Source organism: Salminus brasiliensis, chromosome 4 (genome assembly GCF_030463535.1).
Source record: "Salminus brasiliensis chromosome 4, fSalBra1.hap2, whole genome shotgun sequence".
Lineage (NCBI taxonomy): Eukaryota > Metazoa > Chordata > Actinopteri > Characiformes > Bryconidae > Salminus > Salminus brasiliensis.
Window position 1 is genome coordinate 43,533,441 of NC_132881.1, and position 72,089 is coordinate 43,605,529.

The window sequence follows — 72,089 nt, forward strand, 5'->3', positions numbered from 1 at the left end:
GGATTAGATGGAGATGCTATCGGTGGCGGGCCGAGTCGATATCCAGGCAGCCGCTGATAGGCGTGACAAAGACAGTCTCGGAGAGAGAAAGAGGGGAGGTGGGGCCTGTTTATAAACAGCGTGGCTCTTTAGTTTGAGGCCAAGGTGAAAAGGCAGGTTAAAGTGCACTTTAAATAACATTAGCATCCGCTTCATTCTCCACTAAATGCTGCCAATAGAAAGTGAGCTGTCCTTCACGTGCAGTAGACTCTACTGCAGTAGATGGCTGTTGGACATCTTGGTGGAAACCTGAAGGTGCTCTGTCTGTAACATTATACGTCTTAGTCTCAAGAGAGAGGTTTTAATATAAGAGAGATTCCCTAAACGTACGTAACATGGTCTGCTGTAGGGTTAGGGTGGTATTATGGGAATATCATAATTACTACGAGTCTAATGTGTTAAGTTTTTTTCTATCTAGTACATGGCCAAATAAGCTCATTCCCCCACGTGCATGTGATGCCCCAACTGATAATAAACAGCACTTAAAGTATGATTTAGTATGACTATTGATTTAGGTCTGTAAACATCCACAGGTATTTCTGTTCAACCCATTACTCTGCGGAGACCACTTACCACTGTGGATCTGAAAAGATGTGGAGCTGATCAAGAAGCTCACAGACCAATCAGCGGCTGCTTCTCTCAGAACAAGGGACTGGCCATCCCAGAGTCCAGACCTCAACATCATTGAATGTGTAAGTAGGGAAAAAGGTCCCAGCTCTTGTGTTAGATCTTAAAAACATCCACACAAGACCGCTCAGCACTGTGGGTTGACAGTCAAACCCAGACAGTCAAACCCAGCACTCAGTCAGTGTCTGTTAGTGGCCCAGCCGTCTTTATCAGTCAGAGGAAGTGATGATCAGACAACCAGTCAGAAGAGGACTAAAGAGGAGTTGTTTAACACCATTGCACCTTACAACTGTTTGCGATCACTTGAATGTTGGGAATCTACTGATAATCTTACTGATTGGTGATATCACTCGTATTAACCCTGTATACAGGCTATGTCCCATTGGCAGGCCGGAAGAATTATTACAAACCTCTGTTACCAAAGAATAGCTCCACCAGTTTGTACAGAACCAGTCTGGTAATAAGCCTTGGAGTGTTATGGGTTATTGTTTTTTTTTTATTTCCATTTTCCGGACTGAAACCGATCACAGAAAACACATTCCATTTACACTCCTACTAAATATGGACGAGAGGCGTCTCTGACCAACTTAGAATGTGGTTTGAACGATTCAGTCGTAATCCGATCATAATGCATCTTGGGGGTGTTTACACCTAACATGAACAGCATTTCTGATGATCGGATCACATTCAGGTTTCACTTCTCAGCAGGAAAAGCCAGGTGTAAACAGGCTCAGTGATTCATCCCACCATCTGCCTCGGACTGATGTCAGATTTGACAACTGTGGTTTGTTCCTGACATCAATCTAAAGCAGGTCTGGATTGCTGCATTTAAATCTAGCTCTACTATGTGATCACTGTTTTCATTTTGTTATTCTAATTTCTTATCTTTTTTTATTAAGCCAATGTGTTTACTTCAATTATCCAACAATAAAATTGATCAAAAAATAACTCATAAACTGGCTAACTCACTTACTTACTGCTTCTTTAATTATCGACTTCTTGGCACTACTTCCTCCTACACTTTTTGCTGCTGCTGTTGTTCATCCTTATGTGATTCATGCATGAAAACTGCTACAACGTTCAGTTTTGCAAAAAAAATAAAAAATAAAAATTGAATGCACTACGTAAAACACTGCCTGTCAAATAGGCCTAATGACCCTCTATCCACTTTACGACACTCATTTGCTGACCAATTACAATCGGCTAGACCACTTAAGGAGGAGGTTCTGCTGATTTAGCCTCCTAAATTACTATAAATATAGACTTGGTTGTGTCGATTTCACTTTATGAGTGTGTTCTTGTGTGGTTATGTATGTGCTGGAGACAACTGCAGGGAAGCTGCAAAAAGGTCCTTTCATAAATACTGTGTTGTTAGCCCTAACGGTCTCCTGATCCCCCATTCTGGTATTGGTCTCAACTGTGGCAAGAAGAAGGAGAAAATAGCTGGTGTCATGGATACAGCCTCCTCTTAATGCTACACCTGATCCCATCTTTTGGACCAACTATAAATATTTCTATATATGTCATTGTGAAGTCTTCTGTTGATGTTAGCATTTCTATAGTAACCTCGTCTTTGTGCACCATGTGTCCTTTTGCCTGTCAACGTTTCAGTAAAGCATCAAGCGCCTGCATTTTCTCGTAACTGTGGTAACTGGAAGAAAAATTCATAGAAAAGCATGTTTCAAAGAAACTTTTGAAATGTTTTGGTTTATTTAAAATGATCGTTTCTCCTTGAGAAACAACATTGAGACCACTGTTTATTTCCAACCAAAGAGTCATTATATCAAAGCAAAATCATATTGTGTAAATATTCCCAAAGTTCTGAAAACAGTGCTGTAGACCACCAATACTGCCCCCCATTGATAAACAGCACTTAATGTAAAGTCTCTACTCTTGATTTAGATCTGTAAACATCCACAGGTATTTCTGTTCAACCCATTACTTTGCGGAGACCACTCACCACTGTGGATCTGAAAAGATGTGGAGCTCACAGACCAATCAGCGGCTGCTTCTCTCAGAACAAGGGACTGGCCATCCCAGAGTCCAGACCTCAACATCATTGAATGTGTAAGTAGGGAAAAAGGTCCCCGCTCTTGTGTTAGATCTTAAAAACATCCACAGGTATTGCAAAGACCACTCAGCACTGTGGGTTGGAAAAGCTGTGGAGCTGATGGGAGCAGAGACAGTCAAACCCAGCACTCAGTCAGTGTCTGTTAGTGGCCCGGCCATCTTTATCAGTCAGAGGAAGTGGTGATCAGACAACCAGTCAGAAGAGGACTAGAGAGGAGTTGTTTAACACCATTGCACCTTACAACTGTTTGCAATTATTTTAATGTTGGGAATCAGAAAATGCTCCGACTTCTAACATCCATAAACAGAACACCGAGAACACTGTTCTTCAAGCAATGGACCGATCATCCCAGAGTCCAGACCTCAACTTCATTGAATGTGTTTTGAATTGTTTGGATGGTGAGCAGCTGAAAATGCTGCAACTTCTGAGGCCATTTTCAAGCTCAAGTCATTCGTAGTTGACTACATTTTAGGATCAGACAAAATTTTAGCTCAGCTGATGATTGACGTGCAGTGTGAGAGAAAGATCGATGCCCAATTAACTGCTCAAACGAGCTCAGAGTGAGCTGTCGGACAACCGGAAGGATTTCTGACATGGCAAAAATTTTAGCCTCCTAGTTTTAGAAGTCCATTTCTTAGCTGCACATTGGGATATGTGCAGATTGTATTGGTTGTGGTATACTGCATTCCAGCACACAAAACTAGCACAGGTTAGCAAAGCTATCTCAACATTTTTATATATACAGTATGGGGCACCACACTGTGCTGAATTGAGTGCTTGTATGTAGACAGAACACAGCTTAGGGGCTGCGTTTCAGGTGCAGCGACAGCACCCACGTTGCAGCATGTCAGTTGGAATGACTACTTTCGTACAGCATATAAATCGTAGGCTTTGTCCCAAACATGACCAACGATACAAATGTCAAGTGTGAGCTATCTCTCACATCTCTCACTGGCTTAAGACCTCCCAGCAGATTTGTCCAGAAACACTGAAAAGAATGGAAGCTGTAGTAAAGGTATAGTGTGGAGCTGCAAACACTCTAACTCAGTTTTTTGTTTCTTTTTGCTTTATGACTCCTGACTTTATATTAAAAAAAAAGTGCAGTACAGTATTTTCACTTTCAGGCCCACTTCACATGTGTCTGGTAATTTTTTAATAGCTTTTTTAATAGCTTTATTTCATGACTGAAAATAGAGGTTTTTGCAAATTGCTTTTAAGATTTGCAGCTTTTTTCAAAAATGCTGACATTGCGACCAATAGAGTTTACTCTTTCATTACACTGAATGCTGCTTCTTTGATGAATTTGACAACACACTTGAGTTGGTAGTGCCCCCTGCTGTCCTGGCATGCTTACACAAATGTCACATTGTCTGATTTTTAAAGAATTTATTTGCAAATAATGGTGGAAAATAAGAATTTGGTCAATAACAAAAGTTCATCTCAATACTTTGTTATATATCCTTTGTTGGCAACGACAGAGGTCAAATGTTTTCTATAAGTCTTCACAAGGTTGGCACACACCGTTGCTGGTATGTTGGCCCATTCCTCCATGCAGATCTCCTCTAGAGCAGTGATGTTTTGGGGCTGTCGGTGGGCAACACGGACTTTCAACTCCCTCCAAAGGTTTTCTATGGGGTTGAGATCTGGAGACTGGCTAGGCCACTCCAGGACCTTGAAATGCTTCTTACGAAGCCACTCCTTTGTTGCCCTGGCAGTGTGCTTGGGATCATTGTCATGCTGAAAGACCCAGCCACGTTTCATCTTCAATGCCCTTGCTGATGGAAGGAGGTTTGCACTCAAAATCTCACAATACATGGCCCCATTCATTCTTTCATGTACACGGACCATTCGTCCTAGTCCCTTTGCAGAGAAACAGCCCCAAAGCATGATGTTGCCACCCCCATGCTTCACAGTTGGTATGGTGTTCTTTGGATGCAACTCAGTATTCACTCTCCTCCAAACACAACGAGTTGTGTTTGTACCAAGCAGTTCTACTTTGGTTTCATCTGACCATAAGACATTCTCCCAGTACTCTTCCGGAACATCCAAATGCTCTCTAGCAAACTTCAGACGCACCCGGATATGTACTGGCTTAAGCAGGGGAACACGTCTGGCACAGTAGTGTGTTACTGACGGGAGCCTTTGTAACGGTGGTCCCAGCTTTCTGCAGGTCATTCACTAGGTCCCCCCATGTGGTTCTGGGATTTTTGCTCACCGTTCTTGTGATCATTTTGACCCCACGGGCTGAGATCTTGCGTGGAGCCCCTGATCGAGGGAGATTAGCAGTGGTCTTGTAGGTCTCCCATTTTCTGATTATTGCTCCCACAGTAGATTTCTTCACACCAAGCTGCTGCCTATTGCAGATTCAGTCTTCCCAGCCTGGTGCAGGTCTACAATTTTGTTTCTGTTGTCTTTCGACAGCTCTTTGGTCTTCACCATAGTGGAGTTTGGAGTGTGACTGTTTGAGGTTGTGGGCAGGTGTCTTTTATACTGTTAACCAGTTCAAACAGGTGCCATTAATACAGGTAATGAGTGGTGGATAGAGAAGCCTCTTAAAGAAGAAGGTACAGGTTTGTGACAGCCAGAAATCGTGCTTGTTTGTAGGTGACCAAATACGTATTTTCCACCATTATTTGCAAATAAATTCTTTAAAAATCAGACAATGTGAATTTTCTGAATTTTTTTTTCTCATTTTGTCTCTCATAGTTGAGGTCTACCTATGATGTCAATTACAGACCTCTCTCATCTTTTTAAGTGGGAGAACTTGCACAATTGGTGACTGACTAAATACTTTTTTTCCCCACTGTATATATATATATATATATATATATATATATATATATATATATATATATATATATAATCAAATTTTGATCTGATCTGAGTAAAATAAAGCTTTATATTTTGTGCAATCAGAACAGTGGGATCCGAAGACAAGAGTACAACACTATGCTATCACGTGGTTGGGATATAAACACAACACAAAACTGACCACTGTCTTCCACAAAAACTATTAATAAAATAAAAAATCAAAATTGTGTTTTTGAGAACTGATCCAGTATTGCAAAACATAATATCACAGAATTCAACTGTGTCAAAAATTTGTTATGGACCTAATAGACAGGGCATCAGATGCATCCCAAAACAGACCAGGCTACTTCAGGCCACTGTGAGTCAAAATACTAAAGTGTAATTCTAATCTTTACCCCTTTCAGTCTGTGTGGAAGCCCACACGCCTTCACATTCATAACTACATTACTGTCATAATTAACATCTGTTTCATAGGCCCTAAAATAGAACCCTGTGGGACTCCACTATGTATACTAAACCAAACCAAATGATTACCAATTATATGGCCTATATTCATAATGATTTCTGCATTAGGATTAATAACTGAACAATAAACAAGGGTTTGAGATGTTAAAAAGCTAACACACCCTCAACCCTTACCTTTAGATCTTAAAATTTCTTTTCAAAAGTCATGACTGATTGCAGCTTTAAAACAAAACCTGACCTTTCTCGTCATAACTGAGACCGAGGCGGCGTGAGAAATGGATTTCCGGCACTAGCTGCCGAGGGAGGGCGAGAATAACGCTGGTCACATACGTAACTACCTACACATACATATACCCAGCTCTCTGGTCTAGAGTGGACAGCTAGAGAGCCCCTTGAAAATCCTGCCGTTGTCTTTGAAGATGATTGATTTTGGCATGGCTTCTTCTCTGACTCTCATATAGGTGACAAAAGCTGGCGTGGAGTGCAGATTAATTTGGAAACTCAGCAGCCTGCACCTCCAAACCCTTGACAAGGCGCGTGAAAATCTAAAACAGAAAGCAGCTCCACGGAGTGACAACCTGAGCGCTGAAATGAAACGAGTGAAGCAGCAACCCTTCTCCAGCAGGGCACGGATCCATCTCCGACATCAAAGAAAGTTACACTTACTCGCTCTCTTTTTATAACCAATCCCTCCCCCACCTCCCCCGCCCACCCCTCGTTCAATCATCGATTCCTGTAGCCCGCTGCCAAATTACTCCCAGAATTTTCATTCGAGGATTTAGTGCATTTGCGGATGCGGCTCAAACAAATGTTACTTAATCAATAGCGCAATAAAGAGTGAGAATAAAACCGCGACAGATCTGCACACAGGCTGACCCTGAAATCACCTGGCAATTTGCTGTGTTAATCAATATAGATCGGCTTTTGTTGCATGACATTAAAGCTCTGCTCTTCTCTGTGCGCGGCGGAACAAGACCGCGTACAGGGATGTTAGCAAGAATCGATACTACACATCATCAAGAAGGATGCCGCAGTCTGTTGTGCATGCTGATGAATGTGTGTGTGTGTAAGCACTGGGAGAGATGCAGTGAAAATCAGAACCCGAAATACATTTTTCTATGATACACTATATGTCCAAATGTTTGTGGACACCCCTTCTAATGAATGCACTCAGCTACTTCGTGTTTAAGTTGCACCCATTGCTGACACAGATGTGCAATTACACACATACATCTTGTCTAGCCCCTGTGGAGAAGTACTGTCAATAGAATAGGACTCCCTGGAGCAGATAAAATATTGACCTCCTGGCACTATGCCTAATGCTAGGCGTGGGCTAGAGGGGTACAAAGCCCCCCAGCAGCATTGAGCTGTGGAGCAGTGGAACTGTGTTGTCTGGAATGATGGATGGTGCTCCATCCAGTACTTTTTGGTTGTGTACAACTCTGAAATACATTATAGGGTTTCCCATGGGTTGCAATGGTGTTGCTAAGTGGTTGCTAGGTAGTTCCTAGGGTGATGCACATGTGTGGCACATGCTCCAGTAAATTAATAAAATGAAGTCTACTGATGCCCCTGCTTAAATATGAATACAGTATCAACAAAATTATTAAGACGGTAACTGATTACAAGACCCTTACATATAGAGTCTGAACAGTGGTCTTGGCCATGCTGCTCCTCAGAGACAGAGCTACCGGCATTTGCCCCCCAGAGAGCAGGCCGCAGTGATTGATGGCTCGCAGCACCTCTTTAAGGGATGGGTTCTCCACCTGACAATCAATCACTCAGGCTGCCACTCAGCGCAGACAGGGCTACTTATGGGGATTTGTGGGACAGAGGGCAGCGGAGGAGGGAGAGTGGCACCTAAGGAAACACTCAGCACATAGCAGTGCGGTGCAGCCCACTCAAACAGCAGCTCTGACCTTCCCCACAGCTACAGTCAATACACACCAGCCTCACTGTCAATAAAAATAACATCTGTACATCAAACCACTCTCATATCTCCCAGCATGGAGGAGAAAGTAGAAGTTTGAGTGGCATGGCGGGTCGAAGGTCACCGGGGAGCCTGGCCTTTGAGGCTGAACTTGGAAATGTTAATTTTGCAGTTATTATTATTTTTAAACCGAGCGCACACTACAAATGAGGAGCACAAGAGGATTTCAGAGAGAATTTAGAGAATCTCCACATAGCCAGCCGGACCATAGCCATAGCCAGCTGGAGTCAATGAACTCTCAGAATGCCATGGTAGCCATCGTCAGCCGAGGCCCTGAGAGAGCACAATTGGCCTTGCTCTCTCCTGGGTGGGTAGATGGCGCTCTCTCTCTGTATCACGTCTACAGGTTGGTGCGTTGGAGCCGGGTATGAGGCAGTTGCCCAGTGATGTTGCATTGATGGCAGTTCTGTGGGACTCCACTGGGTACACTGACATGCTGCTAGCCATCGTCAGCCGAGGCCCTGAGAGAACACAATTGGCCTTGCTCTCTCCTGGGTGGGTAGATGGCGCTCTCTCTCTATCACGTCTACAGGTTGGTGCATTGGAGTCGGGTATGAGGCGGTTGCCCAGTGATGTTGCAGTGGCGATAGTTCTAAAAATAAGAGGCTTGACTGTGTACGCGTGGGGTGAGGGGATGGGGGTGTATGTTGGTCCACCCTCACTAGTGTCGGGGGCATTGCGTGCGATGGGGAGGGAGAGTATGTATGGGTTGGGTAATTGGTGGCCCAAATTGGGGAGGAAAAGGGCAAATAATCGTATAAAAAATGCTACCTAGCACATCCTTGAATTTTTGGGTGGGAGAACAAATACATCTAATAAACACTCTAAGATATTATAAGTAAAAGAATTGATTCCACTAGTGTAGTCTCAGTATGTAGTATTTAAGTGTTTAATTGTTGTTTTAATTGGATGTGAAATAAACAAAGCCTTTCTATTATTTGCAGAGCATGCTGTATTTTGTATGCTGTAGTTCTAGATCATTGGTAATTTTAGTAAAAAGCTAAAGGTGATGATATATTTCTGTCTGTGGTTAAATAATCATCCTACCTCATAGTCCATATACAAAAATCACAAGACTAAAACCAAGAGTGTACTGACTTTACACCAAAGGCCTTCATGGTGTACAGTGTGTATAGCGCACAGATCTGAAATCATCAATCTTCAAACTTAAAAACAGCATAATTTAAATGTACAGTTATGATGATGACAATGATTTATGTTGAAAGCAGGTGAAGCACAAGATCGCTTTGCTTCATCCATCAACACATCGCATGAAGACCAAATGGATAGAAAGTTGTTAAGAGTGAAAAGCGCTGTATTTTAGTGTGTGTGTGTGTGTGTGTGTGTGTGTGCATGGGCGTGTGTGTGTGCATGCGTTACATTAGCTCCACCTGGTCTCAGTGGGCCTTCCTGCCCAGCAGGGATTTTCAGCTCCATTTGAACGCCCATCAGTGTTATGTCTGGAGGACCAGATTTCAGCTGGATGAGTAGAGACAGTGATTTACTGAGGCTGAAGATTGGTTTGACTGCTGATAAAACCAGTGGTCATGCTCAGCTTCCCACAGCAGGTTCAGATAAGACCAGCTTCTCGAACACTGAGCAGCTAAATAGAAATCTGAAATCGTTTGAAGACGTTAAAATGCTAGCAGTGGGTTTGGGGTATGAGCAAAGTATGATATTTCAATCCAGCTGCTTGGAATCCATATAAATATTTGTATTCATTTATTTCTTGAATTCAGACATTTTCTAAAACACAAAGACGTTCATGAGCTCTGAGTAGCTCAGCGGCCTACTGTCTGCCACTATGGCCCAGGGGGTCGAGAGTTCGACTCCTCGGCCATGCCGCTTTGCCATCAGTGGTCGGAGTACAAGAGAGCACAACTGGCTGTGCTCTTTTCAAGTGGATAGATTGAACTCTCATCACTCTTAAAGTAATGCTGGCCGACACAGGCGTCTGTTAGCTGCTACTTAAAAGAAGACATGAGCTAAGTCCTTTTCTGCTTAGTGTCGGGAGTATTGCTAGTACTAGAGGGAGCTATAAACTGGGGATTAACTGGCAGTACGACAATTAGGAGAAGAAAGTGAGATTCAGAGATTCAGTACCTAACATTCCTGAACTAATCTGAGGTAGTAAATAAGTTTTCAAACCATACAGCCTTCCAACGATATACTATATTGAGAGGCACCGATTACCAACCATCTACCGCCACTCTGCACCTTTGGAGCTGACCAGTTTAGTGAGGTTTTCTGCTGTGAAATTCCATGCAAATGAGCACAGATGCAACGACGCAGATGCACAGATGCATAATTAACAAATGACCCACACAAAATACCCCCCTGATTCACTCTCACTTTTCACATGGAAGCGTATTTGTGCCATCTCTGTTTCAGGTTCAGATTGTGAGTTATGTGGTCAGAATGACATTTTTGTTTATGAAGAATTTCACTAAAAAATATGTTACTACTCTTCCTGGAAGTATGTGGTTATTAATTTATTACATTTTAATTGATTCAAAGTATTAATTTGAGAAAATAACACACGTTATGCATGTCCAAATGTTTGTGGACGCTCCTTCTAATGAACGCATGTAGCTACTTTAAGTTGCACCCATTGCTGACACAAATGTGGCAAATGTGTATCCAGTCCTGGTAAATAGAATAAGACTCTCTGGAGTAGATAAATATGAGCCTACCGGCAACATGCTGCCTAATGCCAGGCCTGGGCTAGAGGGGTATAAAGCCCCCCAGCATTGAGCTGTGGAGCAGTGGAAGAACTGTGTTCTCTGGAATGATGGATGATGGTGCTCCATCCAGTACGTTTGAGAAGAGTTGGGGATGAGGTGGGGTGGTGATCATCATCCAACATCCTGACCAGCTGAATGCATTCAAATCCTGATAGCAATGCTCCTCCAAAATCTAGTAGAAAGTCTTCTTTCCTGGACAGTAGAAACAGTTACTCCAACAGAAGCAGGGTAAACTCTTTTTTTACATTTACATTTACAGCATTTAGCAGACGCTCTTATCCAGAGCGACTTACAAAGTGCTTTGCTATTTACGCAAGAATAGCCTTAGCTAGTTAGAATAGACCAATAAATCAAAGGATACCTCTAAGCTTAGACATTACTAAACACTCAATTTTTAATACTCAATGATTTCAGAAGAAACAATGAACAATCTAGTGTCTCAATACTTTTGTCTATATGACAAGTGATTCCACACTTTTGCAGAGTAAAATACTGACAGCAAAAATGTCCTTTTGGCCACGTATCACGAATGTATGAGCCTTAGTCTTAACCAGCCACCTACATCACCGAGAAACATGTCACCAGTAAAACAAAACACAGCGCACTCAGTGGATAAACATCCCCTAGTTATTCTCCTCCTGTTCCTCCTCAGAGGAGCTGGCTTTATGTTGTGTAGTGGCGGAGAGATTATCCCTTATTTTACCTCGTTCTCTCTCGCCTCTCATCACTGCATCTGCATCCACACAGAAGAGCTTGTTTCCTCGTGCATAAAGAGCTTCGGTTCATTTGCCTGACAATAGCTTTTGAAAGTCATAATCAGATTATTACAATTTATGGCCGACATCGCGGCAAAGAGCGTGGAGACCTGAAAGGAAGCTTGACATTTTGCCCGCGGCTGAATTTCAATGTGCCGCAGCCGCCGGCTGCCAGGAATCTGGGCCGAATTGGCTGTTAAAAAAGAAGGATCTTGGGGATTACATCATTATGTGGTCCTCACTGAGACAGACTAAAAAAAGCGTCTGGGCTGCAGTTTCACCTCGCAGGCCTTTATACACCTACGGCTGTGGGAAAAGAATTGTGGGATAGACAGCTCGAAGCTTTTGTGTACTGATTTAACAACAACAAGAAGCAGAACAGGCTTGACTGGAAAAGACAAAACACAGAACACAGTCTCTGTAGGTGTTCTCCATACTCCTCACGCTCTGCCTGCTGTCAAAACACCAGCGATAGCCATAGATAAATACCACAAAACGGCTGACAGCCGAGGGGCTTCGCTCGTTACACTTATGTGTTTAATATTCAGCAGCGTCTTCTTCAGGTAATGTTTTGGTGACGAGTCCAACACACCTGGGGTTAAGTAGCCAATTTAGAACGTCTTTGTGAAGATTAGCGCAGTATTCCGTTTCTCCAGCTCTGATCTTTATCCTCTCCGCTGTGGCCGTTTCAGAAATCACACACGTTTCTGCAAAAGCTGATTGAACGAGCCCGTGATTAGTTCCAACGGTTGTGGTTCCTCCAGGCAACATCACAGCCCAGCCACACATCTGAGCTCCACGCTACACCTGCCCATTTCACTCACTGATCTTCTCCCACACATTTGAAGTACAGATGGTTCGGCGGGTTCCTGAACATAACAATATATATGCAATATCAAATGCTGGAGATCAATCCCATGCATACCGATTTCTGCTCAGTTACATTTGGCTGTTTGCAAACCAAATGTATCACATCTCGCCTTTTACAACTAATGATCTCTAATAGCTGTCCTCAGTCTTCATCTTTATCCAGTAGGCTGAAGATACTGCTGCACGATTCATCATATTAGTATCAAGTATCAGTATCGAGGTATAAGTGCACACTCTAAACATAACAATAAGTGCTGTAATTATAGAGCAGACCAGGCTACCCCAGCTAACATGCACAGATCTGACTGGCTGGGTCACATGTGATATATATATATATATATACGACTCATGTGATTGGTCTATGACACTGGTTAAAATAAAACACTTACAATTAAATAGTTCTCAATATTTTATCAGTTACAGGCCTGGGTTCGGATAGGACAGTGACTGGAACCAAACCCAGACCAGGGCCCACCAATAGATCTGGTAAGGAATTTAATAACATTAAAAAAAGCTACATCCGTAACCTGCACTCTTCAGGAAAAAGGCTAATGTGGTTCACAATGAATGAAACTCATTAGCTTTAGCGTAGTTTATGTGCACAATGCCTCACAACTGTGAGGAACACTGGCATTTTCAAGTGCAGTGCTCCTTTAAAGCCAGAGGATTCTCTCCACCCGTGTACCTGAGTCACACACACATACTGCCAAGCCCGCGGGCACGGGGGGCCATGTGTTTCTGCACAGTCACTAGGACCACATTTGAGATGCAACACAAGTGACAGCAATGCACGCTTACATCACAACAGCGCTTAGCCTGGGGTGAGGCTGCGACTCTAACAGGATCAGTGCCACAGCGCTGGTGATTCTTCAGCAAGGGAAAAGGCTTTACCTGCACGCTCGCTTGAGAGGGAGGAAAAACGAGCAAACCTGGCAGTTCCCTCTGCTTTGCTCACATGCCACTAGCGTTTGCATTGGACTGTAGATATACAGACCTATCCATGCTCCACCCACAAATATGTTATTTCAGACTGAATGTCCAAATGTTTGTGGACACCCCATCTGACGAATGCATTCAGCAGCTCTAAGTTGCACCCATTGCTTACAAAGATGTGCTAATGCATTAACACACAGTTTGTCTAGTCCCTGTAGAGAAGTACTGCCAATTGAATTTATCTGGAGCAGATAAACATGAAGGCAGCCTGTTGGGTCCATGCCTAATTCCAGGCGTGGGCTAGAGGGGTATAAAGCTCCCTCAGCATTGAGCTGTGGAGCAGTGGAACAGTGTCATGTTTGCATTGCAAATAGTTGCATGTTCATTGAATGTCACACTGCACACAATGCTGCGACTGAAATGTTGGCTAAAGTCCAGTGCACACTGTGTCATTGGCCAAACATCAGATTATACTATTAAGCATTGTCAACAATAGATTTATGATATAAGAATACTCTTTTCTGTTGAAAATGGAGCTGAGCAAGCAAAGATGGGGGCCGCTAGAATGTTTGTAAACCTTTCATTTTATGCATTTCTGCATGCTTTTGACCTAAAATGTGATTAGATCCTTATCTTGTATCTTTATAGCTAGATGAATAGGACCTGATATATCAAATAATGCAAAAAAACTTACTAGCAGTTGCAGATTTCCGAAACTGCCATGCAAATACTATACTCCAACCAGTTTCAGTCATCAGGGCTAATTACACTCTCCATTATGAAGTGTGGTTGGTTGGTCAGTTTTCTTTAAGCACTGGCGATATCGACGATGTGCTCATTTAAGCTTACTGTGCATCACTATAACAAAATTTGACGACACATGACGATTCTCATGTGATCATATTGCCCACCCCTACTTTTCCCTATAGTTTATTAAGCAAATCCGTAAGGCGTTTTAACCCCTTATGCTCCCTGACTTTCCTTACACCCTAAGGATTGCTAATCGGTAACTACATGCAAAGCAATGCAAACTGTTTGAGTTGTTCCTAAAAGGCCAGGAACCACCAGTGGTTCTGAGGAGTATAAGATGTTAATGAAGAGCAGTGTTTCTCTCAACCCTGGTCCTGGAGGCACCCTGCCCTGCACATTTTAGTGGACTCCCTGCTTTAACAGACCCCCTGTAATTCTGAAAGGGCTTGTTAATGTCACCGCATTGTGTTTTCAGCCTCAGTCGACCAGTTCAATTACAACACACACAATCCCCCATTTCACAGCATCCACCTTAGCCAATCAAATATTTCAAAAAAGTTTGATGTCCACCCATCCACTGTGAGGCAAGTGATATCCTTTGAGAAACATCTGCATCACTGTTACTCTCCAGTACAAACCTCACTCCAAGTAAGCAAAATATACTGTTTTGGAAAGTCACAAAGAACTTCAGAGTAATATTTAAGGACTTACAGGTAAAGCTGGGTGATATGATAAAAAAAAATATTGTGTTATATCGTAATATTCATCACGATAGATGCAATCACCAAAATGCATCAGACAAAATACATTAGCAGCGGCAGACTCTTAAAAACTACTATTTAGATACTAGATAGATGTATTTAGTACAGTGATTTCTATTCAAAACATGCTGCAAACCAGACTAATGACTGTTTGTAATGAAATGTGCAAATGGTCAGTGTGTAGTAAACACTGAACATATCCTCGATATGCTTAGAAAAGCATGTTGTGTATCACAATAACAAAATTTATACAATAAAATACTGTCATATTGCCCAGCTCTACCTACAGGCCTTTCTTGCATTGTGTAATGCTAGTGTTCATGAGCCCATCATCAGAAAGAAAGACACTGAACGGTGTGGATGGCAGGATCATGCGGATAAGCCAGAATCCTGTAAAAAACATTCTATGGACATGGACAGACAAAGTCGCCAAAAATAGTTATACACAAAAAAATACACAAAAAAACATACATTCCAACATAAGTACCTCATTACGACTATTAAGCATGGGGTGGCATTAAACTGGCAGCATAAAAATCCTCCATTTTATTGCAGTTAGCAAGTAGCTAACTTGCTAATCATAAATAGATCTCAAAATAATCTCAAAAGCAGCCAGATTAATACCAGAAAATTACATACTTAATACAGCTAACAGTAGCCAGAAAGTGTTGGGAATTGGCATGGGTGGCAGACACTGAACGGTGTGGATGGCAGGATCATGAATCCTGTAAAACACATTCTATGGACATGTACAGACAACATCGTCAAAATTAGTTTAAGGAAAAAGCACAAAAAACCTCATTATGACTATTAAGCATGGGGGTGGCAGTACCATGGTTTAAGGCTGCTTTGCTGCTTTTGTTCCAGGACAGTTTGCTATTATTGATAAACCTATACATTTCAAATTGCACCAGCATATTTTACAGGAAAATATCAGGCTTATAGTTGCTTTTTTTTGTTTTGTTTTTTTTCTGTACCAGCTGCATTGCAATAGCTGCCAGAACTTCGCTATAGGCTGTCTTGGGTCCTAAAAACACTAAAAGGGCCACAGTCACATGAAATGATCAAAGACTGCTCATTTTAAGTTCATGATTATTGTCTGAGACAGCATCAGCATGATGAAAATCTCACAGTTTTAACCGGCCCTGACCCAGTGGACTCACTGATCCCATTGTATAGCACACAACAAACTTCCATGTCACCAAAATTCAGCTGAATTACGACTAAGGTCACTCGAACACAGAAAAGCCTCAATGCTGTTGACTACAAAAGGCCAGGCTGCCCAACAGGGCTGCAGAAGGCTGCTGGACATCTTTCTTCTTTCTCATTGTAAAGAAACCCTTTCTTATAACAACTGCATTTTTCTTAGAATTAAAATCCTTTACTTAGAACTGACTGCAGATACGTGCTACATAAGTGACCTTCAAACTTTCTCACAGTGAAAGGGTATTGTTAGGCACAAGGCAAAGCCCCCATTATACATTGTAAAGTAAATCTTTGTAAAGCTGTGGTCACACTGGATATTTCCAGGTCACATCACCCTGCAAATGGGTGTAACCTAAGCTATGCCGGACAACTATCAACAAAACAAATCCTCCATTTTATTGCAGTTAGCAAGTAGCTAACTTGCTAATCATAAATAGATCTCAAAATAATCTCAAAAGCAGCCAGATTAATACCAGATAATCACATACTTAATACAGCCAAGAGCTATCTACTGAACAGTAGCCAGAAAGTGTTGGGAACTGACATGGTTGGCATCAGCATGACTCGGGTATAGCTGCACTTTATTGCACAGCCAAGGAGTTAACATTAAGCAGTAAAGCTAACTATATATATATATATATATATATATATATATATATATATATATATATATATATATATATATATATATATATATATATATACGAGCAGGTCCCTTATGGCCTGCAAGTTGTGAGGTGGGACCTGAATGGTTCACATCAATGAGCTTTGGGTGCCCATGACCCTTTCAACGGCTGGTCCTTTCTTGGAGCCTTTGGTAGGTACTGACCACTGCATACCAGAAAATAAATAAATAAATAAATAAATAAAAAACACACAACCTGCCTGATGTTTTGGTGATGTTCTGATGTTCGTCTAGCCATCACAGTTTGTTTTTTGTCAAAGTGTCTCAGATTCTTGTTCTTACTCATTTTTAATGCTACCTTCATCACCAGAACTTACTGGCAGCTGCCTAATATATCCACTCCTTAACAGATGCCACTATAGAGGAGGATAATCAAAGGCCTGACATTAAGGTGGTGGTATGATGGGTTCCATAAAAATAAAAATTCTTAAATTAATTAAATCAAAAAAATAATAATTTATCATTTTTTGTTGCATTTTAAATATGGTAATATAGTTTCATAGACTATATTACAGAAAAAGTGTGATATGAATGGATCTGTATAGAGTCCAGACTATTCAGACGATTGTTCAGACGATTTGTACTAAAACTTTAATTAAAATTAAAGTGTAGTGGTTCCATCAGACTGACGACTACAAACAGGACAGATATCATCATCATACCCACTTCCTCCACAGTGTGATCCCACCCCGCAGAAGTGAGCTGAGAGGGAAGCGGAGGCTCATTTTGCTGGGTTTTTTGTGTTGAGGCAGCAGTGTGCCGTCTGTAGTGGGTTTAATTAGTGAGCAGGTGGAGCATGTCTAACGGCTGCTGGATTGCAGTGGGCTCTCGCCACACATCGCGCCAGCTATATTAGATCTGCAGTGTCTGCGTGAGACCGCGCTTGGTGGCATCCACCCTGCTGTCTGAAACAGCACTGAGCGATGAAAGCTGACCTTTAACACTGATCTGAGATCAGCTGTGCTGAGCCGGATATAGAATTTAATAGGGGCGCATGTGACAGGCAATATGGCTTTAAACAGCTTCCAAAGACAGGCGATTTGACTATTCAGCATCCCTCACGCTCACAGAGACGTGGGAAAGATCATTCTCACATTCAGTTCAGCATATTCTGAACAGTCCACCTACTTTTTGTTGCTCTTGCATCATTAGTGGTAACCTGAGCGACACATCTACACTTTGAAAGGGTGCCACAGAGGGTTCTTTGAGCGATGCCATACCAAAAATTTATATATTATATATAATAATATATTCAGGTGTAACATACACTCTGATGGCGCACCGTGGAATCTGGTTAATTATGGTACCCCATCCAATGCTTCTGGGATGAGGTGGGTTGGGGATCATCCAACATCCAGACCTCACTCTCACTCTTGTTGCCGAATGCAATCAAATTCTTACAGCAATGCTATCCAATCGTCCTTCTTCTCTGGAAACTACAGACAGTTACTCCAACAAAAGCAGGATACCCCCTTTTTTTCTAATACCCTTAATTTCAGAAGGTCAGGAAAATGACCAGGTGTCCCAATACTTTGGACCGAGGTGTCCTAAAGCTGTAGAACAGGGCAGCTTCTACCTAAGCCTTTGTGAAGTGAGCAGGCCGGATCCTGAGGGGTCTGCAGTGGGGATTTGTGTAACTTGTCTGCTTGTGCTGTGTGTCAGGCGATGCTGGGAGTCAGCATGCATGCACAGGTGATTTATGGAGGGCCTGAAAACAATTGAAAACAAGGCAGTGAGGCATGCAGAGAGGCGAGAGGGGAGACACTGAGAGGATTTCAGAGTCTGATCGCTTGGACAGCGGCTGCAGGCCAGCATGGATGCGGATATACGGTGTGAGAAAAGAAGGAAAAGAAAAGGTGAGAAGCTTAAACAGGAGATCTTAATCAGGAAGGGGTGTAAAAGTGATGAACATCCTAAAAAATGAAAATAAAATTTAATTTAAAAAATCTGAGCGTCTGAGAGGCCTAAGAGAGAGATAGAGATATACTTTATGTCCAAATGTTTGTGGACACCCCATCTAATGAATACATTCTGCTACTTTTTAAGTTGCACCCATTGCTGACCCAGATGTACAATAGAATAGGACTCTCTGGAGCAGATAAACATGAACCTACGAACATCATGCCTAATGCCAGATGTGGGCTAGAGGGGTATAAAGCCCAAACATTACTCCGCAGTTGCATTCACGTTCGCGGCCTCCAGAACACTAATGTTTGTCACCTGTTTGTAATCACACGAATGTAGTATTTAAGCCCGGGCTTCAGGTTAGCTTATTGCGAGGTATTGTCTTCCCAATGTGGTGAAACTACTGAGCATTATATCTGTATCACTATTCACGTGTATGACATTTACATTTACATTTGTGGCATTTAGCTGACGCTCTTATCCAGAGCGACTTACAAGGTTACTTGTATTACAGAGGAGGGCCAGTGTAGTGTTAGGAATCCTGCCCAAGGACTCTTATTGGTGTAGCGCAGCACAGTCACCCAGACCGGGAACCGAACCCCAGTCTCCCACATGGTGTGGTAGCTCAGTGGCAGGTAGTGGTGTTATCTGTTGCACCACACCAACCACTACTATGACCTTCTGTATCTGTTATTCGACTACACCTTTTGTATTTCCCTTTGGATTATCTGCTTGTGTTTTGAAATCTGGACTTTGACCCTTTTGTTTGTACTGTGGACCACACTTTTGCCATTTCCCCACTCTGACTGTTTACCAGTGTTCTGTTTTTTTTTTAGTTTGCTTTCATCTTCACTTTGGAATTGAAATTGGACTGTGTTGTGACTATGAATTGGATTACGTCTCCATTAATAAAGCCTGTTTCATATTTCAGCACTGCCAGAGTCTGATTCTGTTAGGCACATTACACCCACAACTTTTACTTACACAACGTACTTTAAGGAACCAACTTGTAAACCGTTCATTCTCGGGATATGTGTGCTAGCTAACTTTTTTAAAAACCTCAATAAGCTTAGGATAACATTCAGATGTCATATGAATGAAGAAATAATAATAATTAACTAGATTTGCATTACAACAGGGCTTGATAGGTGGCAAGTAGTTGTTAATAGGTGTGCTAAGTGGTTACTATGGTGTCCCGGCCGGTTGCTAAGGTTCGCTATGGTTTCCCAAGTAGGTGTTATGTTGATGCTGTATGGTTGCTATGCTGGGGTTGCTAGGTGTTAGCTGCAGTGTCCCAGATGGTTGCTATATGGTTCCTGTGGTGTCCCAAATGATTGCTGTAACATCCCAGGTGGTTGCTAGCAGGATGCTAGGTGGTAGCTTCGGTCTCAAGTGGTTGGGACGGGGTTGCTAGGAGGTTGCTATGGCATCCTAGGAGGTTGCTATGGTGTCCCAGGTAATTGCTATGGCATCCCAGGTGGTTGCTATGGTGCTGCTAGGCAGTTGCTATGGTGTTCAAGGTGGTTGCTATGGTGTCCTAGGTGGTTGCTATGGGGTTGCAACATGGTTGGTTTAAAAAAATTCAATAAAAATATTCCTTAAAATTCAGTGTCAGTGCAAATTCAGTGCAAATAACCTAGCCCTATGCTCTTTGGGGGGGGGGTGTATTTTGTATGCAAGGCTACCCTATGCAATGCTGCACTGTGCAGGACATATCGTATCCATTGTGCATTGTCCTTAAGGCTTAACCCTCAGTCTGGAAAGCCTCTGCAGCTGGAAGTCTTCCTGCACTTTCAATCTTTAATGCGCAGCGGAAATCGGCGGAGGTGAAAGGGTGAAGTGTCGTGTTGCGTGATCTGGACCATGTAAACATGTTCAGGTAGCGCACCAACAAACTGACAGAAACAATCCCGCTCAGCCGTCCTGGAAGTGCACTGTGCATCCCTGAAGTGCTTCATATCCTTCAGGGAGAAATCAAAGGAGGAGAAATGAAAAGACAAAAAATTTATTTTTTTATATATATGCCCACGCCCCCCTCTCCGCTTCCTTTTGTTGTCCTCTCAATAAACAACAGCAGAAAAACAGGGACAGTCCTGAACGAAACAGTCCGATAAAGCAATTTTGAAAAAGCATCTAAAGGGAATGAAATGTGCTGAGTCATTACTGAGGGCCTGTGCTGTGCTCTCCTCGGTCTCAGCGAGCCAGTCTAAGTGTGGCATCATTCACTAGCAAGGTTAACGCTGACACCTTCTCAAGCTCCTCCGCCAAGCGTCCTCCGAGACTGACATAATCAAATGAAGATTTGTGAGGATGCGTGGTGATATTATTATGCAGGATCATAAGCGGGTTATTGCTTCGTGCTGAGTGTGTATCTGCCACTGCACCTGCCGGAGAAGATCACAGAGGATAGAACAGGTCACTTTGAATGAGTCAGCGAAATGCAATCCTGCACAGCTGTATTTTTTTGGGAGCTTTCTGAAATAAAAAGAGCTTAATATAGTTTGAAACCATTGCTAAACTTTCCAAATCCACCACCCTCCCCTGTCAGTACGCTTGATTTATGGAAACTAAGCTGCATTTCTGCATTAATTTCTTTAACCTCGCTAAAAACCTGACACAGTAAAAATTCACTACAGTATATAGCCAAATGTTTGTGGACACCCTTTCTAGTGAATGCGTTCAAGTACCGTTTTAAGTTGCACCTGTTGCTGATACAGATGTGCAAATGTATACACACATGGCTTGTCTAGTCCCTGTAGAGAAGAATTGCCAATAGAATAGGACTCTCTGGAGCAGAAAAACATGAACCTATCAGTGTCAGCATTGATTGAGCTGCGGAGCAGTGGAACTGTGTTCTCTGGAATGATGTGATGGTGCTCCATCCATTTTATAGGAAGAGTTGGGGAGTTGGAGATGAGGTGGGCTGGTGATCTTTCAACATTCTGATCCTGACCTGAATTTCATGTCCCTGTTGCTGAATGCAATCACATCCTCACAGCATGTGCCAGAATCTAGAAGGAAGCCTTTTTCTCTGGACAGTAGAGATAATTACTCCAACAATAGCTGGATAAACTCTTTTTTTTAATACCCTTGATTACAGAAGAAACCATGAATGAGCAGGTGTCCCAATACTTTTGTCCATGTAGTGTATATTCGCTGAAGGTGTGCAGGTCCCAGGGGTCAGGGGTCTTGCTACCATTTCTTCTAGTCTTCAAGTGACAGCCCTACAGTTTGCCATTAGATACTTCTACACCTTTGAACAAAATAAGTAAGATATGCCCTAAATGCACAAAACCGTTTATTGCCAGGGCTGCCAGCTTTCAGGGATACCTTGAAAAATAAGTTAACCAGAGCATTAAGAGACTTATTCCATGAGATGGGTTAGCACAGTGGCTAGTTAGCTGCCTAGCAATCATCACTTTTTGTTGATCTGTTCAGCAGGACAGTTTAATTCAGTTTCTTCAACCCATTTTATCCCAAAGCAGCTTTCCAGGAACATGGCTCCAGACCTTAATAAGAAGAACCAAGGAACTCAAGGCAAAACATCATAAGAGCATGATGATAGACCACTGAAAGAAACCCAGTAAGGGTTCCTGGCATAGGCAACACAGAAAATTGCCTAGGGCAGTCACTTGCCAGGGACGGCATAAATAGTTGAAAGTCTATCTTACCTGTTCTTTTTTGATTCTGCCTGATCTGCAGCCCATTGCCTCAACAAATCTACTGGTATAGCTGACTACCACGAGTAAAGCTACTCACAGTTTGGGCCGAATGAAGGACAGTAGACTGGAAAAGAAGGATAAATTAAAAAAACCCACTAAAAACATGAAAAAACACTGTGCTGTCAAACACTGTCCTGTCAATTCCTTATGAATCGACTTAAGCTACAGAGAAAAGGAAAGAACTGTAAAAAATACAATAATGTAATTAAAACCATGATTATACGTCAGATCTTTTGGTCAGAAGATCTGGTAGGAAGCTGGTAGGAACTTCTCCCAATAGACAACGCCGTTATTGCAGCACAATCTGACCACACAACCTCCTTCCACATGGTAGCTGCCCAACTCGTTTTTGCCATCTTTAGTTTTAAATAAATAAAGTCAATTAATGTTAAACCGTCTGAAAATCTGAAAATGCCCAATGTCAAATTGCTCTGAATCAGGAGAGAGAAGCTAGTTAGCATTAGCTTAGTTAGACTGGTTGTTTTGTATCATTCTTTGTTCAGATTGTTTCATCAGTAAATCCTGCATATGTCCAAGTGTCGATCTATATCTAGTACACTCTGTACATTTACATTTACGGCATTTAGCTGACACTCTTATCCAGAGCGACTTACAAGTTTACTCATATCACAGAATTGGGCCAATGTAGTGTTAGGAGTCTTGCCCAAGGACTCTTATTGGTGTAGTGCAGCATAGTCACTCAGACTATGCTTGGGAATCGAACCCAAGTCTCCCATGTGGTGTGGTAGCTCACTGGCAAGTAGTGGTGTTCTCCGTCGCACCACACCAACCACATATGAATCCTGAAATGCTCTTTTAGTCACATATGTACAAATTTTCCTTTAAAACCAGGCTGCTCGATCGGTATCGGTGATCAGGTAATAGGTATCAGCCCCCAAAACCCAGATCAGCCCATCCCCACACAGCACAAAATACGCAGAGAGTTTCGTATGGTTCTGTATAAGCCAAAACCACCATTATTATCCCACACTCACTACAGCAATAATGCTCTCATTGTGAGGATGCTACACATTGGGATGTTTTCCACTTCAGCAGAAGTGGGCTGTCGGTGGCCCTCTATGGAAGCTGCACTGGACTTTCTTTCTAACTCACACACTCCATCTAGTTCGTGCTCTTCTCTTTAGCACACACATGCACACATTGTCACTCTGTGTGTTCTATCATGTCTCTGTCTCACCTAGTCACTCTCTCTCTGTCTCCTGCAGTGGCGGAATAGGGAAGGCTCTGATTTCTTATCCCTCCATACAGGAGGGATACACTTCATTCAGCCTGCATACAAGAGCATCTGGATGAAAACATTACCGCACAGCGTTGGAGCTGCCGTTCCTCTGCAGCGCCCAGAGACGGCTGTGTGGCAGCTGTCTGTGTGTTGAACAAGCAATGTGGACAGAGAACATCCGGACCGAATCACTACCGTACCTCATGCCTATACGCCTTCCTGCTCACACGTCCAGGTCTAAGCATGTTTGGATATTAATCTGCTTACTTCTATTAGAATAATATCCCAGTCAAAATGTGGGGCTAGGTTGGTTCCAGGTGGGTTCCAGGTGGGCATGGGCTCTGAGTGGGTTTGTACATAATTTGTTACTGGGATCCAGTTGGGCTTCCCAAACGGGAACCATTGTTACAACTCACCTTAATCTCCCATCTAGGCCCTGTTTGCATTGTACAACCCAGATTGGGCCCATATTTAATCCCTCCTCGTCCCATCACCGACCCTGGTTGGCATCCATATGTGGGGCCAACGTGCAACCTGAGGACAAAACGTTCTGGTTTCCAGTTGGGCTATCCATACAGGCCCCACATGGGCATATGCTGTCCACTGTTGTGGACCTTCAAGAATAATACCATTCATGTAAAAGCTGGTGGTGTTTTAGTCTTGAGTCTGGTGATTAGTGTTTAATCTCATTTTCTTTTATGATGACTGGCTACCTTGTTGTATTCGAGGGGTGTAAGAAACTATCGATATATTGAAAAATCATGATATTATGTTTCACAATACTGTATCGATCCTCAAAAATCACATTGTCATTTTTAATAATAGTGTACATGTAAAGATTGGTCGCAGACAGTGGTTCATACTGTGTTGTGTTTAAACCCCCGACCACTAGAGAGCAGTGTTGTCTTCAGATCCCACAGCTCGGATGGCATAAAAAGTAAAGTTTTCTTTTATTCAGATTTTATGCAGATGAAGGCCTGTGATGAGATGGATGAGCGAGTTTTCCCTTGCTGCTAACCAGAGCACCATTGCAATGGCAAGCAATGGTAAAGTTCCCACCCAACTTGGAAAGGGGAAGTGAATTACAAAAAGGCTATTCCAACTTTAATCGCCAAGGATTCTCATCCGCTGAGAAACCACCAGGTTAAGGTTTTGGAGCGCACTGAATTATTCTAATTTTAGTGCGCTTAGCTGTAGTTGGCTGGTGCTGGAGTCAATGCTCTCTTTTGCTCTGTCACTTTCTGCCTCTTTATGTTGGTTTCATTTGTTTTGTGTTTGCCTCTACCCGATTTGCACCCGTCTGATTTGGACTGCGTCTGTGTGTCAGCAGTGGGAGTCACTGCAAAGTCAGAGCGAGTATTTCATGTTTGTTTATTTGGGGTTTTTTCCTGTATGGTGAATATTTTTGTGGTTATAGTTAAAGTGTATTCAGTGGACAGTGTGTTTAACCACAAGTACTTTTTTTTTCATATTCCGTTCAACACTGGGTGAGGGCGAGTGTTGTGGTTTTCTAATACATGTGTTCATGTGCTCCATATATATGCAACAATAAAGCTTGTCCAACTAAATTCTTGTCAAGTCTCTTATGTTTAATCATAGGTTTATTTAGCGGCACTATCAACATCTTACTTACTTAATTACCAATAAATATGCCAATATATGCACTCTGGTTAGGTTTCAAAAGCAAATTATTTTTTTACATTTATTTATTTATTTATTATTATGGTTTATTATTGCCGTATTATTGCATTACTGTGCTATATTGTGTAACTGCTACTGGCTGCTAAATTCCCTTCAGGATCAATAAAGTATCAACTCTAACATTTCCCATTACTGCACTGAAAATTATATAAAGCTGAATGACCTGGTGACAGTCCATGCAATTCTATGGGTAAATGTGATTATTGGATTGTTCATATAATCAAACATATTTAGGCCTAGTATTTCACAGCTGGTAATATATGGAAATGCATTTTACCACTATTTCAAGTAGAATACCATTACCATTACCATATGCCACGTTAACCAGAAGTAATTAATAAGCAGACATAGCATACACAAACTATAACGCATAACAATGGGATACATACCATATACACTGACACTGGCATATTAATAATTTCACTTTCGTTTTAAGCAAAAAAGCCCATTTACCACATTTTGTGCGGTTATGACTGCCACCGTAAAGTGACACTCACATGCACCATCCAAATGAGGCAGGTCACGCAAATCAGATAGCGACTTCACTGCCATCCCGGTTTACCTCTTCCTTGTTGAAATGTGACAGCCAGAAATGGGTATTACCCCAGAAAAGGGGGAAAGTCAAACTGGAAAAGGCTCTGCTGAACCGTCGTGCCCAGGGTCGAAAGGCTGAAATCAGGAACGATGGAAAAGTGGAACTTTCTGAATCGTAATTGAATCAAATCATGTGGTGCCTAGAGATGCCCACCCCTAACCAGAGGTGTCAAGTCATAAAGTACTTTATCAAATACTTTATCTTACTTAAGTAGAAGTTTTGATTATCTATGCTTTACTGGAGTAATTCTTTTTCAGACGACTTTTTATTTCTACTTCTTACATTTTCACCCAATTATCTGAACTTTCTACTCCTTACATTCAAAAAATAGCCTCGTTACTCCTATTTCATTTCCGTTTGCCACTCGTTCATTACCGCTCGTAAAAAAAAAAACCCTATCCAGATAAATCTCTCCATCCGGAAAGTGTGAGTTTGATCGTGGTTGGATGAGAAGTATAAACATACACCATTCTGACTCCCTATTGGTCTGTAAGCGATCCATCACACCTGCACACGTCCCGTCACTCTCCAGCGAGCTCACAGCAGACGTCTGTAGTCTAGTATGAAGACTGTGTCCGTGGCAGAGACTCAAGAGAACTGCAGTGAAACGTCCCGACTAAGCCCCACATTTACATTCCAATAAAGCTTATTGATCACACGCCTCTGAAGTTTGACTTTTTGCACCATTACAATGCTTATAGACAACTACTCATCATATTTTCCTCCATAAAGCTCATGTTAATGCTCAGTAGAGCACAGAGACGCTCCTTTAATAGAGCTGATATTACTGAAATGCTTCATTTTCAATGGGCAGATCTGCAGCTGAAACAGGAGCCTAGTGCAGCCCAACATTTTTAACATCAACATTTTAATAGAACATTCTCCTCATTATGGCTTTTAGAGAAATGTGTTTTGGGGGAGGGGGGGGGTAGTGCACTATAGACCCCTGTGGCATGGCCTAAGCTTTCGGCCTTTGTTTTCCTTCCATTACTTTTACTTTTCTACTTGAAGTCCTTTTACACTTTTACTGGAGTAAAAAGCTTAAGTCGATACTTCAGCTTCTATAGAAGTCTTTTTAAACCCTAGTATCTCCACTTCTACCTGAGTAATGACTGGGAATACTTTTGGCATCTTTGCCCGTATCGCCTTGCTGACACTATTGCAATATACCAAATCATAACCTCTGTGCTGTAATACGTGTCATATCACCAGGTTCTTGTCAATACACTGCCCTAGTATTAAGTGGAATCCCTGGGCCAAGCATCAATGACTCCCCACCATATGTCACTGGCCAGCAGGCCCATTTGTCTGTATGCAGTCTCTTTTTTTTGCCAATTGTGACGATGGTGGGTCATCTGACACTTTGTTCGTGTTCATCCACTACAGTTTGTAGCTTGTTTTTAGGGAAAGAACAATTCTTCTATGGAACTCTTCCTCATGAAAGCAGGGTGTGAAAGTGGCTTTTAAAGTTTGCAAAATCCAGAATTCACAGAAATGGTGATCTTTGGGGAGTAAGAGAGGCAAAGAGAAACCCAGTGTGTGTGGGGGCAGTATTCTCCTTGGTCTTCTTCCTGGCATATTGTCAACTGTTCCATGCTTTTTATTATCCTTTTTTATTACGTTCATTACTCTTTTTATTATCACAGTGATTATGCTTAATGATAATTTCATCTGACTATTCTACTGTCTCATTTAATTTGGCAGCTTCTTGGTGGTGCTCATGTTGATGGATGACAAAGGAATCTTAATGTGTGTGATCTTATATTTATACCCAAAGGAAACAGGAAACAGTCATAGATTATAATGAAGTTTCTGGTGGAGTCGGAGAGTGGTTAAAAAAGATGTTTAATGTGTGCCAATAATTCTGCTAATGTTTTTAAAGGAACACGCAATTCTTAAAATTCATTGAAATCAGCATTCATATACATTTGAGGACCATGGGGAGACAAACTCCTCTCAAACAGATGAATAAAATCAGAGGATTTTTTTTGGGGGGTGGGGTGTGAATACTGATAGACTAATTTATTAACCATTACATTACTTGTTGCTGTGTTATGATTGCGTTTAAGTCTATTTGTTACTGAAGGAGTCACTGTTAAACTGCCACACATAAAGTAAAAAAGGACGTTACAAGCTTCACAGTTAGTCTGGACCTAGGATAACATCACTCAAAATCCCAGAAATGCGAACAGTAGACTACTCTACATTTCAGGTGATCCAAAGAACAGGTAAACATGGTTTTCATCACTTAAACCTTTGAGGTCATTTTTTTGCTGTTCAAATACAGACAGTTTAATTTATGAAGAGAAAATGTGTGAAATAATTCACAGAACTGTTGATTTTAAAATGTAAATATGTGTTATGGCTGTGTATTGTAGATCCACATTATATGGAGCTCTACCAAAAATAATCATTCCCATCAAGAGTTGCAATGGTATGAGATTTCCATGGTATGATACCCGTGGCAGAATATGTTTCACAGTTCTTCCTTTTGTAGATGTTGGTCTTCTTCTCCTTTATAATAATAATAATAATAATAATAATAATAATAATAATAATAGTTGGATGGACGTTAATGTAAAATGTCTCCCATTTAAACATAATTAATTAAAAAAGTAATGCTCCACAGCTAATGACTATTTTTTAATCATGGATTAATTGGCTAATATGTTTTTATGTTGTATGTTGTATTTAATCCATTGATTGTTTTTTAAAATTCTGAAAATAGTAATAAATTGGTGAAATTATCTGTCTGCATTTTTTTCCAATACCAGTATTATGCTAATGTACACGTTATGATAACCAATCATTTTCAGACCACGATTACTAACAATTGTATACTGCTGTAACCCTATTTCCATCACTAAAGGCCTCAGCATCCGTCTTGTGGAGACGACATTCATGGACGTTCACACAAAAAACAAACAACTGCATACTTTGTGTGGGGGATTCGCTTGCCATGTCACGCAGATGGCAGCTGGGTGAACTCCATGGACAAAGACACTACACAACAAGCCTGTGATTGGTTGATTTAAAAGAGGCTGAGAAATTACGAAGACATTCAGATTGCTTTAAACTCATGGAGAGAAATAAGAAAGAAACTCTGAACAGAGACTCAAATTCACGGTTCCTCTTTTTCTTTCTCTAGTATTTGTTTATATGCTTTTAATAACTTGCATGTCACCATAGCTAGAATTCTGATAATCCTAGTCATGAACTACGTTCGCAGGAAATACGCTGAGCTCCTAATTTGCATGGCCACAATTGGCACTGGCTTTGCTGGGAATTTAAAGAATTTACCCCATAGTACATTTAAGTGATTTAAGTATTGATGCATTAAACTAATGCAAGTGGAATTTTTGCACCTTACACTGTCAAATTCTTCATTTACCATGACAGCAAATTGAAATAAACATCCAGCACATGCTTTTTAACCATCAAACCCTATCCCACATGTTAGCAGAAGAGCTTCTGAAGTGGTGTTATCCAACTTATTTGGAGGAGAACAGCTTTTGAAGTGGCTCTATCCAACATTTCTGGATGGTTTCCATAAGCAATGTCTGTTGGTTTTCCCATCTTTTTACACAAACTGCATGAAAAAAGGCACAGAAATCAAACATGAAATGGGAAAAACCAACCAACACCCTCTTCTCCAGTCAGCCTCTTATTCATCAGAGCAAGATCTTAATAACCTACAACAGTTTGTCGTTCCAATAGTTGAATGCATGAAGCTCCTTTTGTGAAGTGGCTCCGTTTGTACACATGGAAACACTGCTGGAGTCATTTTTCTTTGTATTGAAGATCTCTATAACTGAGGGCTGCATGTTAATGCTTCTTTGTGTAGACCACAACGGAAGCAATTTGGCCAAGAGTGCTTTATAATAGTATCGGCAGTGGAGTTTGCTGGAGGGGCATTGCATAAAGCAATCAGACAAATGCACTGAATAAATAGTCAACATTCACTCGCAAGCATTTTGTCGCTGTCACACAGAACATCTCCAAAATAATAACTTTACAGGAGAAGGAAAAAAGCTTAGCTTTAATGGGAGTCCATGCAAAAAGATTTTATTCCAACTCAAGCATTTCTATTGGTCCGTTCCTAATGACATTTTCATTTTCTAATGACATAACCTAAAGAACAACTGTCAGAAGGAGAGGCAATGTTTTGCATGACAGAGCTTGCTTACGTCTGGAATTACCAGCGTTTTTGGTGATCTGATCATGTGTGGACTTCCCCACGGGAAAAGCCGAAGCATTACACATTTGGGTGTGGCCAGATACGGATCTTGAATCCACATTTAATACAAGTGTAAACAGAGTGTGCCTTCTGTGATTGGATCCCTTCAGACAAGCGGAAATACGTCTGTCCAAAACACGTTAATATGAGTAATAATTACTGTGGATCTTGTGGTCTCTGTGGTCTCCTCTCTCTCACACATTCTTACATTTACATTTACGGCATTTAGCAGACGCTCTTATCCAGAGCGACTTACAAAAGTGCTTTGCTTTTTACTCAAGAAAAACCTCAGCTAGTTTAAATAGACTAAAATTCAAAGATACCTCTAAGTTTAGACTCTACTAAACACAAGTCAGTAAGGTGACCACTCTGCTATTCACCCAAGTACTCTCAGAAGAGGAGGGTCTTCAGTCTGGGTTTGAAGACAGCGAGCGTTGGACTGGCGCTGTTCGGACACCCAGGGGAAGCTCGTTCCACCACTTCGGAGCAGGACAGAAAAAAGCCTGGACGCTCGTCTTCCGTGGATTTTGAGGGATGGCGGGTCGAGCCGAGCCGTACTTGAAGCTGGAAGGGCTCTTGGTGCAGATCGGCTTTTGACCATTGCCTTCAAGTACGGAGGGGCTGGCTGGTCCGTTCTTGGCTTTGTAGACCAGCGTCAGGGGATGTGATGTGAATCTGATGCGGGGAGCAGCTACAGGAAGCCAGTGAAGAGAGAACGCAGCAGTGGAGTGACATGGCTCTCTTGCTCTCTCTCTATCTCCCTCCCTCTCTCTCTCTTCCTCGGTGCATGTTTGCTAGTCACGCTCTCGCTCTTGTTTTTACTGGTAGATGAGATCAGTATTACTGAGTTTGCTCCAATGCGGTTCAAATAGCTCATCACATTTTCTGATAGAGCCGCTACGGGAATGCGAGAACCATCTATTGTTCCCCCAGCGTTGCAGAACCTCCATCATTTCTCCCAACTGTTCACATTCTCCTGGACGAGGACAGTTTTGATGAGAAATGATGTACACAGTGATCTGATTTTTACACAGGAAAGTAAAATCGGATCTGATCTGGTCTGATCTGGTCACACTGAGGACACATTTTAAGTGTAAACAGGATCCGGTCAAAGTAGATCCGGATACTATCCGGATACAAACTGCAAGTTAATGGCAGGTGTAAACAGACAATTAAGTGTAATTAAGTGTCCCTAAGATGTCACACACTCCTACAAATTAATGTTCTTTTGGCAATGTCATATAAGACCCACTTTTGGCTCCTTAAAGAACAAAGCTTGTATAGAGATGTTTGAGGGTAAAGAACCTATAAATGACTTTACAAACTTTTCATTTGATGTAAAAGTTCTTTATACTCATATCTTCATTGCAAGCATGGTTCTTTGTGGCATTTCTTAAAGAACCATTCGAAGCACCTTTATTTTTAAGAGTGTGGGTTGCATTACTGAAGTATTTAAAATGGTGTTTGATATATAAATAGTAAATGTGTGAATTTAGCTGGATGCTCAGAAAAATGTGCTGTTTTACAAGCCTATTTACCATTTAGAGTTATTTTGCATTAAATGAAACACTAATATACTAAAATATAATAATAATCTGAGCTCTGCTTTTACTGACTGGTTTACAGCACCACAGCAGTTAAAAAGGTGAATGCTGTGAATGGCTATGCCAATTTACTGTTGTTTAACAGTTTGGGGTTTTTGGAAATGTTTGTTTTACAGCTCTGTTGAGGTTTATGGTTTGTCATCTCCATGTACTGAACATTATTAAACTATGCCAAGGTAAATACAGTTTTCCATTTAAAAACCCCTTTACGGTTATTCATATATTGTAGTAATTATTAATAGTATTATTTTTTATTAAAAAAACATTATTTCTCTAATAATAGCAGATAACAGCAAATTAATGACTGTGCTGAAATTCATGTTTGTGTAAAATTCTCTCACAACAACAATTTTCAGTGGAAAACAAAGACCCTTCATACATTAAATGGACGAAAGTACTGGGACACCTGCTCATTTAACTACAAACGAAGTGTAATTTCTTTTGACCTTAGACCAGGCCATAACAAATGTAAGTTTATATAAGGACATTTAATTTGATATATATTATATATGGACAAAAGTATTGGGACACCCATTCTGAAATCAAGGGTGTTCATTCAAGGGTATTAAAGATTTGATCCTGCTTTTTTTGGAGTAACTGTCTATACTCAAGGGAGTCAAGGGAGGAAGCCCATAGCCCATACCTGGCATAGAGGTTCCACCTGGCTCCAGAGACTTGGCTCCCGCCGAAGCGCACATACGCGTGGCTGTGAGTTAGAACAAGCTTTAATAATCTCCACTACATTTTCTGTCTGTCTCTATGCATTCAGTATTGTTGGCACTAGAGAAAAAGCGACCAGAGAAACAGAGTGGCCAAACAAGAGGTCAGAAAAAAAAGGAAAAAACGAGTCACTGAGTAAGAGATGGCAAACACAGGATAGAAGAGAGGGGAGGAAGTGTTTGTTTTTGTTGCTCTGAGAGAATCATCCCGCTTGTTTTCAATCAGAGAAAAAGTACAGTTCCTCCTCTCCTTCTCTTCTCAGCTCCCCGCAGGCTCAGGCTGTGGGAAAAATCCCATTACTCTTCAAACAGCCTCCGCGCCATCAAATGATACTCCAGCTTGGCCAATTACGCCTCTCAAAGCTGACCCTCAGTAACGGGGGCCGACTCTGTGTGTGTTTGCGGCGATCAACAGGCCCGCCAGCAAAACCGCTTATTTAGAGATGATTTGATATGATTGTGTTGGGACGGGAGACAGGATGGGCTCCGAAAAAAAAAAAAGATTGAAAATGTTGAGGAAAGGAGAAAGACTTTATTCAACTACTGTTTTGGTAATCCTCAGCACCGCAGAGGGGGGCACAGAATAAGGCCCTGGGGGTCAGATACGGCTCTCCAGCAAATGCCATCCAGCCTGTAAGTAGAAGAGTTTTCTGGAGCAAAGTTGAAGTCAACCTAAAATAAAATTGAACCATTTTACCTCGTTAGTTTTAGAATCCCTGGCAATCTTAAGGACGAGAAGGTGATTCATTTTTGAAGCATTTTCCATCAGATGGCTCCACACACACACACACAAACACACATACTGCTAAACGGTAGCCAGCAAGGTACCAATAACAGAAAGGCTTTGAACAAAAAGTTGGAGGTCAACCGGACTAAACATCAGTGTGGCTTCAACAGGGACAAAACCTGAGGGAGTTAAAAGCCTGGAAAGCGGCGCCAAGGTTGCTATTTTTCTGCTGAACAGGTAATGACACTATATGGACAAAAATATTGGGACACCTGCTCATTCATTGTTCCTTCTAAAATCAAGGGTATTAAAAAGGTTTCTCCTGCTTTTGTTGGATTAACTGTCTCTACTGTCCAGAGAAGATGTCTTTCTACTAGATTCTAGAGCATTTCTGTGAGGATTTGATTGCATTCAGCAACAGCAGTGTTAGTAAGGTCACAATGTTGGATGATCACCACCCCACCTCATCCCCATCCCCAACAATCTCCCAAATGCATCCTAAAAGTAATGAATGGAGCAACACCATCCATCATTCCAGAGAACACGGTTCTACTGCTCCACAGCTCAATGCTGGGGGGCTTTATACCCCTCTACAAAATTGCTTAGAACCCTAGAAATCTAGAACACTTTTGTTGATTCCTGACACTTCATCATAAAACCATAAAAAGCTCAATCAGCAAGAAAAGGCCACTGAAAGACCTCTACAAACATCATTTTAATAACACAACTCTCTTCAGCTACTGAGAACTGTGCCAGTCTCCGGATTTCTTCATGTTCTAGTGTGCTGTGAGATGGTCACACTGGCAACAAGTCCAGGGCCGCCAAACACACTGATGACTGTTCAGTATGACCGTCACACTCTTCTGGATATCCGACCATCGCTCAAAGCCACATCACTGCTTCTTTGCAGATGTGTTTACTAATGCGCTAGCAGAGCAAAAAAGAGCAGGAGAAGCAGCCATACTGAGATTCTATGCAGGGCAAGCAAAACATGCATCAGCACTTCTCCTCCTACTTTTTTTTTTTCCCTGCAAATGTTCAGTCACTGTAGGACAAAATGGATGAGCTGAAAGTCAAGTTCTAAGTTTCAGCACAATATGCAGGCAAGAGAGGCTGGCTTCTAAAGCTCACACAGTTGCCAGCCAACAAGATCTCATATAATTCGTACATATGTGACTAAAGGTGTACCTCAAAAAATTCAGAACATTTGCACAAAGATATACTGTATATCGCTGCTGTCCAGTGAAAACCATGTATCTCCATATTTGTCCGTTTTTAGTGTTCTCCATGGTTTGAACCCTGTAGCTGATTCTGCACACTGTGTAAATAATTCTGGATGAAGGGACCAATGGATATGCTCTAAATGACTTGGAATTAACTTTTTAATTCAAAGTTAGAAACATGTTTGTATTCTCCTGTAAAGTCACCATTCTGGAGATGTTTTTCATTGGACAGTGACCATATATTACTTTTTTTAAAATCACACTACAGCTTCCATCCACTAGTGGCGCCGTTTTGCCAAATACACAAAACCTGTCTGCCTGTTTCTTAAAGAAGAATTGCAAACAGTGTCACTACAGCTAGATTCATGCTGCTTTTCTCTGTTAAAAAAGAATGAATGGATGGAAACTCCAGCAGAAACAGTAAGAACTTCCCATTCTACTATGGTTTAGGGTTAAGGTTAGTTTAGGTTTAGATTGAGGTGTAGGTTCAGGTAATAAAAATACACAAGTTAGGGTTAAATTTAGGTTAAGGTTAGAATTAGGTTTAGGTTAAGGATGTTAAGTTTAGGTTAGGTTAAGGTTAGAATTAGGTTCAGGTTAGAATTAGGTTTAGGTGTAGGTTAGGTTAAGGTTAGAATTAGGTTTAGGTGTAGGAGGTTAAGTTAAGCTTAGGTTAAGGTAAGAATTAGGTTTAGGTGTAGGAGGTTAAGTTTAGGTTAACGTTATATTAAGGTTAGAATTAGGTTTAGGTGTAGGATGTTAAGTTTAGGTTAGGTTAAGGTTAGAATTAGGTTAAGGTAAGAATTAGGTTTAGGTGTAGGAGGTTAAGTTTAGGTTAACGTTATATTAAGGTTAGAATTAGGTTTAGGTGTAGGAGGTTTAGGTTTAGGTTAGGTTAAGTTTAGAATTAGGCTTAGGTGTAGGAGGTTAAGTTTAGGTTAGGTTAAGGTAAGAATTAGGTTTAGGTGTAGGAGGTTAAGTTAAGCTTAGGTTAAGGTAAGAATTAGGTTTAGGTGTAGTAGGTTAAGTTAAGGTTAGGATAAGGTTAGAATTAGGTTTAGGGGTATGAGGTTAAGTTTAGGTTAGGTTAAGGTTAGAATTAGGTTTAGGGGTAGGAGGTTAAGTTTAGGTTAGGTTAAAATTAGAATTAGGTTTAGGGGTAGGAGGTTAAGTTTAGGTTAGGTTAAAATTAGAATTAGGTTTAGGTGTAGGAGGTTAAGTTAAGCTTAGGTTAAGGTTAGAATTAGGTTTAGGGGTATGAGGTTAAGTTTAGGTTAGGTTAAGGTTAGAATTAGGTTTAGGTGTAGGAGGTTAAGTTTAGTTCAGGTTTGGGTTAGAATTAGCTTTAGGTTAGCTTGAGGCAAGAATTAGGTATAGTAGGTTAAGTTTAGGTTAGGTCTAGTAGGTTAAGTTTAGGTTAGGTTTGCAAAGAATTGCAAACAGTGTCACTACAGCTAGATTCATGCTGCTTTTCTCTGTTAAAAAAGAATGAATGGATGGAAACTCCAGCAGAAACAGTAAGAACTTCCCATTCTACTATGGTTTAGGGTTAAGGTTAGTTAGGTCTAGTAGGTTAAGTTTAGGTTAGGTCTAGTAGGTTAAGTTTAGGTTTAAGATGAGGTGTAGAATCAGGTTTGCTTTGTAACAGTCTCTGCCCAAATCATTTGATTTCTGCATGTTTGGGTTGTGTCAGTAATTTCTGCATATGAACGAGGGTCAGTCTATATTTATCACACATTGTGCGAGTCCTAAAAAACAAATTCCTCTTGAGACCAGGCTGTGTCCGTTTTGGTACCAAACAAAGACATTGCATTGGCTGTTTTCTCCATGTACCATTCGTACAGAACATCAGACTCCAGTAAGGACAGAGGCAGCAGTGTATGCTTTACTGTGAAATCTCCGTGGGGCGCAGATTTGGACGTTTTTGCCAGTCACTGCTCTCCAGACATTAACTTCATGACTATTAAAGAAAGACCTTCCTTTCTCCCTTGAGAATTGAGTCCAGTTATTTTTACAACGGTTTACACCTCAGGCAGTGGTGCGTTGGACATTTTGTACGAGACTATTAATGCACTAGAAAGCATTCACCCAGAGGCAGTTATTATTGTGGTGGGGATTTTAATAGGGCAAATGCACCCAAATATTATCAGTTCATTAACTCCCCAACCCGAGGTGAACAGATTCTTGATCAGTGCTACATTACACTCAAGGACAGTTACAACCCCCTTCCCTGTTCTGCTTCAGGCAAAGCTGATCACACCTCTATTCTTCTCCTGGATAAATGCTAATATCCGAGCCAAGCTAAGAACTTGGACTGCTGCCTACGACTTTGTTGACCTGGTAGTCTACCAGATATGACCTTCAGAGGGTCATCAGTCTAGCCACTACAGAGAAAGAGTAGAGGCGAACGTTCATGACCACAAAAGGTGTAGAAACTGCGAAAGGCAGGTTTCTGCCTCACCTCCAGATGAGCTAAATGCATATTATGCTCATTTTGAGGCAAGTAACACTTCACCTGCTGTAAAACTCCTGGTGGATCAGAAGGGCTGTGCCCTAATCATTTCTGTGCCTGAGGTGGTCAGGTAGAGTTTTAACTCCCACATGCTTTAACAGAACCACAATGTCTCCAGTTCCCACTTACCTGCTATCACCTGTCTGAATGACTACCGCCCTCTTGCACTGACATCAACTGCCATGAAGTGTTCTGAAGCTTGTAGTTGTTCCTCTCCTCCAGCCACCATGAACCCTCGCCAGTTTAAGAAAATAGGAGACCTAGGAGATCTTCTGATAGTGCCAATGCCCTGGTGGACACTGCTTTTACTCACTTGGACAAGAAGAGCACATACATGTAAGAACGCTGTCATCCCTGCCTTATCCCTAACTTGTTTGCAAATGGGTCATGGACTTTCTGATGGTCAGACCAGAGGTGATGAATTCTGGATAGGAAACAGCTTGAATTCAGTGCACAGGTGTTCTCCAGGTATGTGTGCTAGCCCTCCTATTGAACATCCTGTTTACAAGTGACTGTTTAGCCAAGCACAAAACCAACATCATCTTCAAGTTTGCTGATCATCACTAGACCTGATCACAGATGAAGATGAAATGAGTCTATTGACAGTTGAGACTGTTTCAACATCAGCAAAACAAGGGAGATGATCATGGACGACAGGAGGCTGCCCTTATACATGGATTGACTGAAGTGTAAAGAGTCAGCAGTGTTAAATTCCTTGGTGTACACCTCACTGATGACCTTACCTGGTCCCTTTACCCCAATACAGCTGTGAGATTTGCCTGTCAGCTCCTCTTCTTCCTACAAAGGCTCAAGAAGTTTGGTCTGCCTCCTTACATTCCCACTAACTTCTACAGAGGCACCACAGAAAGCTTCCTTATGGGTGCATCACTGTCTGGGATGGCAGCTCCCCACCTGTGGCCACAGGGCCTTTCAGAGAGTGGTGCAGACAGCAGAACTGATCCTAGGCAGCAAACTTCTTGTCTTACAGAGCATCTATCAGTCATGATGCCCGAGGAAAACTCTCAAAATTAGGTAGTCGCCCAGTACACAGTGTTTACGATACTGCCATCTGGCATCAAGTCTGGAACAAACAGGCCAAAGAACAGTTTCCACCCACAGGCTATCAGGGTACTGAACAAGCCGTAAAGCTGTGAATCCATTAACAACAGATTAACACGATCCAATCAAAGTTGAGATAAAATCATGACCTGCCCATAATGATTTTCCACCTGAACATTCTGTTACATTTGAAAAAAATGCTTAATTACAGAAGAAAAATTTGTTTAAACTAATCTAACAAACATCCAGGAGGGTGTAAATGTGGACATGGTGTGGCCTTTGCTGGATGACTAATCTGTCATGTATTTCCCTCAAGAGAGTTAAAAGTAAGGTACAACTTGTATACACCCTCAGTGGCCACTTTATTAGAAACCCCTACCTTGTGAATTCAACTTCCTGATGTGCAGAGTTTGTCTTAGCCATCCTCTACCATCGATCCATGGTTGTAGTCTGATCACAGAGCTGTTTTTTTGAGTGGTGAAACACACTCAATCAAGCAGTGACACTTGTGTAAAACCCTCAGCAACACTGCTGTGCCTGATCCCTCGTACCTCAAACTCATCGATGTCACTGCTGAGCTATATATGATCCACCACCCAAATAATTAATAGTCTATAGTTGTCCCTTTCTATTGACTGTGGCTGACAAATTGTGCTTGACGATAGGCTGCAGTCTCCAATCATACACCTGTGTGGTAGACCTGTAGAACATGTTTCTAATAAAATGGCCAGGAAGTTGAAGTACAAAGGAAGGGGGTGTCGTGTATATTAATAATTGAAACTAGTCTATTTAGGACTGAAAAGCTAATATACATTTAAAAGCACCTTTTAATGAGGCAATCTTTCCATTACCAGGGCAAAGGAGCCAATCAAGGTGGTCCAGGCATTGTAATTAATTCAACTCCTAAGAGTAGCATAGTAGACAGATAACAGAAATTAAGTAATTACGTGATGGAGTTATCTGAAACTGGCTGGGTACACCAATGCCAGTGCCTCCAGCTAGGCCCGACCTGGGACACCTTTGGGGGAAAAAACACAGAATTTTACCAGTTTATAAAAGAACATAGTAATTCTTAAAGCTACGACAGGACTTTTGAGGTGTTTATATAGTGCTGTCGAAATTAGTATTATTATTCATTAGATAAATTAATATTAATATTGTTACAAACTTAACAAAATTTATTTTAGTGCCACTGTTTTTTTCTACACAAATAGTGCTTTCCTAGTTTGACCATTTATTCTTAGTAGCACAGGCTGAAGACCAGCTGCTCTGCACTCTTTATGTGGCTCTGACAGAGTCTGTGATTGTAGCCCTCTTGTTCAAATACAGCTTTTAAATTACTTTAAAAGCAATACCTTCAGTACCGTATACAGACTACACTGGACAGCACTCACCGGAGACCGGTGTATAAATCAACCAGCAGCAAACTAACAAAAGCAGCAGCAAAGTGGAGCTCCATTTCCCCTTCGAGAGCATCCACTGTAACAACAATGAGAGTCAAAAGGTACAATCAAGAAGGAGCCGAAGCATTGACAGCATATTTGATATAGTGTGGTATGCCATCAAATCTGATCAAATGAAATTGAATGAATGTTTAAAAAATTATATTCCTTTACATATAAACACTGGGGTCGTCTGCCTTTGTCCCTCGATTGTACTGTTTGAGGGATGAGCTGCTTCAGCAAGTATGTGGCCAAGCAATCAACCAATGCAGACAGTCAGCCTTAAGCATGAATAGACAACTGATACCTTCTGCCATAATTAAAATGACGTTTCTGGCGATCGATCGCCAGGAATAGTGCAGCACCTGTGTGTATCTCTTCAGGTGCTCATGCATCATGTAAAATTCAGCATCAGAAGTTTCCAAAGGAAACTGCATAACAATGGTGCAGAATTTCATAAAAAAGAACACCTCTCCAACTGTTAAGCACAAGGCACATTTCACTGTGTGCCAGACGAAATGATTCAGTGGAAGAACACTTCAAACTATCTGTACAAAAAAAGCTGAAAATGAAAAGAGGATGGCTTCTACAGCAGGATAAGTATTTTAACCACACCTCAGAATCCACAGTGGACCACTTTAAGAACAAGCTGAAGGTTTTGCCATGGCCCTCACAATCTTCCAACCTAAACATCAGTGAAAATCTGGGAACAAACCTCAACAAAGCAGTACAGGTTCAGGTTCAGGTGAACAAATATTACTGAATATTACTGAATTACTGGAAGTACTGGATCAGAATCAAGCTTATGCACTGCTTTTTAGATGTGTTTGACTAGGGTAAACTCACACGATCGGTACCATGCCCGAGCATGTTGCCCCCTTTAAGTCCATTTCGTTTAACTAGTGTGGTCACTCCATACCACACCCAAGCAACCGACACGCCTGGAGGGAAGCGCCACATACTCAGCTGCAGACACCAGTGATGACCCGCACCGTAACGAAGCAATGTGGAGATAGAGAGCACCATCTACCCACCCTGGAGAGAGCAAAGCCAAGGCTTTGCCAATGGAGAGAGATGTAAACAGTGGATAGCTACATGCACTGTCCTCTGTAATGTAGACTATTTATTGGGCAAGAAAGTACCCACACTCTACTCATCACAATTCAGGATAGCAGTAGCGAGGTAGAACATACAGGCTACAACCTAGAGCTAACCACCATGCGTGTGCAAACCAGGGTAATTACAGTGACTGTCACAGCATCAGTTGTTGTCCAGTATGTCCCTGTCAATTGGACGAAAACCTTTGGGGGTCAAAAATGAGCAAAATGAGCGATTAATACTGGATAACCACAAAATTTGAATGGTTTGACAGTCCGTTTTAATGCATAAAGAGATTCACTCAGGATCCTGGGTACTTTCACAGAAACTGCCTCGCACTGTAAATTTCTGGCAGGCCCACTTGCCCTCCAATTAAAATGTGAATGCTAATTCTTTCAATCCCTGGGCAATCAGCGCCACTCTGAATTTCACACATGAGGGACGCTTTACATATCTCTCCCCCTGTGCCACGATTTCAAGGCCGTCTTTAGCCTCTTCCTTTTTTTGCTTTCCTGGCCGAGACTCCTAATGGGAAGCAGTCTTGTGGGACTGCTCTTGTATGTGTGTGTGTGTGTGTGTGTGTGAGTGTAAGGGGACAGGTTAGAGAGGAAAATACGACAAGCAGACAGGAGTTGTGATGAACTTCTGTCTTCAGGAGGTGGTGAAGCGTGCCTGGGCTTTGGCTGCTTTCTCTGAAGTAGCTCATCAAAAGCTAAACCTCTACAGCCTCTTCATTGCGGCTCCGCACAGAGAAATTCAGAGCTGCAGTGACAATTACTTTGAGTGCTGATCCTATGCCCTCATTCAGAGGCACTAGAAGGAGGCTTGCATTAGTTGATAAGAAAAGAAATAGACTTAAAAACACACAGCGGAAGAGCAGTGCACTCATCACACTGGAACCATGACATTTAGTCTCGGGATATTTCTGTACTGTAACACTGAAGAACATTCCTACAAACTTCAGCATCAGAAGTTTTCAGAGAAACATCCAAACAAGCCTGATGCATTTTGGAAATGCATGGTGAAAAATGGAAATTCCAATGGAAATTCTTACAATTTCAAGCCACAGTAAGCAAAAGGTGAAAAATGCACTTGAAGAATTTCATGTAAAGACCACTTCTCCAACTGTTAAGCGCAGGGATAGTCTGAACATGCTTTGGGTTGTGTTGCAGCCAGTGGAAGAAGTATCGTGACCCGCCTTGCCCTTATATCTGTCCTGTCTTAGAGTTTCGTCTTTGTTTACATCCGCCTTGTGCTCTCTTATCCACGCGTGTATCTGTTTACCTACCATGTGTCTTGATGTTGCTCATCTCCACCCTCGTCCTACTTCAGTGTCTCCAGGTCTTCACTGGTTAAAGCCCTGCCTCTTTGATTACCTTTGACAAGTGTCTTTATTTACGTCCACCTTGTGTTCCTTTGTTCACGTGTATATCTGTTTACCCACCATGTGCTTGTCCTCATGTTCCTTGTCTCCGCCCTCGTTCCTACGTCATTGTCTCCAGGTGTTCACTGTTTAAAGCCCTGTCTCTTTGGTTACCCCTGACAAGCGTTCACCATTCGTTGAGTATTTATAGTCCCTTATAGTTTTGCAGCCAGTGGAAGAAGTATTGTAATTGTAATAAACCCTGTCTTGTCCTCATGCTTACGTCCACCTTGTGCTTACTTGTCCACGTATATATCTGTCTACCATGTGCTTGTCCTCCTGTTCCTTGTCTCTATTCTCATTCAACCTCAGTGTCTCCAAGTGTTCATTGTTGAAAGCCCTGTCTCTTTAGCTACCTTTGGCAGGTGTTCGCCGAGGATGTGTAGTCCTGTGGTTGTCTCAGTTTTAGTTTCATATTTGTTTTCCTTGTTATTTGGTTGATAATGGCTTTCACGTTTACAGCCTGCCTTCTAGCATTCCTAACAATGAAGAACATTTCACTGGTAGAGAGAAGCATGACATTTTATCTCAGGCTACTGATGTACTGAAGAACATTCATCCAGACTGCACAGCCTGTTCTGACCAACAGAAAATAACTGTTTTTAACAGGAGAAGCAATAAAACAAACATTTTAGCATACAAAGCTACTTCAAAACTGATGCACCATCGTTGGCCAAGAGGAACATTTCTCTGACATGTTTTTTTTTTTTTTTACAATCAGGTTCTCCTAAATGTAGAAGCTGTTTGTTGTTATATGTACTGAATACAGCAGATCCAAACACAGGACCAAGAAAAGGGACATGGTGAATGTAAACCTGTATCCTGATAAAGAGTGATTAATGCCTACATACGCTATATAAATACCCTCTAATGAATGCATTCAGCTATTTTAAGATTAGCACTATCTAGACCAGTAAATATGAACCTATTGGCACCATGCTGCCTAATGCCAGGCGTAGGCTAGAGGGTAATCAAGCCCCCCAGCATTGAGCTGTGGAGCAGTAGAAGAGCTTTGTTCTCTGGAATGGTGGTGCTCCATCCTGTACTTTTGGAATGAGGTGGGGTGGTGATCATCCAACATCCTGACCACACTGACACTCTTGTAGCTGAATGCAAACAAATCCTCACAGCAGTCTCCAGAATCTAGTCTTTTCTGGACAGTAGAGACAGTCACTCCAACAAAAGCAAGATGAACTCTTTTTTAAACACCATTGGCTTTGGAAGAAACAATAAGTAAACAGATGTCCCAAAACTTTTGTCCATACAGTGTATGTATCAGGTTTTAAGCGTGTTTGTTTTTATGTAGAATGCAGTAATTTTGGGCCAAACTAAAATCTGTCTCAGTCTGTTTTCAGGTGTGGAGATCCTCTAAACTCTGAGCTGAGTGATCTATCAGTGTGTGGTGGGGAATACGATCATAGACATTAGCAGGGATAGCCCTTAGCATTGCCTAAGGCCCAGTAGGTGAACATCAGGTTGGTACCCAGCTCCCTAGCACCACCTAGTGCCCCAGAGAGCAAACACAGTTCGGCACCCAGCTCTGTGGTGTCGCCTACTGTCCTGGTGGCCAGGAGGGCAAGGACTCCCTAGCAGGGTAGCCAGCTTGACTAAACTAGCACCATGTATGTGTATAAACACATAGCTAGCATTACTATTATTACCACTGAATACACCTGAATGCCATTTTACTGAATTTATTAAATGTTCAAATTTGTATTTTTACTGTGACAGTACTACTCCGTGGTGCCACCTAGTGCCTTGGTGGGCTATGTCAATGCCAATGCCCTATTTACACCTGGTCACTTCATGCGTCTTGAGTATCAGGATTATATCCGAATTAGGCCGAAACCTCATAAAAACGCAAGGGTGAACGCACCCAAGACACCAGATACAAATCCGACCACTCGAACCACTTCAGGAGGTGGTCTGAGATGCATTAGAGCCACACTATAGCACTGCAAATACAGCTGCCTTTCCAGGACCCATTCCACAACCAAAACTCCCAGTACAACCAGTACAACACCAGTAACAATTGCTGTGATATGGGCTTATTTCAACCCTCCCATTGATCAGAACCGGAGACACATTGTACTACTAAGTGTAAATGCATGTGGCAAAAAATCTAGTCGTATAAAGTGACCGGGTATAAGCAGGGACCTAGTGTCCTTGTAGGCACAGACAGACCAGCGTTCAGGTCTCTAGCGCTAAGTAGTGCATGGGAGAGCAAAGACAGGCGGACACCACAGCTGCAGTTTCTCTATCAGTGCAGGTGTCCCCAGCCCTGCCTCCATTGTCACGTAAATCCGCAGAGCCTCAAAATTCCAGATCTGGCATTGAGTATTAATAGAAGCATCGTATTAATTAACATTCCAGCACATTTGTAGACCACAGGAACAATACACACAATACACACCACCACCATAATGTAGTCATATGCGTCTCTGACCACCTCTGAATGTGGCTGTGTTCAGATTACAGTGCATCCTCGAGACACACTGTACCCCCTCTACACCTGTCTCCTTGCTCTCACATCTCCTTCTCGCTCTCCTTTTCTTTCTCCCCTCTATTTCTTTCACTTTCTGCTGCTTCTCTCTCTCCCTCTCTTTTCCCTCAAGCTCTCTCTCCCTTGTTCTCTCTTTCTCTTTCACTCTTGCTCTCGCTCTTTTCCCCTCATTCTCTCTCCCTTATTTTCTCTCTTTCTCCCTCCTCATTCCCTCTTCTTCTCTCCCTGCCCTCTCTCAGGTTCTCTCTCTCTCTCTCTCTCTCTCTCTCCTTTCTGTCACACTTGCTCTCCCATCTTTCTGCCTTCTCTCTCTCTCTCTACCCTCTTTTTCTGCCTCTTTTTTGCTCTCCACCCTGTCTCTTACTCTCTTTCTCTGACTCTACCTTCCCTATTCTCTCTGTCTCTCCCCACTATTTCCCCCCCCCCTCTCTCTCTCTCTCTCTCTCTCTGCCTTCATTTTTGCAATCCCCTCACTTTCTCCCCTCTCTCTATCTCTTTCTCTCCCTCTCTACCTGTCTTTTTCCCCTCTTCATACTCTCTCTCTCTCTCTCTCTCTCTCTCTCTCTCTCTCCCCCCCCCCCCCCCCCCCCGCCTCTCTGTTCCAGTATGGTGTAGAGCAGACTGGAAGTATTAGAGTGAGAGGAGCTGGACGTGTGTTGGCAGTGACGGAGTGGACCTGTCCACCTTGTAATGACTCCCAGTCAGAGCTGGCAGGACTAACAGGACCTGGAGAGTGTGCGTGTGTGTTTGTGTGTGTGTGTGTGTGTGTGAAGGGGAGGATACAGTGCTGCACCATGCAGCCTGAGGTCATTTAGGGACATTACAGTCACACACACCAACACAGCCCAGCAGACAGCAGCAGGCCGATCACATACTTCACCTCCATCTCACACACTCTGTTCTGTCATTGTAACACTCATTCACCTACCCCCCCCCACACACACACACCGCTGTCTGTAGCCTCTGTATTTAGCCCTCATTCTCAATCAGCCCACACAGTCACTCAGTCTGTCCACAGCCTTCCTCCAATCCCTTAATTCTAACCTTACTTACCATGTGTACATTTTAATAGTCTTATTATGTTATCTGTGAGTTCACAGTTTTCCCTCCCTCTATTTTTTTAATATTTCTGTTTCTAGGATTTCTGTTAGCCCTGTCTGGCGTGACAGTATCTTATAAAGAGAGATGACATCAAAACACCACAAAGAAAGAAGCAAATCCAAAGTCTAAATCAAAATAGAGCATCATAAGCTTCCCAGACCAATGACCAAGATTTAAGATGGTAGTAACTTCAGGCTCCTGCAGATGGCGCTGCATGTGGATGATTGGGCCATAAATACCTGCAGGCTGAGCGAGTGGATTCATAGATTAAGAAGAGGTGGTACAGTGCAGTGAGTGGAGTTAATGATTGGCTAAAAGGAGTGACTGCATTTGGACATGCCAAAGAACATAGAGTGAAGGAAGTAGCTAAATCTGCAGGTGTATGGAAGCTTACGGTCATACGGATCTACCAGCAGTGGCAAAAATCCCAGCCTACAGACCATTCTCCTCAGAGAATGTCTCCGAAAGACGAAACTGATGGCAGGTTTCACTTACGGTTTGTGGCAAGGCAAGAATTGATTCCCACCTTATAACCAACTCCCCACCCCCCCCCCCTTCCCATCCTCTCCAGAGAACACAGTTCTTCCACTGCTCCACAGCTCAATGCTGAAGGGCTTTATACCCTTCTAGCCCACACCTGGTTTTAGGCAGCATGGTGCCAGTAGGTTGATATTTATCTGCTCCAGGGAGTCCTATTCTCTACAGACTAGACAAGCTGTGTCTACTTAAAGTTGCTGAATGCATTCATTAAAGGAGTGTCCACAAACATTTGGACATACAGTGGTCATAAAACTACTAACCCTAATCTCAGCACCCGAAAAGAAATGCTTTTACTTTTTCAGAAACAAAAGTAATTTTTTTATAATAACAAAAGTAAAGTTATTATGCAACAAAACACACACTTCACAAAGTGAGCATCATTTAGCTGGCCCTGCAGGTTAGCCCTGCTTTTCTCTGCTTTTCCTACAGCGCCGTCAAAATGTATACAAGCCCGCACACACACACACACACATACAGTGTGGAAGTCCGTGCAGCAGCTGCTGGGATAATGTAGTAAATTAAGCAGTGTTTGTGGAGTAAACAGTGACGGAGAGAGTGCGAGTGAAACGCTGCATGGCTAATACGCCAGCGCAGCAGATAAATCACAACTCCACAGGAGTAAACAATCACAAAAGTGTGTATCCTCCTGATTCAACAGTCCCTCCAGAATTTCACAGCCTGTTTTGTTGTGATTGTTGCGGACTAAAACGCTGGATTTCTAAGAAAGTCTTTTTAATGTAGATATTTTACATTTTCAATAATGTATATACAAAGAGGACACTGTGGTCAGGATGTAGTGGCCAGGGAGCTTCAAGTAGGCCTAAGCTGTAGGACCGTGGCAGTGTGTGTGTATAAGGGTGGGAGCAAGATTTATTCAAACACAAAGAGAATACAAAAACAAAGTACGTGCAGCAATCTAATGGATCAAACTGGAAATCAAACAGAATGTGATTAACCAAATGGTGAAAACAACAAACCTGGGACTGGAAGGAGCAGGAAGTGACAGGGGAAGAGCTGAGATGTACTGGGGTAAGGACAAGGGAACCGCAAGCCTAGCTTGGGAATAAAAAGGGGAGAACAGAAAGCAGCCACAAGCCGAGCTTGGGCGATACAAAGGGGAAACTAGAACTGAGTACTAGAGCAACGATCTACGTGAAACCAGGGTTAACTGGAAAACCGGCTACCTAAACAAGATACAGGGCAAGTCTAACCTGAGTGTGCCGTGGAAGTGCCTCTTGAGCTAGAGCCGACGGGGAGCATGAACTGTACGCGATGTAACGAAACTGCCTCGAGAACCAGACTTGAAGACAGCTTGGCCAAGACAAGATGCCAGCTTACAAGCCCATGCCACACCTGCAACACCTAGAGGTTCAATTCACGGCAACTACAGGCTGGAACGAGGCTTCTTAAATGCTCCCAGTCCCAGGTGCAACACATGAACACAAAATGAACAAGGAAAATGAGACGAAACAGCCCACAAGAACAAATCATCTCCTGTCAGTTCAACTTAATTGTCTCACAAGTAAAATACAAATTTAAAAAAGCAAAAATAATAAGAAGGACGTGAATAAAATGAGGTCAGCATGATTTCACTGGACACTCCTGGTATATCCAACAGGCAATAACTGCATAACTGGCCGCCAAGGGATGCTACATGACCAAAGGCCTTAAGCTGAAAGCATAATACCTTACAAGTTCAATACCTTGAAGATGCTGGACAGAGAGCCCAGGAAGCGAGTGGCCAGCAGAGAGAGGGAGGCTTGAAGGTTTGAGTAGGGGTGATAGCAGGGGTCCTCTGGAGGCTTAGTCAGTGGTTTAAGTGGATGGTAGTATGGTTGACTGTCAGCAAAACAACAAAGAAACATTAGGGGGCGTAGAGGTTAGCCCACAGCATTCAGCATGGAGTAGAGCCCTACCTCGATTGCTCCCTGGCCAGCATTGCATGCGAGTGTGAACAGGTGGGCTAATTAGCTTATGCCAGCCATGTGTGGTTTCATCTCTCCTCTTCCTCCTCCTCGCCAGGCGGTGTTGTGGGCTGGCCTCAACGAAGGCACTAAATGGGCTGTCTTGACATTCAGCACCTTGGACAGCGAGGTGGGGTTAGAAGGGCTTGTTTCCGACATTGTTTTGGTGAGCTGGGTTCCACAAAGATGAAACCACAGAATTTGTGTTTAGACTTTTTTTAAGCAGACCAGTAGCTCGAGTCACTGACTAAACGACAGAAAAGACTGGAGGGGGTGAGGAGAGGAAGCGGACCTAAACAAGCTGGGTGGAGGGGTCTACTCACTAGAGCTAAGCAGAGGAAACGCATTTACAGTCCTTTGTAAAAGTTTGAGAATGAAAAAGCTGCTTATCTGAACAGTGAGTGTGTATTTGCTCAGTGAAACACTAATATTAGAATTAACACTAATAACATTCCTACAGAAAGTCGTGGTTTTACATCACTGTGTTCATTAAAACATCTCCAAAGCTCTCCTCATGTAGTCTAGTGCGATGTATGGAGCCTGTTTACACCTGGAACTGACATCCTGTGACCACTGATGAAGGACAAGAGGATGACCAACACAAACTGTGCAGCTTCTTTCTCTGACTTTACATCTACAAGGTGGACCAACCAGGTAGAAGTGTTTTAATAGAGTGGACAATGAGGCACTAAATGGGCTGTCTTGGCATTCAGCACCTTGGACAGCGAGATGGGGTTAGAAGGGCTTGTTTTCGACATTGTTTTGGTGAGCTGAGATGAAACCACAGAATTTGTGTTTAGACTTTTTTTAGGCTGTGGTCAGTTACCATGTGCTGCCCTTGTTAAATAGTCTCTCTCTCTCTCTCTCTCTCTCTCTCTCTCTCTCTGGGAAGAAATTTAACCAGTGGCTGCATGTTGATGCAGATTGATAAGGACCAGCTGTGGCAGCGAGAAGACGGGGCTTAAAGAGACGCATTTAAAAGCGAATATGTGAAGACTGTAGAAGCAAACCCTAATGTGAAATCAAGGTTTTAGATCCTGAAAAGAGGACACGTCCTGGAAAGAGAGAGTGAATGGTCACCCTAATTTAAAAAAATTGGTTGCACAGATAGGATAATGTAGTGTAAGGAGTCTTACCCAAGGACTCACTATTGATGTAGTGTGGTGTGCTTGTTTAGAATTGAACCCCAGTCTGCCAAGGGAAGGGCAGTGTTCATTCCCACTACTATACCAACCACTAATTCTAAGATTATGAGAGACTGAGAATACAGCTATGTCCAGTGACTAAAACAAAGTCCGTGCCAAGTGTGTGCGAGCATTTACTTCAACATTGATTAAATAAAAAGTATACAAAAAGGTCGACTGACTTGTTTCAACTAAGGATGGACACACACACTCACACACTTCCATTTGGTTTGGCTAAGCCAGTACCCTTTATCTTTTTAATGTCTCAGATATTGAGCTTCATATGAATGTATATGTATATAATTTGCAGCTTACAACCCTTACCCACAAGTCTTTCCCGGCCTACAGAGAGCACAAATCAATGAACATCTCCTTCTCATCAACACACTCGCGCCTGGCTGCTTTCTTCATGCTGCTGTGTCAGCTCCCAAAACCCTCGGCCAAGGAGTCAGGTCAACCAGCATCGTGGCCTGAGACTCCATCTAAATGCAGACCAGTAGCTCGAGTCACTGACTAAAAGACAGAGAAGACTGGAGGGGGCGAGGAGAGGAAGCGGACCTAAACAAGCTGGGTGGAGGGGTCTACTCACTAGAGCTAAGCAGAGGAAACGCATTTACAGTCCTTTGTAAAAGTTTGAGAATGAAAAAGCTGCTTATCTGAACAGTGAGTGTGTATTTGCTCAGTAAAACACTAATATTAGAATTAACACTAATAACATTCCTACAGAAAGTCAGAGATTTACATCACTGTGTTCATTAAAACATCTCCAAAGCTCTCCTCATGTGGTCTAGTGTGATGTATGGAGCCTGTTTACACTGACATCCTGTGACCACTGATGAAGGACTAGAAGATGACCAACACAAACTAGGTAGAAGTGTCTAACAGAGTGGACAGTGAGAGGATGCAGTGTTTAAACACTCCAGCAGCACTGCTGTGTCTGATCCACTCATACCAGCAGCGCAACACACCATGTCAAACCTGCCAGCACCCTGTCAGTCAGTGACTGTCACTGAAGGCTGAGAATGACCCACCACCCAAATAATATCTGCTCTGTGATGGTCCTGCGGGGTCCTGGTCATTGAGGATCAGGGTGAAAGGAGGATAACAAAGTATGCTGACTTCCTCTGAAAGTCATACTAGTTACTCCAAATAGAATCAGACATTTATTTTTACTGTATTACACAGGCACGCACACACACACACACACACACACACACACACACACACACACACGCATACACAAACACATCCAAGGGCTGTCAAAGTGAGACAGACAAGTGCCATAACATTTTTATTCATATCATTGTAAAATGAAATTGCTCACAGTTATGCCAACTCATCTTTCTGCCTTTCTTATACTTGAGTGGGTTTACAGTGTCATAAAAAATAGCTCTCCCTCCTGATTTCCTCCTGAGTTGTTTTTTTTTTTTTTGCATATTTGACTAAAAAGCTAAAAAAAAAAGACAGGGAAACATGGTTTGAAATGATAATTTCATTTGTTTTAAAGTAAACCAGCTTTACTTGTTTACTGGATGGCCAACCTGCCCTATAGCAGCAACAACTACAAACTACAAACCACACTGATCTATAACTGGAGTCTGTCTTTCCCATCACTCTAGAGGACTTCTGAGACACTCTACTTCGCATAAATGCTTGAATTCAACTAGGGCTGGACAGTATGGCCAAAAATGTTTATCAATGTTTGTTAAATTCTGATGGTTTCATGGTATATCACAATATTTTTTTCCCCACAAAATTCTATAAGTTTTTCTTTGCCAGTATCCTTTATCTTTTTAATATATCCAATATTGATGCTTATTTCTGTGTGAAAAGTACATAGAATATAAATATTCTACATAAGAATCATGTATATAATAAAGGCTTTGAGTACTATAGGGATTGCTTGGCCCCACAAAATTACACAATATGTGAAGGAGTCAGTTTGCAGGAAACAGCTACTGAATGTAAACAGTGCTTATTATACAAAACTGCATCATAGCAAAAACACAACGCCTAAATCTGAAGGTTAACAATGGCTTATATACTACAAATACACAGACTTAACAGATCAAATATTTAAGTCTTTAAAGAGCAGCTTTTAAAGATTTTATGAACACTAAAGCTTTAGAACAAATGAAGCCCAGTGAACAAGAGTAGTTCTACCCCAGAAAGAAGAGAGAGTTGTTAGAATGTTTGGCGTTCGGAGTAGCTGAACACAGCTCTCTTCACTGTCTCTCAGTGCTATAATTAGGAAGTTTACACACCGAGTTAAGTAGAAATGATTAAAACTGAATCACGCGCCAGTGTCTTTGTATTGGTTGATATTCTATATAACATTTTCTCATGGGATAATAAGAAGGCACTGCGAATTCACTAATATTAGCATTGTTAATAATTGAAATAAAAATGACGTCTACTTACATTTTGTATATAAAACTGGCGTCTTGGGCCAGCTGTGTACTTTTGACGCTTCGGGATATGTCTGACTACTAAAGATGTTATACGCAGGTTGAAACATGAGCATATGTTTACACAGCAAAAAGGACCAATCAGCTTGCTGGTTACACCGCAAGTGGAGGAACATTAATGTGCCAGTGTGGAAAGTCCCCTTCGATGTGGAGGTCTACACAAGCGCAGTAGCCAGAACAAGCTGATATAAACTTTTTTGTGCATTATTGAGTTGAACATATTCATGAGGTCAGATTTGGTCAGTGAAATATGGTTTGAAACTGGTGATCTGGGCTTGCTTTTCCGGTATTTTGGTCTCTCCTCATTTATAAAGCTTGGCGTCTGGCCTAGTGTGACTGGAAATAACTGCCCGCCATTGCAAAGATTGCAGCTGAGTGAACAGACTCTTGTATAAGGACTTTGCGTCCAACACAACCCAACAACTTCTGCTTCGTCAGTAGTAATACACCACCTCATTGCGTTATGATCTACATCGGAAATTTGATTGAAAGTGATTGTTGTTAAACAACACTACTAAATGGCCGACACGCTATAAAGTGCACTGTTTCTGTAATAGGGAGCAGTTCTAAATGCAGCTATGGTCTTGTGCTTCGGACGCTATCTTGAGCTGCAGATAGCAGGCTGACATCACATGACACTCTTCTGCAGGATTGTCTAAAAGAGAGCCAGCCAGTCACCCAGGCCCTGGAGCAGGAAAAATACCCCATACAATTACACTGCCACCACCATGTTTGACTGTTGGTGTGGTGTGATGTGCTTGTTGTGGACTGCTGTGTTGGTTGTATGCCAGATGTGGCAGCAGCAACCCTGTCCACCCATTCCACTTTTGACTGATCAGTCCACAGATTATTCCAAAAGGCTCAGGGGTCACCAAGGTGTTTCACCTGTATTTTTGGTTATCATTGGTTTTCGTCTTGCGGATCTTATGAACACCATTTTTGCCCAGTCTCTCTCTAATTCTGGAATCGTGCCTGCTGATCTTATCTGACTCAAGCAAGGCCTGCAGTTTCTTAGATGTCTGTCTGTTTTGGGTGTTTTTGTTTATTTGTTTACTTTTTCTGCACCTTTCTGGATGAGTCATTGACGAGGAATTTTGGTAGCCAGACACTCCTGGGAAGATTCACCACTGTTCCGAGTTTCACCACTTTATCTCCACGTTTTTCAATGTTTTTGCTTTATGTTTTCTCTATGTGGTATTAATGAAGCTCATGGCCTGAGATAATGAGGTTCACAGTGTCCTTTTCAGACTGATATGTTGCCATAACTGACTTATAATACAGTTTAGATACATTTTAGACTTAAACCTTCTCAAATCTACACTGTTATAAGTACCAGTTCCAAACCACTGTTACTTGTTTAAATGCTAGCTGTGTAATTAAGTAGAAATGAGGACAAATGAGGTTCCCTTCTGTCTCAACATTCACCAATCATGCTGTGTACGCAGTGCTAATCTGTAGGGTACAAGCTTGCATTACTATTTTGCTACATTCGTCTCATAACTCCAGCACAGTAGTACAGACTATTCAGATACCAAGCATGTCTTGGCTGACTGACAACACTTAAAACAGCAGTATGGAGAATTGGCATGTTTTGCTCATGGGCTCCCCCTACAGGTAGAGAGTATAAATCACTGCAGTGGTGACAGATCACACTTTAAGCCCCTTCCCCCTCGTGGCACATCTGAATTTTACAAGCTGAGAGATTCAACTGTTACTGAAAGCAAAAAAGCATGTGAACAGAAAATTAGAAACATATACTCTTAAGTCACCTTTGGGAATTCCCTGTTTACAGTATCTATAGAAAAGGAAAAGATTCAAGGATTTCTGTCACTGTTTTAAACAAAGCAATCTACTCTTGTCCACTTATAGAAGTGCTCGCAAGCATCGCAAGGTGGTACGCCAAAAGCCCTTTGGAAATCATATAAAATCAATAAAGACTCTGTTGTCCACTACATCGCCTTGTGCTCTTGTTGTTTCCTTCTGTCTCAAGATTTCTAGTATGATGCAGAAGGCATACTGCATTCACCAGAACCCCATACAACTGCTGAAGAACCACTGGAGAAAGAAATGACAGGTATGAAGTGTGGAGGCCACAGCCAGCCTACTACGAATGAGTGTGTGTTTGTGTGTGTTCCTGTCAAATGGCTTGTAGGTGGTACTTGGTATGGTTGGTATGTGGTCTAAAAATTTTGAGAATCACAGATTTACAGTATACCCAACAGTGTGTCATACAGTTACTCAACAAACGTGTGGTTGACTCAGAGACGGTAGAAACATTGGGCTCTGTGGTGCCATTCCCTTCCATTCTCTAGAAATTAATCTAAAACTGTCTGCCATGTTGTCAAATGGCAGAGGCCGAGCCAGACCCACCTCATTCGGTAGACCCACCCCTTTCTCCTAGACTAAGCATGTCTCAGGCCGCCTTCATTGAGCTTATAGTGCAAAAACAGAGCTGAGTTTCCCCCTGGATTCGCAGTTTGTCCAGTTAGTGGAATGCCTCAACAGTAAAAGTGCAGTTCATGTAAGTTCTACTACGACTCAGCTACTCCATGTAATGAACAGGAAGGACGTGGGGCAGGTCCAATAACCCCGCCTTCTAATGATATAGCAGAAAAACTGATTTCTGGGGGATTCAAAATGTGCCGATATTAGAACTGGGACAACTAACTGTTGGATTCCGATACTGGAGATGGGAACTGGGACAGTTTAGAGAAGTAGGATGAGATGGAAAATGGGCTGATTTGTGATTGAAATATGGGAATGGGTGGAGCTACACAGCATACTGCAGTCAGCCAGCAGAGCCATTAAATCGGTAGTTGTGCTGTCCATGCACTGTCTTGGCTGACTTGGCTGACTGACAACACTTAAAGCAGCAATATGAAGAATTGCTGTTGAATACTGAAATGTCACTGAAGGTGAAAGAATCATGTGGACTGAGGCGGTAGATAAATCTTACAGGGCCTGGGTTGTCCTGCACCCTTTATCAAAGCTACATATTGCTGTTACCATGCCAAGCTATGAGTAGCCACTCCGCTAAGTATGCTGCATAAAGTTGCTTTAAGGGTAAGGAAGAAAGAAGAAATGTGAAAATTTGCATTTGCTAATTTATTGCTTTAAAAAACATTCATAACCTGTCTAATCAAGACTGTATCTCTTGCTCTCCTTCTCCAATAGAGAGGAGTGTGGAGCTCAGAGCTCCTCATAGCAGACAGCAGCAGCTGCAGCATGGCTGCCTGTGGAGCAGATGGATTCCTCCCTCTGGCAGACGCCTCAACGATCCTGCATGTAGGGAGAGATAGACAGGTTGGAGGGAGTGGGCAAAAACAACCCGGGGCAGGAAAATACATTCTTAAAGAACTAGCAGAATGAAGAAGAGGATCCATCACACAGACAAGTGAGAAGATGGAGGCAGGAAAGATGAGGGGTGGGGGGAGTACGGGAGTTAGATGAATAGAGCAAAGACTGTAGAGAGAGGGGAGAGAGTACAGTTACAGTGAGAAAAGGGAGGGACCGAAAGGAAGGACAGAATTAAAGAGAGGTGAGAGTGAGAGAGATCCTGGAGGAAAGTGTCTGTTGGTCACACTGGGAGAGTATGTAGATGAATAAATAGGCTGGTGGGCTGATATGGATGAATGAAGGCTTTGGCAAGGAGCTGAGGGACCAGAGCTACGCCTCCCACAGGCTGCAGCGGAGCCGACAGCCAGGGCCCCGGGGCCCGCAGGGGAACAGATGGAGAACCGCTGGGCAGCAGCATGCCGTACTCATCTGTCTGCTTATTAACCTTTCCTGTCTGCAGCAGAGCACTGTTCACTAACACTGCAGCTTCATCTTACCCTCAAACATCTGTTTTAAATCTCACTCTTAATTCCTTACACAGATCAGCCATAACATTAGTACCAGGTGAAGTGAAAAACACTGATTTTCTTCATCTATAGTGGTTGTATATGCCAAGGGGTGGATATATCCAGCAGCAAGTGAACAGTGAGTTCTTGAAGGTGATGAAGGTGTTAAAAGCAGGAAAAAATAAAGAAGATTAATAATTCATTTTAATTTTAATAATTCATTTTAAAGATTGATACGATTCTGAGCCACTTTGAGATAAAGCAAGTGTGTGCTAGAGTCAGAACATCTCTAAAACATCAGGCAGGTCTTGTAGGGTGTCACCGGTGTGCAGAGACTTCTGTAAGACTCATATGGAGTCAAATCTGTGTAAAATCTTGTATTGTAGCCTCTTCAGTCCACATGCTTCTTTCACTTCAGATGTCGCTTCTGAATCTCCCAGCTTGTCCACAAATGCATGTGTACAGCTGTCCTTAAGGGGGTGCTCAAAGAGTGTGATATGTATTTACGGCAGTGCAGTGAAAGTGAATTACACTTTCCAACTGTAGGGGGGAGCCCAGAAGCAAGGAAAACCAATTCTCACATGACGGTGCTGGAAATGGAAACGTCGCTGGCTGCGGAAGCTAGGACAGTTGGTGCTGTAATTGTCACCACAGCTATGACTCTGGGACAAAAGGATTGGTGAGCTGCCACCCCCAAAACTGGTACCTGCCAAAAAACAAATGTAATTCTGGCAACATGAGCTCTGTACTGTGATTTATTAAGATATAACACGCTATCAGGGAGGGTCTCTGAGCTGGCCCAGTGTTGTTTTTTAATGATAGATGGTGAAGGAGGGAGCAGGAGGTGAAACATGAGATTATTGGTTGTTATTGATTATTTTCCCAAGCCTGTTGGGGCTTGATGCGAAAAAATATATACTTTTTTTTAAGCTCTGTGGGAATCCGCAGTGTATGTGTGTGTGGTGTATGTGTGTGTGTATTCAGCAGCAATGTGCAAGTTATAGGTCGCAGACCTATACATTATGTATACGAATGTATATGAATGAGAATGAATATGAATCAGGTGTATATCATATTGTGTGCGTGCATCTATCCATAGGTTATGCAAATGATAAAAGTATATGTGCATGTATTCATGTGTGTGTGTGTGTGTGTGTGTGTGTCTAAACCCACCGGCCTGAACATTAACATTCCCTCGACTGCAGAACGAAGCTGAAGACTGTGACATGCATGGCTGCAGTCCGTTATTTCGTTTTCACTCCTGGGATATGGTTCCTAATTAATAATTACTCTAATGAAGTTGTGAGATGCTGCTGGCCTTTTATTTTGCCTGCTGGAAAAAATCTTAACAGTTTACTGAGCTAAGTACAATGTCAATATCTCAGCATATTACAGAAGAAACGTCTGGGGGATTCTTACAAATTACACATGTAAATCAATAGCGAGCAGCAAAAACATATTGGCAATATTTCAAAACCGTTCCTGCTTGGAAAGGCACTAAAGCGAGGCAGAGGAGCACCAACGGGATGCCATTAAACCTTCAAAACCTTCAAACCCTTTAGTGCAGCTGCAGAAACCAGGAGCATGAAACAGCAGGGCGAGACTTCCAACACTACAGTGGTTAGAGTCTGCTAAAAGACAAGAGCACTCAGCCATAAAAGACAACGATCAGCCATAACATTAACACCACTGACAGGTGAAGTGAAAAAACATTGACTATCTTCATCCACAGTGGCATATGTCATGGGGTGGAATTTACATATTAGACAACAGGTGGACAGTCTGTTCCTGAAGGTGGGGAAGATGTTAAAAGCAGAAAAAATGGTCAAGCATAAGAACCTTTTTGGGTTTTTTTCTGGTATGTTGTGGTCAGTACCTACCAATCTGGTCCAGTGAACCAGCGACAGAGTCATAGGCACCTATGGCTCGTTGATGTAATCCATGGAGACCCCATCTCACAACTTACAGGATTTGCTGGAGATTCTGCTGCTAAGGTTGTGGTGCTAGATACCACAGGGCACCTTCAGAGGTCTTGTGGAGTCTGTGCTAATGTTATTAGTGTAAAAGTGCTACAAAGCGAGTTAATACATAATCATATTATATTTCATCATATATTTAGTAAACTATCCAGTCAAGCCATCATGGTAAGGAACAGTTAGATCCTCTTGTGTGTGCCAGTACTCAACAACTCAATTTCTTAAAGCATCACAGTGCTCCAGTCAGCATTCTGCATTACTACACTAAATTAAAGTCATATGATGAAAAACAATTAATCAAAGAAAGCCACAGTAGATGATATGGCAGAAATCCACACATAGCTTTAAACAGCTGTTACCTCACCTAACGTTAGTAGCATGTTCTCTTTTGTACCTTAAACAGTGACCTTAATACAGGGTAGTAAACTCATACTAAACATGAGAAATTAGTGTCAGCTTAAACCTGGTGTTTATCGGTACTCCCATCGCAATGCATTCTGTGTAGATTAGGCCTGCTTTGTTCTATATCTGCTAGGTGATGCTAAACAGCAAAGTGCAGTGCGTCTGCTACCCGGCAATCTGTGGCTTTAATGGAGAACGCTGTTAAACCTACTACTAAGCCCTTAAACCTACTACTATTCAGTAACGATAGAAAATTTACTTAATTAATTACTCAATTACCTGAGACAGACTCATGCAATGGACTCTGGTTGGCTGGTTCTGACAACAATTTCCAAATCCAACCGGTCAGACTCGAGTACTACAACACTAAGCAGTGTTTCGGACCGGGAGTGGCAATGGTAGAGACGCCATTCTCACTGTTACAGTCAGTGGAGCTTCAACATGATTCTGAAGCTGTTACCTGCTACTTTACTGTAACAAAGTTACATAATGTTGCTTTAAACACAACACAGCAGCAAAAAGAAATCATTTAACCAATGAATTTCTGATGTTGTTAAAAATGGCCATGTGAAATCCATGTTAATCCTTTTTGGAACATGAACCAAACTGAACGTCAAAAAGGAGGAATTACAGTCGGAGCCCCAGGAAACCGTGGGATATAGATCCTTTAATGTCAACATGTAATCATCAGTATCTACAGTATGCAGGGAATCACAGAGCACAACGCTAGCACACACAGATAAATGTAGAGATAAAAATCTAGGGATGAAAGTCTTGCTGCAGTGTTTGAAATGGTTGTTTTCAGTTTGGCGTCCCCCCGCGTCTCACACCAGTGTTCTCCCTGCTTGAACACACTTTATTGAACTCGCCGGCTCATTAGCACAGCCTTCATGAGCTGAATTAAGTGTGTAATGTACTCCATAATTTGCATTTGAGCAGAACTGTTACCGAAATGCTGCCGTTGGGTGATTTTATAGAAAATGTTTATTATAGAAAACACACATATGTTTACCCTATGCAAAATAATGGCTTACATATAGTACAACCATGTAAACTAGCGATGTAGTGATACATGTAATCGTCCCGATCCGGTGCTCACGGTATGGGGGTTATGGTTCGATGCATGCAGGCACACAGAGAAAACATGGTGCACTCTAACAGGGCGAATACGGTCATTTCACAAGCGCACGTGCCACCAGGAAACCTTAGGGTGTTTCTCAGGACCAAGAACACAAAGAAGGGGGAGGAACGTTCTCGACAAGTTACTTTGCCATCTCCTTGTCCAGTATTTGTCACTGTACATTTGTCAGTGTGGACTGTACAGCGAAATGTGTCCTCCGCATTTAACCCATCTGGTGTTAGGGGCATGTGTTAGGGGCAGTGAGTACACACACACACCCAGAGCGGTGGGCAGCCAACTCCAGCGCCCGAGGGTAAAGGGCCTTGCTCAAGGGCCCAACAGTGGCAGCTTGCCGAGCCCGGGAATCGAACCCACAACCCTGTTATCGATATCCCGGCGCTCTAACCGCTGAGCCACCACTTAGGACTTAGGAGTATTGCTATGATAAGTGTAGTCTTGTTTTTCACAGTATTTCACAGAAATGTATATAATGATATTTACACATTGTTTAATGGTGAAATATTAAATTTTTTAAACTTTATTTAATTTTGAAATGTTACTATATTTACATATTATTTACTTCTTAAATATTGCAATATGTATACATTATTTAAATATTCAATTTTGCAATATTTACACATGATTTAATTATTAAATATATAATACATATGTACTATATATATATTTATAATATTTGCACATTATTAAATTATTAAATGTAGCAATATGCATGCATTGTATAATTAGTCAATGTTACGATATTTACACATCATTGACATATTAAATATTACAATATTTGCACATAACTTAATTATTAAATATTACAATATCTACATGTTATTGAATTATTAAATATAGCCATATGTATGCATTGTTTAATTAGTCAATATTACAATATTTACACATTATTTGCTTATTAAATATTACAAAATATACACATTTACATTTACACATTTATTAAGTATTCTAATATTTACACATTATTTAATTATTATAATAATACATCAAATAGTAACATGAGTAATATACCAAGTGATTCTACATTTTTGAATGGTTCTTTTTGTGCTCATTAGAGTGTGTGATCAATCAGCAGGTGTGTGCTGCAGGTGTGTGCTGTGGTAAAGGAGCCAGAAACAAAGGCCCAAAAAGAACGTCTTAATTGGAGTTAAATCGAACTCCAGTGAGGGAACAGGTGCGGTGGTCACCTCTCACACACAGAGGTCTCCACACACTGAGGAGAGGGTGGGTCATTTGGACAGCAGCCAGAATGCATTAACTCTCCGCAGGTGCTTAATTTACAGCTTCAGCCACGGGATAGAGAGAGAGAAGAGAGAGAGAGAGAGAGAGAGAGAGAGAGAGAGAGAGAGAGAGAAAGAGAGAGAGAGATACTGTAGCCAGATATGTGTATGAGTGTCACACTTGTTTTTCTTCTTTACCAGTATACATGCACACTTTCTTTTCCATTTGTATGTTTCATAATTAACACTATTTGTATGTTAAGCAAATTTGTTTGTTTTAAATGTAGATTTCATTATTCACAATTATAATTAACGTTGACTTTTTATTTATATTTATATGTATGTGGGTATGAATGTATATTTAATACTTTATATATAGATCAAATGTTTTATTCATTTTATTTTATTCATTTATAATATAATATAATATAAACAAATAAAACAAAAAAGCACTAAGACCTTAGACCAGTGTATTACCTCGCATTTACATTTATAGTACACAGGAATAGATTTAAAAATGTGGGATTAGAACTTGCACAGAAATTCATTGATTCCCCAACTGGTCCTGAACCCTTGCGAGTTCCCCACCAGTTTATAATATGCATGCTCTAATCTCAGTCCTGCAGCCACCAGCCCGTTAAAAACAGCCCTCCAGACTTGGCCTAGAATCTGATTCTTTCTGAACTTCCATGCGGCTGGCTTTGCTGTACCAGACCCAGAAAATCAGTAAAACCAGAACATCTCTTTTACTTGCTGTATTTTCCAGACCAAATAAACAACTGAAAGGAAAAGATTTCACCAAAAGATAAAAACTACCCAATCAAAAGATCAAACAAGTGGAAAACACACACCTTCTAGAAGCTGAAAAAAAGGGCTGTGAGGATCGAGGTGCACCCGAGGTCTTTCCGTAGCTATCGCCCCAAGCACTATGCTCCATTGGAGATCAGCCGTCCGAGTCTCAATCGGACTCTTGTACAGGGTTCGGCAGCGACCTTTGAGGGACTTATGTCCATCAGACCCTGCCCTCCCTCTTAAACTGGGAGGTACCGGGCAGCAGATCTAACCAGTGTTGGCCTGAACAACTCCCCAACAGTCTCTGCACCTCCTGGACCAGACCAGCAGGTGGTTGTAAGAATGCTGAGCCAGTGCCAAAGGGTGGAGTTCTTGACAATTTAGGACAACTCAGGGAAGCACCCTTTTCCATTGAGAGGGTTTGGTGCACACCCTCTCCACTTTACCAAACTTCTGGAAAACATCTGCCCCAAGAATAAAACCCAGCACCTTCAACCCTTCTGTGGTCCACCTTAAATTCCCAGCAGTAGAAGAAAATCCTTTTACCTGCCTCTGGCCAGTCCATAAGGCCTCAGTTTTGTCCTAATTGACGCCAGCAGAAGAAGCCAGAAGAGACAGAGGACGTGAAAGGAAAAGAAGAAGAGGGAAAAGAGAGAGAGGGGGGGAGGAGAGAGAGGAAGAGAAAGAGAGGAAGAGGCATAGAGGAAGAGACAGGATGAGAAGGTGGAACAGAGAGAGAGAGTGAGAGAGAGAGAGAGAGAGAGAGAGAGAGAGAGAGAGAGAGAGAGAGGAAGAGACAGAGGAAGAGAGAGAGGTATAGAAAGAGAGGAAGAGGCACAGAGGAAGAGACAGGATGAGAAGGTGGAACAGAGAGAGAGAGAGAGAGAGAGAGAGAGAGAGAGAGAGAGAGAGGAAGAGACAGAGGAAGAGAGAGAGGTATAGAAAGAGAGGAAGAGGCACAGAGGAAGAGACAGGATGAGAAGGTGGAACAGAGAGAGAGAGAGAGAGAGAGAGAGAAAGAGAGGAAGAGACAGAGGAAGAGAGAGAGGTATAGAAAGAGAGGAAGAGACAGGATGAGAAGGTGGAACAGAGAGAGAGAAGAAGAGAGAGAGAGCGAGAGAGAGAGAGAGAGAGAGAGAGAGAGGATAGAGGATGAGAAGAAGGTGGAACGGGGGGCTAGCGGAAGAGAGGGAGGATGAGGCACAGAGGAAGAGAGAGAGGATGAGAAGAAGGGGGAAAGAGACAGAGACAGAGAGAAGGGGAGAGAAAAGGAGAAAAGCAGCAAGACGGGAAAAAGCGAGACAGAAAGAGAGAGAGAGACAGAGAGGAAAGTTAGAGAAACAGAGCAAGATCCAAATAGGGATTTAGTAAGTGTGTGTGAGTGTGTGTGTGTGTGTGTTTGTGTGTGTGTGTGTGTGTGTGTGTGTGTGTGTGTGTGTGTGTGTACGCGTCTGAGTTAAACCAATAGCCACGGCTGCGAAGGTCACAGGACGAAATGCAATCCAAGACGATCAATCACTGTGAAACAATGAGTGAGAACTCTGCGCCGAACTGTAACAGCACACACACTCTCACACTCGCATCTTTCCTTTCTGCTGAAGGACAATAAAGCCTTCCCTTCATAAAGTAAACGTTAAGGAGGGGATTAATGAAAGTTTAATGACAGGGTTGAGATATTGCAGTGCTCCCAGCGGTGCTCTAATGCCCCAAAGACAGAGCCTCCGAGCCTCTGAGAGCGAGCATCCGTTCAGACCTCCTGTACTTCAGTGATGCCGACTGACGAAGCTGAGTACACCTTCACTCCTTCTTGTTCTCTGCACAGATGTGCAAATCCACACACACAGCTTCTCTAATCCCTGTAGAGACATACTGACAACAGAACAGGACTCTCTGGAGCAGATGAATAAAGATGAACCTATTGGCACCATGCCAAATGCTAGGCGTGGGCTAGAGGCGTATGAGCCCCCCAGCACAGTGGAACTGTGGAATGATTGATGATGGTGCTCCATCCTATACTTTCAGGATGAGCTGAGGAGTTAGGGATGAGTTGGGTTGGTGATCATCCAACATCTTGACCTCACTATTGCTCTTGTCATTGAATGCAATCAAATCCTCACAGCAATGTTTCTTCAAAATCTGGTGGAAAGCCTTCTTCTCTGGTTAGTAGAGACAGTTACTCCAACAAAAGCAGGACAAAATCTTTTTTTATGTCCTTGCTTTTGGACGAAACAATGAATGAGAAAGTGTCCTTATACTTCTGTCTATATAGTGTAGTTATTTTGGAGCATTTCTATTGGTGCATTTATCTGACAGATGAAGTTATTATTTATTAGTATTTGAATCTTAATTTTCCTAAATGGACTGACTAGGCCCATCACAATAACTAATATTAAATATTAAATGAATATTAAATTAAAATAAATCATATTTATTTAAATGTAATAAATAAAATATTAAAATTAAATAAATAATAATAATATTATGTATTTTTATATTGTGACCATATCATTTAAGAAATAATCAGGATAAACAATATTACTGTAATTTCATCCTCTTAACACTCCAAGTCTTATTATACAATAAGGTGTATTACTCAGTAACTACAGGTACTTTAACCACATTGACCATTAGTGTCGGACACAGATGGAATTTGGCTTTTGCATTTATCCCATCCTTACATTGCTGCGGCACCCAGGAGCAAAGAGGGTGAGGGGCCTTGCACAAGGGCCCAACAGCGGCAGCTTGCTGAGCCCAGGTATCGAACCCACAACCCTGTTATTGATAGCCCAGAGCGCTAACCCCTGAGCTACCGCTGCCCTCTAGAGCCTTTATGCCACAGATACAATGATAATATACAAGCATAGTAATGCAGTTACTCTCAACTCTATCATTTACCTTCTGAGAATGTCCGCACTGCTGCCGGCTGGGAATAATGTCCATTAATGGTGCCTTGAGGACAACAGATGGCACACTGAACACTGTGGTTAAAACAAAGACTTGGATTAAAATAGCCCATACCTGATCCATTAAACTATGCCTGGATCTGCCCTGATCGTGATCCTCAGATATTTCAAAAATGTGGATTCTTTTGTGAGCTATGATGAAAGTAAAGATGTCAAATTTCCCTATGCTTTTGTTGCTGCCTGTGAGAGCTGTGACCTCTAAGGGACAAAGAGGTGATTCATTGGATCAGGTGAAACACCAAAAAATGCCAGAGAGGAGTTCTACACAGCCAGGGCTGAGAATCCCTGTGATAAATACTGCTGGAAGAGGAGTTAGTTACTCTGTTCTAAATGCATGGAGCGGTGTTGCGAGTGCTGCAGGTTAAAAAGGGTGCAGTGAATGGCTCAGTGTCACTGAGGAATCACTCTTCAGGCTTTCTTTTTTTGCAGGAATGCTGTAATGAGAAAGATCTGCAGCAAGCCGAGGGAATTGGCTAGGACTAACATTAGGATAAAAACAGACCGGAATAAAGCTGAAGCTTCTATATTTGGATCGTTCTTAAACAAGTCCTCAATCACTCCAGTACCTCCGGGAGAGACAGTAGGTGGGCAAAGACACACACTGTGTCACTGATGTGCTAATATTTGTCCTGCTACACTCCACCCCTATGGACTGGCTCGGTCTTAGAAGAGAACAGTGAATCATACCTGACAGAATTTAAAGTTCAAAAACCCAAACCCACCTCAACTAAAGAGGAAGTGCTGCTTCAGTTTTTGTACACTAGTCAAATGAAATTATGTCATTTGGTGTGTAATTATCAGTGGATCAGGATTGGACCTATTACAGCACCTCAGGTTAACAGCGGCACTAGGGATGCACCGATCTGATACTAGGATCGGATATCGGTCCCGCATATTACCATAAAGCGCCATCTAGCGATGATTATATGTCAGTAACAGCTTCGTTTAATGAAGACGCAGCTGAGAAACCCTAACTGTGCTATAAGCAGAGCGGTCAGATAGCTGGAGCAGAGAGCTTCTAGGTATAAGTTGGTCAGACCAGAGCAGAACGGAGCTTCTAGTGTTAAGAAAATCACAGAGGTTGCTTCACACATACCGTGCTAATATCACTGATTATGAGTCATCACAGCATTAGTCTAAACAAGCTAATGCTTGTCTTTCCATGTGCTGTTGTTATGATGACCTTCCCTATCCTGCTCTCCTACATATGTAGGCTTTTTTACACTGCCCCCGTCAGGTCTGGAGAAATCCAGAAATTGGCTGCAGTAGTTTCGTCTCTTTTTGGTACCAAAGAAAACTAGTACCATCACGTTTTTTAGAATTGTGGTATCGACTTGGTACTGAAGTATTGGTTCTCATGACATCTCTAGTGGTTGCTATGGTGTTGCGAAGTGGTTTCTGTGGTATTCCAGGTGAATGTTTTCTGCAGGATGAGTTAGCAGACTAAAAACTATGAAAACTAAAAAATAAAGACTATAAAGAATCAAGAATACAAAGCAGGGACCAATAATTATCACTAAAGTCATCACTAATATCCCTAATGACAATCAGTAATTAGTGACGTTTGTATTTGCATGGTTAGTAATTACTTAAAGGTCATTTTTCTTGTTGGTTTGGTCCCTGAATATCTTCTCTCCACAGCTCTGTGTTTCAGAGCACACACTGCTGAAACTCATGAGGTATGAAAAAGCCATTACAGCACCATCAGCTCATGAGGTTCCCGCCAATGGAAAGGCTGCTGGGTAATATTCTTTTGAGATTTGTAGCGGTTTGGCCTAACAGAGCGTGGGCGAGTGCGATGCTTTAGCCAGAGTCTTTGGGAGTACCGACTGCGCTAAACCTCATCATTATGAAAAAGGCCTTTAAAAGTGCCTGCAGAACTCTGGTCTCTACTCACTGGCAGTTTGGACATGTTCAGCGCAGCACTCCGCTATCAAAAGGTGCCCTGGGAGAGCTCTGCTCCAGACGGAAAGAGGAAAGCTAAAGAAACGCACCAGCAAAGTGCCTCGTAATGCAAAAAATTTCACACTCGGTTCGAGGCCTTAGAGCGTGATTCATTTGTCTCCAGAGACCCGTAGGAGCCTGGTTGTTAGCTCTTGGCCTTGTTCCGTGCAGTGTTCGCTCGGATACTATTTTTTCCAGTCAAAGGGGCACGAGCCCCCGGAGTCAGCGTGTTAACAATACAGCTTATCCCCATCTGCTCCATGATATGATCTATGAGCAAACAAAAAAAAAACTCCATCTTTCCCCTATCCCTAACCAGTGGGCTTTACCGCTCTGCAGTAAAGACACACACACATGTTGGCCTCCACATCCAGCACAACCAAGGCCAGGTGTGTTAGTTTCTTGTTTCTTATCAGAAACCTGTGAAAGAAAGAAACATCTTTACAGCAGTAATTTCACCCGCCGCCAGGGATATAAATCTAGGTACCAGGCAGTGGATTGTGCTAGCTCTTACAAAACAGTTCATCATGTAGAAGACCACTACGTTTAGGAAGTCAAGGCAAGAAAAAGAGAGAGAGAGAGATGTAAGTAAGTTGGTTTGTATCTTTTTATATATTTTTATTCACTGCTGCCATAACAAAAAAAAAGCTTCGAGCTGATTCATGAGGGGAATAAAAACAAAAACATAAAAAAAAACAAAAAAAACCAATTACAGCATAACAACCACGCCCACACACATTGCTCAATATCCAGGATTTGTATTTTTCGTTCTGCTGTCCAAACAAAAGCCTTAAGAAGAAAAGTTTCTCTTGCCTTTGTTTAGATTCTGTCAATGACAGTTTCTGTTGATCTTGCTCGGCTTCTCAATACTGTGCCAGAATTATAGACATTGTATATGAGGCTATTACGTTACTGGGCAGTGGTGGTTCAGCGGTTAGAGCTCCTGGCTACTGATGACAGGGATGTGGGTTTGATACCTGGGGTCGGCAATCTGCCACTGCTGGGCCCTTGAGCAAGGCCCTTCATTTTGCTCCCTTGGTGCTTGAGTTGGCTGCCCACCACTCTGGGTGTGTGTTTGCTCGCTGCCCCTAGTAAACTAGTGTGTGTTCACTACCACAGATGGGTAAAATGCAGAGGATACTGACCTCGCTCAGGTCATGGTGGTCACGCCCCTTTCCCCAGGGGTCGTGCCACAATGGAAAGGCCTTTAGCGTCCCAAATGTACATAGACAACTGGTCACTTGGTTGTTTCTTGGCCATTGCATTATGAGTCCATGCATAAATGAGCAACCTAAAGGTCAAGACTTGGCATTTGCATCTGGAGTCTGGTGGTGGTGTTTCTCTGTGATGCCTAAAAGAGTGGCAGCAAACAATCAGAATTACACAACCAGAGGCACAACCAGGGCGTTTGGGATGTCAAAATCCACCATATTTTTTTATTTAAACAGCTAAAACACTGTGAGCAATCTGTAAGACCACAGAAGACAACAGCAGCTATAAACAAAGAATACTTTGAAAAGAAAAACTGTTGAAAAGATCAAGCGCACGATCCAGGACGTGGGCACGGATGTGTCAAAGATGACCATAAAGAGAAGAATGTGACAGCATGAGCTGAAATGATTTACAAAATGATGCAATCCACAGGCAAGCTTATATTAAAAATCCAGTAGAGGTCTCGGAACAAAGTGGACAGATGAGACAAAGACTGGCCTGTGGGCTTTCAAAGTGGGGCAACTGGTTAAAAGGGTGTCATCCTGTCATGAACCTAGATTGGAATTTCGAAGATTTCAGACATCTATGGCCAATGAGGGGAAGACTGGTTGTTTTGCTGTCTGGATAGACTTTGGCCTACAAATCGTAACTCGTACCAGTTAAAGAGGCCATCATCGAAGCCTCTCAATGTACCACTGGCGAGGCATTTTGATAGGGTTAAACCACAGTCCTGAATAGTCTTGAAACGAATGAAAATGTAGCATTTTATTAACCCTTTAAGACTACTGCAAAATGTGGGCATTTCTGCCCACTACATTGAGCTGCACCCGTCTAAAGAGGCAATCATAGCTTCTGCAGTTGGGTTGCTGCGAGGGCCTGCCTTAGACTGGGCAGAACACACATGAGTCACACATTGAGGTAACTCAGTCTTCTATCTAGAGCCTTCTTCAGCCTACCTTCCATCCCCAGCTGGAAGAGGAGGCTCACCTGAAACTTCTTTGAGGAGAGCAATACCACTCTCAGCCCAGGCCCTGTGCCATCAAGGGGGGAGCTGGTAAAACAGCAGAGGCGGAGCTCCTTACAGCAATCAGGGGTGTACTGACAAGTGTCAGAGAGGCTGCAATAGGACCCAAAGTGCTCCAGTTCCTATTCTCCCCTGCTTCCTGGAAGGCTCCAGGTCCTGTGCTTCAAAAGGCTCTATTTCTTGCACCTAGAAAAGTTCCTGTGCCCTGGAACACTTTATTTCTTGTTCGCCAGAAGGCTCCAGGTCCTGTGCCTTGAGAGGCTCTAGTTCTTGCATCTAGAAAAGCTCCAGTTCCTGTTCCAATTCTTGACCAGGGCACTACTCTTGGCCTTTGCCCTGACCAGGTCTCTGCCCCTGTTCAAGTGTCAGTCAGTGGACTGGGGTTGTCTTTAATTTGTTGTGCCTTCCAGTGGTATTAGCCCTCCCTCTGCTCGGGGGCAATTCAGGGGCACACAATAAGGCGGAGGTTCTCACACAATGTCGATTTGAAAGACTCAGTACTGACTCTCTCAGACCTGACTCCTTCTAGAATTCACTGCTTACCAGATTCAGATCAGGAGGCACATCTGACTTCAGTGGAGATCAATAACTTCTGGTATAAAGACTGGTTGCAAAGCCTGCATATGGGCTAGGAGAGACAGTCCTTTTTTCAGCAATATCATCAATGAACAATCTGACTTTGTTTGCCTTATTGAATTGCAAAGAGGAAACAGCGACAACCAACATGGAGGGATGATTTGATTACAAATTAATAATTAAATAATAATGAGCAAATAATGTGGCAACAAGTTAAGCCTGTACCTGAAAGAGGTGAAGAAAAATGAACTGCTTCTGATTCTTTGAAATATGGAGGCGTGAGCCTTCAGTGGAAATAGGCCGCTCAACTTTACAATATTGCAAACAGTAGCAACAGTAAGAAAACTGCTTCTGAAGGACAGCACCTTACCTTGCTGCAGGAGAATGATGTGAAACATACCACTAAACCAACAGAAAAGTGAATGTTTTCAGGGCCGAAAAAAAGGCTGTTTTAACTGGACAACTCCATTTCTATCAGAACAATTACCAAGGGAAGCTTGTAAGGAAACGAACCTTCGGTAATATTGGTACACTTTAACAATCTGACGTGCAACAATACTTTGTAAGTTAAGGAGCCCTATCTTCCACCCTCATTGCTATCTTACACCCCATCAACATTATATATAATTTCATCTATTTTCACGCCTTCCCCCTGTGTCGTTTAAATAGCAACGGTGCTTGTGAATATATCTACGCCAATAGGCGTGGTGGTCTCGAAATGAGGTGTGTCCAGGTCAATTTCTGGCGTATTGCTATCTTGGAAACAGAAAACACAGGAGCGCCACTGTCTGAAAACAACCTAGACAGACTTCAACAGTTGGACGTTCATTGCTATCTTGGCTTTGAATTGTCAACACAGGCAGGCACCCCCAATTTGCGCCATTGAAATAGCAATCCGCCAAAGTCAGACTGCACCTGGCTGGCTCTTAAAGGGAATGGCGAGTGACACGCTGATTGGTTTATTGCATGTTACGCCCCAAACACACACACTTAGTACATGCCATGTTTTAAGCCACGCAAGGCGTACCTTTCCTGTCATTACGATAGCAAAGACACGCTTACATGCTCTAAATTGTGGTGTGCGGTGGGCGGCTTGAATAAGATTGCTAAAATAGGGCCCAAATTCTATGGCACAGGCCCCCGTTGCTGGCCCAGGTTTGGTATCATCTGGACCCATGCAGATCCAGCCATTGATAGGTTGCAGGGATGGAGCAACCAGGTGGGACCAAACTGATGGAGGTTGAGAGGAAGGAGGGAAATAAACAAGAGGTCAGTGTCTGAAAGCAGCAGAAAGGGCGTGCGAGTCGAGTTCTTTTAGGGCATTTTAGGGCACTAAACCGTGGATTAATTGCGTACGTCACTTTTCTGCAGGCATTTTTGCTAAATAATACGTTTATTGATGTTCATTATTTTCCTTAGTGCACATTGTCATGCAGTCATGGCATTACGCTGTGCAGGAACATCTGCAAACAACTCAAAGCAGTCACGTGACAAAATGAACCACATGAACTCCACATGTGGTGCCAGGAGCAGATAGCTTCCACACCTGCAGCAGGCCGCTCCAGAGTCCACTTAAAGCGAACTCCAAACCACTGATTTCTGGAGGCATACCCATCGGTGCTCTGGACCACCCCAGGGCTCCATAACAGATTTCAAACATACAGAACCTGGCAGATCTGGGTGTGAAAAAAAGTCCTAGTGTGAAAAAACCCTTAAAAGGCAGGTCAAGCTGGTGATTGGGTGGAGTCTCGTGTGTTATGGTTGGCCAGTAGAAGGCCGCGACATAAAAAAGGGAAAAAGGGAAAACCACACAGAATAGGTTTAGATACAATTCACTTTATTTAGAGCTATTATTTTAGTAGTCAGATGTCTAAAGGGTATAAGGATCACCACTCCTGATCCGAGGTCATTTAAGGTCCTCGTGTTCTGAACTGAAGACCACAGAGAGAGAGAGAGATAATGAGCGACAACAGCCTCTCCTAGAGAGCTTAAAATAACAATGGTCAGAGTGCCAATAGTACAACAATACAAGCTATATCCTGGGAGCCAAAATCTGCTAACACTCCCAGGAGTCTACCCTGGATCTGAGCGAGCACCACCACTGCTGGTCCCTTTGAGTTCCTTATAAACCAGCAGGTTTCAATTTTATCCCAGGTGCATCTTCTAATCACTGCACCTCCCACACCTATACCCCTGGTGGCCAGCAGAGGACACACAGGCTGGTAACACCTGGTAGAACCTGTGCAAATGGCTAAACTACAGGCCTGGCATAACATCACCAAAGGAGATACCACACTTTCAGGAGGACTGTATAAAATCTAAAAAAGACAGCAGTCTTATATGTTAAAGGCTGTTCCGGTGCACAAAACACTGCTAACATTCAGTGTTGATGTGTGTCGCCAGTCACTCCTCACTGTTTCTGATTGCCACTCATCATCTCTCTATTACTGCATTAAATTAAACCCAGAAGGGGACTGCAAAAAGCCACAGCAGGGGACAATATGAGTAGAAAATGATTCACTAAATTATTTTGAAAGTTATTATTTCATTAAAGCTACATGAATAGAGTGTACAATTACATTGAATTTAATGTTTGTTGTTTGCTTCTACATGACATAGCATACAGGCTTATGCAGAAGTTAAGGACATCCCTGGTCAAATGACCTGTTGTTGATTTCCAAGTGTAAATAAGTTCACGTTCTCTGCAGAGACACACTTCACACTTCTACACATTCTAAAGCATAAATATGAAAAAAAAAAGGAATGGCAGACTATATGTGCTGTTTTATTGGTGACACTTTATTTGGAGTGGTGAAATAAACACTCATCAGACTCTCAGTAAGATCATCTCAACAATCTCAGTGATGGAGCAGCAGTGGAGAATCTGAATACAGTCAGTAGATAATCAAGAGACCTTTAATGAACTGCATAAATACACTGTGTTTATAATCTGCTGAATCCAGCTGTTCCTTACTGAATGCAGATGTTCATCTGAGAGATCACTGATCATCTAACAAGTCTAATGCAGAGCATCTCAACATCCTCAATTAGTCGTTATAGACCTGCTGCTGCTGACGCCAGTCTGAAACTGAAAATTAACTGGATTAGATTAAGATTAAGGGACCAGGGTAAGTGTTGGGCTTAGGTTTTGGGTTGAGGTTAAGGACAGGATTAGGGTCAGGGTGAGGGTTAGGATTAGATTTTGGATTGAGGTTAAGGTTAAAGTTAGGATTAGGGATAGGATGAATGTTAGGATTAGGTTTGGGCTTGAGGTTAAGGTTCAGATTAGGGCCAGGATGATGGTTAGGATTAGAATTTGCATTTAG